The following is a 72089-nucleotide window of genomic DNA, read 5'->3' on the forward strand; positions in this document are numbered from 1 at the left end:
CATACATGCCAGAGCAAGCACTGGACTTTGTATTATTCAGTGAAAAAGCTTCTGGCTGTCTATTCTGATTCAGGTGCTGGATTCATATGCAAAGACACAGTCCTGTGCTCATGGATCTCCTGGTCGAAAGAAAGACACATGAAGGTATTACACACAGTGTGACAATGAGAATTCCCAGATGTGCAGGGGTTACGAGGAGGAAGGAATGGTGAACTCTGTCTGGGGGAATCTCCCAGAAAGTGACCTCTGAGTTGGGCTTTAAAGATGGACGGAATCTGCCAGATGAGCAAGTGGCAGGTGAAGGATTCCAGGCGGCAGAAGGATATACACTATAAAGGCACAGACTCAGAAAAAACAGACTGTAACGTACGGGACTAGGGGAAGAGAGGGTGGGATCAGATGTAAATTATAGAGGATCATAGAAGTACAGTTGATGTACTTATCAACTGTATTGATGACATCAGTACTGTAGCATCAGACTGGAGGAGGGGGGGTTGGCTAGAGATGGGTCAAGAAGAGGTAACTGTGGCCAGATCATAAAAAGCCTGGTATTTACTTAGTTCAGTTGTGTGTAGGCTGAACCCAGGCAGTGGTGGAGGGACTTAGGAGGGAACAAGAGGTAATTAGGGGGTAGGACTGTTAGGACTTGGTGATTGAGTGGATGTGAGAGATGAGCGAGAGGAAGGAATCCAAGCTCACTCCCACGTTTACCAGGTTTGGCCTACAAGGAGGTTTGTGAGTCCCCCAATGACTTTGTGACTCTGGGAAGAAAAGCAGGTTTGGGGGATAAGAAGGTAAGTTCTGAGCTGGACATGTTGAGTTCAAGATGCCTGTGGAATACTAGGGGGAAGGAATGTGGGTGGTTGGAAGTACATGGCAGAGGTTCTTTGATGTCAATTTATGGAGCTTGTCTGGAGGCATGCGGCTGGGATAGAACCTAGCAGATACATATATATAGATCATAGTGAATAAAAAGTATTTATGTTTTGCTAGTGCTGGGTCTTGGTGGCTGTGTGGGCTTTTCTCTAGTTGCCATGAGTGGGGGCTACCCTCTAGTTGCGGTGCGTGGGGTCTCACTGTGGTGACTTTTCTTGTTGCTGAGCACGGGCTCTAGGGCACTGAGGCTTCAGTAGCTGTGGTGCATGGACTTAGTTGCTTGGCAGCATTTGGGATCTTTCTGGACCAGGGAAGCCCTAAGATATAATATTAATAATGGCTAACATTTCACATGGGCTTGCTATGTGGAGGCTGTACCACCAGATTTGCTTTGCTAATCATTTTGCCTTTGGCAGCTGGCACACAATGGGCACACAATAATTATTTTGTTCAATGGATGCTCTCATTTAGTCCTCACCACAAACTTACAAGGCAGGTATGATTAGGACCCTCACTTTATCTATAGGAAGATGATCTAGGAAAAGCTAAGTTAACCGAGGTCACACAACTGCTAAGGAGCAATCTGAGATTTGAAATCAGCTCTTTGTGATGCTAAGTCCAAAGTGCTTAACTGCTTTGGTAGAATCTTAAAGAAGGCTGAGCAAAGAAGAGTTCATGCTTTTGAACTGTGGTGCTGGAGAAGACTCCTGAGAATCCCTTGGACAGCAAGGAGATCGAACTAGTCAATCCCAAAGGAAATCAACCATAAATGTTCATTCGAAGGACTGATGCCAAAGCTGAAACTTCAATACTTTGGCCACCTGAGACTGAGAGCTGACTCACTGGAAAAGAACCTGATGCTGGGAAAGATTGAGGGCAGGAGGAGAAGGGACGACATAGGATGAAGTGATTGGATGGCATCAATGACCCAATGGACATGAGTTTGAGCAAATTCTGGGAGATAGTGAAGGACAGGGAAGCCTGGGGTGCTGTAGTCCATGGGGTTGCATAGAGTCAAACACAACTGAGCGACTGGACAAGAACAGCAAGCATGTTAAAACTGCCCCCAAATATGTACTTCTATGACCTGGGGTGAGACTCTTACCCCTCTGAGACTGTTTCCTCTACCAAACCAGGAGTGGGATTCAAAAACCTCAAACCACTCCTTCAGCTTCAAAACAATGATGACATCAGATGATGACTATGGCAATGCAGTGTGAGGCCCATATCACGTCACTTAGGGTGGAAGGCCTCATCAGTGTAGGCAGTGTAAAGTGGGACACCAAGCAGGTTCTAGGTACAGGCAAAGAGGGTGGATTAGGGTTTAACTTCCATATAACAAATCACCACACATGGAGCCACTTCAAAACAACATGTATTCACTACCTCACAGTCTCTGTGGGTCAGGAGTCCTGGCACAGCCTAGTCCAGTCTCAAGAGGTTGCAATCAAGGTGTCAGCCAAGCTCATCCTCAGCTGAATGCTTGAATGGGGAAAGGTCAGCTTCTGAACTCATCTGGGTTGTGGGAAGACTTTATTTTCTTGTGATTGTATAACTAGGACCCAGCTTTTAACTGTTGGACAGAAGCCACCCTCAGGTCCTGGAGGTTGCTCATAAGTTCCTTGCATTTGAGCTTCCTCAATATGGCTGCTCACTTCATCAAGGGCTGCAGAACCTACTTTCCTGTGCTAGCAAGATGGAGATACATTGTTATATCAACATAATCTACAGGTGGCTTCCCATTACCTCCACCATACTCTGTTGCTTAGAAGCAAGTCTCAGGTTCCACCTCAAGGGGAGGGAACCATACAAACTCCCAACATGGGCACCAGGAGGCAGGAATTACTGGAGGTCACACTAGGGTTTCACATCCATAAGGGGCCACATTACCTGCTGAGAATTTGAAAGGAATTATAAAACAAGTTAAAGTTGGTCTGCTTTTTAGCTAAGACCATGAACTGGCAATTCTAGGTATCATCAGTGACAAAATACTCTTTCCTGAAAAAATCTTGTTGTTTGAAGTTCTAAACAGTTGCTGGGATTACTGTCAAGTTTTCATGATGCATTCATTTAAGAAATTCCTTATCCTTTAATGCAGTGTATTCTACATGGAAGTAAACTCCCAGTTATACTGACAGCTGGTCTCCAAAACATGGACTTAGCTCCAGGCCTTCATTTTAAGATGAAGACTGTAATGGTGCACAATCATTTGAGATGAGATTGTTTTGGGTGCAGTGTGTGTCTGCATCTCCAATCCTATGGTAGCACACAATACTGTTTTTAAGCAGCAGATGCGAAATAAACAAAGATAACGCCCGTGACAGTAAAGTCAGAGAAACTGAACTGGAGTTACTTCAGTTCTGTTATTCTATATGACTGCTTAGAGTTTTTGTGTTTAAAATTTAAAAGAGTGAAACAGTGCAAACTGAGAGTTGTTTTTATTTGATAGATGCACATTTCAGTTAACACACGAAATATTTTACTAAATTTTAGTATCAATTTTAAAACAGAAAATTCTTTTAAAACTTAAAAACAAATCAAGAGAAAACCCAGTACATCAGTAATATGATTTAGTAGTTGACTAAACTACTAAATTGTGCTGTTTAGGAATAAAATTAACAGCCAGCACTAATTGGGGCTCACAATGTGCTAGACACTGTTACACACACACACACACGTTTATATTAGCTTATGAATACAGGCAAGTCCAGCTATTATCCTTATTTTAAAGATAATGTAGTCCGGGAGCACAGAACATTGTGGTCTGCTCAAGATTAGCCAACTTGAGTGGCAGAGCTGGAATCTCAGTCCGGGTCGGGTGGTTCCAATATCTGAATTCTTAGATTGTAGTAAAGGAAAGCAAAAGACAATATCCCAGATAATCTTGCAGGCCGAGGAAGCCCTTCAAAAAAGGACAGGAAGGCTTCTTCTCATCCATGAGGGCTTCCTTCCACTTCTGACCTGTCCCTGCCGGATCCTGGGCTGAGGGAGGGCCGGCTTCCCAAGGACCTGCCAGAGAGAATTCTCTTTCCGGGTCCCCTCTCCGCCCTCTGAGCACCCACGCCGCGCCCCGGCCCTCCGCTGCCAAGCCCAGGTTTCTGCCGGCCCTTCCCAGCTTCCGGCCCTTCGCTCCAGGCCAGGTCGCGGGGTCCAGGCGGTGCCAGGAGCTCTCAAGTCCTCTATTTACTGTTTGGTTTCCATGGTGACACGTAGGCGCCGTCAGCGCCTTCCGTCATCAGCCCCGCAGCGCGGTCCCCCACCCGGCGCCGTGACGTCTGCCGGCCGCTTCCGCTTGGCCCATATTTGGCTCAGCCGCTGCTCGGCCCGCCCGGCGGAGGGAGCGGGAGGAGGGAGCGGGGGGAGGCTGGGAGTCGGCCTTCGTCGTCCTCCTCTCCCTTCCCCTCCCCGCGCTCTCGGTCTCCGGCCACGCCCCCGTACGGGTGCTGCGGACCCCTGGGTTCCACGCTCTCCAACCCCGCGACCCTCGGCGAAGGCAAGGGGTGGGGACGACCGGGACCGCGAGGGAAGGCGTGGATGATTGATTGACGAGCCCCGGGATCCCAGACATTTCTTGTCTCGTTGAGACTGCAGCCCAGAGTTGGGCCGTCTCGTCTGTTTTGGGCTGGGTGAGCTGAGATCATGATTTTCTCCCTCTGCGCCCGGAAATCATGGAAACAGCCATCCTTCGCCTCTGTTTTATATTTTATAGACTTGAACTTAAAATCTTCGTCCTTGGCGCAGTGGAAAGCTTTGAAGACCGAGGTTCTGGGAATCAGTGTTGCCCCTTGGGGGATAAATGACTTTGGGAAGGTCACTTTCTTTTACTTAGCCTGGTAAAATGAGCTTTGGCGAGGTGGGGCGCAGCGACGTCAGGCTTGGGAGGGAAGATCGCCTGCATCACCTTTTAATTTTACAGTAGTTACGGGCGGGAGGTGGGGAGACCGGTTCGGGGAGTGAGGGGAGTGGGGGAGGCCGGAGGGCAGTGCCTGACATAACTGGAATACCGGTGAAGTTCTTTGAGGACCCCCTGCCATTCTGACCCCCGTAGCAACTGGGTTTGTGCGTTTCTTTGCGCCTTGGTCGTATGGGCGCTTAATTAACTGTTGCTCACCGCTTATTGAATGAATCCCAGGCAAATTGCTTTCGGATTTCACCTTCATAAATCCAGACCCCCGCAATTCCTCTTACAGGCGGAAGGAGGGATATTGCGGCGATGATTAATATCGCGCAGCAGGGTTGCTGATGTAAAGCGACTTGCAGATGTAAAGGGCAATAAACATTCCTGGGAGGAATCCAGCGAGATTCCAGAAATCTCGGAGGGAGCCGTGGGTGTGTGCTGCCGGGCCAAGAGGGCGGGGGTGGGGCGGGCAGTGCCGCAGTGGGCACTACCCGGGAGCTGACTGCGGGCGTGGGGGCAACTGTTCAAGATACTTGGTCCTGGCTACCGCCCTCCCCCGCCACCCCCTTACCGCCAGCCCCGTCCCCAACCCCAACCCCCGCCCATTCCTCAGTTCCTCTAACCAAAGGAGTGTGTTTCAGAATTTAAGAACTAGAACGCACATCAGATACTATTGCTCAAATTCAGCCTTTCAATTTTACATACGGGGTACTAGGGTTCAGAAAATCTGATTCACTCCTCCAAGTTTGCACAGTAGTTAGAGACAGATAAAAGCCAAGATTTCTGGCTTCACCTCCCGCCTCCCCTCTAATCCCCTCTGCTCTTGTGACTTCAGGACCCTGTTGCCTGGCTCAGATGGTGGAGCTTGCAGTAAAGCTGAATACTGACATCAGAGCTCCTTCAAGGGTGCCAGTGGCATGTCTCCTGTCCCACACAACCCACAGCATGACATCAGGGCCTGGGGTGATGGCCAGGAGGTGTGTTATCCCCAAAGCACAAAGCATTCCTCCTCCTAGTGACTGGAATGGCTACACTTGTCCAGAGACCCTGAATTGTTTGCCCTGAAACTAGGCTTAGGTTAGCAGTTGGTCATTGTTCATAGTTACCCAAGCCTCGCATTAAGTTTTCTCAGTCAAGACAACAGAAGGCATGAGTAGCCTCAATCCATGGAAACCCCTATTCTGCCTGTTGGAAGATCTTTTCATGGTGCTGGAGAAGACTCTTGAGAGTCACTTGGACTGCAAGGAGATCCAACCAGTCCATTCTAGAGGAAATCAGTCCTGGGTGTTCATTGGAAGGACTGATGTTGAAGCTGAAACTCCAATACTTCGGCCACCTCATGCGAAGCGTCGACTCATTGGAAAAGACCCTGATGCTGGGAGGGATTGGAGGCAGGAAGAGAAGGGGACGACAGGATGAGATGGCTGGATGGCATTACCGACTCGACGGACGTGAGTCTGAGTCAACTCCGGGAGTTGGTGATGGACAGGGAGACCTGGCGTGCTGCGATTCATGGGGTCACAAAGAGTCGGACACGACTGAGCGACTGAACTGAACTTTCATGGTACATAGAGGTTAGATTCTCTTTAATGTCTCTCTCTCTTTCAGTTTCACCCGACTTCCTCTGACATTCTATATTCTATTTCTTCCCTGATTCTAGGCAGCCCAGTCTGAGACGACTGATGCGCACCGCTGGCCTCAGGCCATGCCAACTCTTCCGAGGAAGAGTCTGCGATCTTTCCCCTTTCTCTCTGGTTTGTACTTGGGAGCTCTAGCGACAGAAGTAGCCGCTCTGCCTCCTGGTGGACATTTGAGGCAGAGCACCCTTCTCCAATTCTAGAAGCCGCCTAATGGTTAGGGGAAGAGATTTTTTTTTCTTTGTTCGCTCTGATGGAAATAGCAAAACTTCACAGGGGAAAAAAAAAAAAAACAACACCAAGTTTTTTTTGTCTCTGTATTTTAGAAGATCAGATTGATTTGGACGTAGAAAATACTCTCTTGCTTCTCTGGCCTCTTTTTTTCCTTCTGCCAAGTCTTGCTGTTTCCATGAGTGAACAAGGTTTCCTTGCCCCTTCTCTTTATTTCAAACTCCACCTCCTTCATAACACTTTTCTGACTCCTCTCCTATATATTTTATGAATTACAGCTGTGCACAGACCCAGCACATGAGTGTACACTTTCTTGCTGTCTTTACTGTTGTTTCCTTGAGAGTGGAGGCCAAGTCCTGGGTGTCTTTTGTGTTCACAGAATAACGCCCAGCACAGGGCTGGGGATAAAACCTGCTCTCAAGCCCTTGCGGATTAATTGATTAATTTCTCCTGAAGCAAATCCAAGCCTTTGCTTTGATAAACTTTCTTATCAGTTCTTTGGAGGGGGGATCTAGATAATGATCAAAGATAGCCTTGCACAAGAAGGAGTTTCACAAAGCAGTTTCACAAGAGAACACCACCCCACGCAGAGAGGGATGGGGAAGTGCGAAGTGAACTCTCTGAAAGATGAGGAAGGTGAGAACACGGGAAGGTCAAAGGATGCAAATTTAGGGGTGGGGGGTGGGGGAGGGCACTTTGCTTGTGGGATCAGAGAGGCAGCGCAGCTTCTAGAGCCGGCTTCCTGTCCAGACCCCACCACTTGCAGTGTGGCCATAGGCAAGTTTACTCTGTGCCTCCGTTTTCTTATCTGTAAAGAAACTACCTGTCTCCTGGCCTTATTCTGGGGATAAATTGAGCTGATATTTGCAAAGTGCTGGAATAGTACCTGGCACATAGTAAGTCTCATATAACAGTTTGTCAGATTATTTTCCAATGTAGCTGTCTTGTAGATAGAATGGAGGAAGATTGTATGACCTTTTTGTTCCCTTCTGCACTGACTTCCTGAGCAGGCCATGAGCTATGTGGTTGTACAGGTCTGGGTGGATTCCTGTCCCTGTTACTAGTTGTTTGACCTTGGGCAGATCATTCTACTTCTTGGAGTCTCAGTTCATCTGTGAAGGGGAAGGGGGGCAGATAATTGTGGTTACCTCGAAAGACTGTTGTATGCATTACATGACTGTAAAAAGCCTGGCATGTCAAGAGTTTCGTAAATGGAAGATATAATTATTATTATCTATGAGAGGAGCCATAGATAAAGGAGAACAGAGTCTCCAATGTCTTTGAGGTTTCCAGAAACACTGAACGTAGTGAATGGCAGTGAGATCAGCTCAGTTCCTGGCGCTTAGGGGTGGGAGGCTAGGCCCTGCATCTGGGCCATGACTGGATATCAACATCTGAGGAAACCAGGAATGGTTTGGCTTGTGGATCTGCTCTAGGAACATTTTCTGCCTGAGGGCTGTACTGAGGGAGTGGCTCAGTCAGGCCAGGTGCCAGCAGTGGGAGGCCCCTTCTTCCCAGAAGGGGGGCCTTTAGTAAAAGAGGGTGTGGGCAGGGTGGGACTTAGAAACCTGTTGTTGAGTGTGTGTGTGTGTGAATGGCCCAGAGACCTCCTGCCCCAGGAGCTGGCCTCCCAGGCCTGGCATGGCCATCCGCATGGCCAAACCTGCCTGCACAGCTCCTCAAAGCTGCCCTTCCCAGCCCTGACCTGGGATATCCCAGAGTGATTGCCGGCAGCTATCCAAGGGGTGGTGGGAAGGAGGGTTGTGATAGTCTTACAGTCAAATTACCCTTCATTCCCTTCAGCTGCATTTATGGAAAAGTACTAAATGGAATATACAAAAGCTGTGATGCAGTCCTTCGGGTTCTTTTCGAAGGGGGAAGGAGGATTGCAAAATCCAGCGATGCTAGAGTGTTGCAATCGCGACCATGTTGGGAACCACTTTTACGGTCCCCTGTGACCCAGCAGGAATTGCGGGCCCTGGCAGGCCAGAGTCTATGCTAAGTAAGTTGTCATTCTGGGATCCCAGACAATTTTAGAATCTGTTTGGGGAGTGCGGAGGGATCTGTAAGCCTCATTTCAAACTCAGGTTTCCAGTCATGGCAAGGGAGGGGTGGGCCCCAGTGAATAGTACCTGGAGCAGAACTCAAACGTGGCTTGTGAAGTCACGAAGGTGCTAATATTGGTTGTCTCTGGGGAGGAAGGAATGTGTTTTTCATTTTTTCCTTTTTGCTTGTTTGTACTCTCTGATTTTTGTTTTTGGCGAGCCCACATACTACTTTTGTAATAAAAATGTTTTTTAAATGTTCCCAGCAGAACAGTACATTTGGTTTTTTTTATGGGTAACAATAATAAATGAAAAGACTCAGAACTCAAAACACCTCTTGATTTTTTTCCTTCTCCCCTCCTTTCCAGAAGAAATAGATGCTCCTGATGAAACCTTTGGAAATTCAGATAGTCAAAGTAAAAAATCACCTATAATCACATCGCAGAGGTTTCTGCCAACCATTTTAATTTTTCCTCCCTTTCCTATATTGGAAACTTTAGTTTTATACTTTTAAATTTATACATTGTAGTTTTCATGAAAATAAGGCTAGAATACTGTTTTATAATCTTGTTTTTCTATATCATACATCATGAATACAGACAGTTTTTTTCTAGCTGCTTACTTTAATAGCTAGTCAGATAGGATTCTAAACATCCAACAATCAGTTCTGTATTGTTGGACCTTTGGGTTGTTTCTAAGTGATTTTCTATTCTAGACAAGGATGCAAGAAGCTCCGTGGCTAAATTTTTGTGCACATCTGAGATTATTTCGTTCGAGGTGGGCCGAGGGCAGGCTCCTTTGTAAGGTTTTTGAAACATAGCTGTGCGGTCAGTACAGTGTCACAGAGGACGGTGTGCAGCCCCTGTTACAAATGGGAAGGGAGTATTGGCTTAACCAATTTCTAGCTATGCAATCTTGAGGAAATGACTTACCCTCCCTGCAGTTCAGTTTCCTCAAATGATAATAGCTTATGGAATGAGACTGTTGTGGGGACTGGATGAAAAAGAGGTGTCAAGTAGCACAGCACATGATGAGCCTTCAGTAAATGGTGATTGTTTCTGACTCAGGCACGGTCTTTTCTTCGGGGCAAGAAGTTGTCTTTGAAACTGAGGTCTGGTTGCCTGGCAAAGTTGAGGGGAAGAACTGGAGTGGGTTTAAATGGTGAAGTGGGAAGACACTGAGACATGGACGTCTCAGGCACAGTGGTCAGGAATCCATCTGCCAACGCAGGGGACACGGGTTTGATCCCTGGTCCGGGAACATCCCATGTGCCACGGCAACTAAGCCCATGTGCTGCAGCTACTGAGTCCCTGCTCTAGGGCCTGCATGCTGCAGCTACTGAACCTGATGCTGCAGCTCCTGACGCTCATGCGCCTGCAGCCTCTCCTGCGCAGTGAGAAGCCACCATAATGAGGAGCCCACGCACCACAATGAAGAGGAGCCTCTGCTTGCTGCAACTAGAGAAAGCCCGTGCACAGCAAGGAAGACCCAGTACAATAAAAAAAAAGTGGACAAGGGATCGAGAAGGGGCTGATGAGGGGGTTGTTTTCTAGTCACTAAGTCGTGTCTGACTCTGCGACTCCAGAGACTGCAGCATGCTGGGCTTCCCTGTGCTTCACTGTCTCCTGGAGTTTGCTCAAACTCATGTCCATTGAGTCGGTGTAGGCTGATGAAAAGTTAGCAGAGAAGAGCGTGTCCTTGAGGGAGATGGAGAACCCAGTGGACAGGGGTGAAATGTCCACGTGGTACAGTTTGGAGCTTGGAAACCAAGCCAGGTGCCAGTCGGTCCCTGTGCCGCCGAGGAGCCACCTCTGTAAGATCCCAGATGGAGCCTGTGCCCTGTGGCCCCCAGTCCTGTGAGGCTGCTTTCTGCCTTTCTGCTCTCAGCCTCATATTGCATCACTCCAGGCCAGGGTTCTTTCCATTCCTTGAGTGCGCCATCTTCTTGCCTGTTGGGTGGCCTTGTACGTTCTGTTTCCCCCTGCCAGTAACGTCCAGTCTTCTTGGCCAATTCCCAGGCACCCTTCAGATCTCAAGCTTAAAGCTCACTTCCTCGGGGAGGCCTTCCCTGACCATTTGGTTTCAACTGGCCACCTTCCTCCTGTTTATTTTCTCTGGGCCTCTGTACCTACATAGCAATGTCAGAGTTTGTAGTTATTGTGTGTTTGTGATTTTTCACCCTTGGTGTTCTCACTGGGCTGAAAGCTCCATGAAAGCAGGAACAGGTTCCTTTTTTTTTTAGCTCGCTCTGTACCCCTGATGCTCAGCACATAGTCGACACTCAACAAACAGTTACTGAAACAGAAGAAGAGTAAGCCAGTTCATTTGTGATCTGTAAAATACCTCGATGTCTCCTTCTGTGGCTTCAAACCCATCTTAACTGATGCTGGCTTATTGGCTGAAGGAACAGGAAATTTGGGGGCTGTGAGGACTGCTTTAGCCAGTTCCTCTCTTGTCCTCTCCCTTGAGGAAGTAGCCTTCTCCTTCTAAGACTAGAAACTTTTTAAGCCAGTGCTTCTCAAGCTTGTTGTCATTCAATCTCTAAGTCATGTCTGACTCTTTGAGACCCCATAGGCTGACTGTAGCATGCCAGGCTTCCCTGTCCTTCATCATCTCCCAGAGTTTGCTCAAACTCATGTCCATTGAGTCAGTGATACCATCCAGCCATCTCACTCTCTGTTGCCCCCTTCTCCTCCTGCTCTCAATCTTTCCCAGCATCAGGGTCTTTTCCAATGTTGTCAAACTTAAATGTGTTCTCAAACTTACCTGGGGATCTCCTCAACATGCTAATTCTGATTCTGTGGTTCTAGGATCCTCCTTAGGGACAGGTATCTTTAACAAGCTCCTGGGTCAAACCCATGTTGCTGGTCTCAGGACCGCTCTGAGCAACAAGTCTTTGAGTTTACAGCTTCCTTCTGTTTTACCCACCAACCATTCCCACGTCTCCCTGGAGAAGGGAAAGCCTACCCACTCCAGTATTCTGGCCTGGAGAATTCCACGGACTGTATGGTTCATGGGGTTGCAAAGAGTCAGACAGGACTGAACGACTTTCACTTTTCTATTCCCATGCCTAAGATTGAGTCGCTGCTCCCTCTGCTGGCCACTCAGGGCATGACAGTCATTGACTAAGAAACAGCATGTCAGTGGTCTGGTGGTCCAGTGGCTAAGACTGTGCTCCCAATGCAGGGGGCCCAGGTTTGATACCTGGTCAGGGAACTAGATCCCACATGCCGCAACTAAAGATCAGCTAAAGATCGTGCGTGCCACAGCTGAGGCCCCGTGTAGCCAAGTAAATAAATAAAAATAATAAATGTTAAAAAAGACAGCATGCCAGAAATATAAAACTTACACAAAATTCTTGGGGAACAAGATCTGCTAAAAGTAGATGAGCACTGCTGCTGCTAAATCGCTTCAGTCGTGTCCGACTCTGTGCGACCCCACAGACGGCAGCCCACCAGGCTCCCTCATCCCTGGGATTCTCCAGGCAAGAACACTAGAGTGGGTTGCCATTTCCTTCTCCAATGCATGAAAGTGAAAAGTGAAAGTGAAGTCACTCAGTCGTGTCTGACTCGTAGCGACCCCATGGACTGCAGCCTTCCAGGCTCCTCCGTCCATGGGATTTTCCAGGAGCACACAAATTTTAATAACACTAGGAAAATGTGCTCTTAAGAATATACTCTGTAAAGGATCCCAGCTATGCTGAGGCAAAAAAATTCCTGGAGCAGAAGGATGTTAAGACTGAGAGGAACCCTTCCAATCCTCTCTTCATTGATTTTCTTCTTTTGCTGCTGTTGGCTTTTCCCACTTTTTTTTTTTTCTTAATCAGGGCTGCATTATGACTTTCATGGGCCCTGGGAAGTTTGGTCTTTGAAGGTCCCTTTCTCTATAAAAATTAATTCAAAATTTCTTTTTATGACTACATGGTTATAATGATTAATAGTCTGAGGAAGTTTGAATAAATTGTCCTTTGGGGAAAGAAAAGTTAATTTTTTTCTTCTGATTTTCAAACGAAATTAAAGCATCTTTGTGGGTTCCTAAAAAATATCATGGGCCCCAGCGCCATCCTCTTGTGTCAGCCCTGTTCTCCACGAGGTGGCAGACAGCATATTCTTAGTGCTGTTCGAATCTGCATACCCACCTGCTTTTAGTGGAAGATCTTGCTCCCTGAGAATTTTGAGTTTTAAAATTCTTGTATGTTGTCTCTCTCTGTATGCCCAAGAGTGTACTAGGTGCCTTGAGGGTCATTGCGCTGTGGCAGCAGGTGACCAGACTGAACATGTTAAATGACTTAGACATATACTGTGCGTGGAGTGTTCACTGCGTGCCGAGTGCCTTAAACATATCACCTAAGTTTCAGAGCAGCTAATATCCATGCTGTACCCTGGAGAACACCAGAGCTGAGGAGGCAGCCTCATTTTCTCACCTCCCAGAAGAGGAGTTAGCAGATCTGGGATCTGAACCCCATGCCTGTCTGATCCTCTCCATGGGCAGGGACAGGATATACGATGAGACCCCTGCCTAGATATCTATTTCCAAATGTAAGTTACACTACCAGAGCTACCGGGGCAAGACGTCAGGGAGAGTGGGAGGGTCTTAGCGGGGAGAAAGACTGAAGGCTGGCTTTGGAGCAACAGTCATTGCAGAGAGATGAAACGGCAGGGAAACGCCCTTAAGGCCACAGAGATGTGGAGGTGGTGGTAGGGTCCACTGGTTCAGGGGACCATGAGGAGACGTCCAAAGTGGGGAGGAACTCAAGGTTCGGAAGCAGAGGGTGATGAGGCAGAGTATGGCTATAGGGAGTGAGGGACTCGGGCCCAGTCTGATGTTCAGTGAGAGCTTCTTTGTTTCCTTCCTGAAATAGTCCTGAATCATTAATAACTTAGTCAAGTTTTCTCCATCCTCCTGCCTCAGTTCCTCATCTATCAAGTGGGAGTGATGAAGCTTGCCCTGCCTTCTCAGAGAGGTCAGGAAGCTCAAATGACTGTCAGTTTCACAGGGATGGGGAGCCTGTGCCTGATTCAGGCTGTAACCCGGGGGCCTGGGTGCTCAGCACACATTTGGTGAAGACATGGGCGGCACACCCACAAATTCCTTGAAAAGTCACGTCAGAAGACAGCGTGGCTGGAGAAAGAGCCCTGAGCCAGAAGAGGGCGCTCTTCAGTGAAACAAAGCTTGATGTAAGAAACCCCCAGGATTTTCTGCAGGATTGGGGATTGAGAATCTGCATCCCTAGGCTTTGCATTTGGCTTTAGGATTTAGGAGGTCAAGTCATTCTATTCTAAATTCTTATATCTAAACCTACCTTCACTCTAGTATCCTAACTAGGAAAAGAAGCTAAAATGTAGTTTCTCTACTTCACATTCTCTTAATGCTTTAGGCACTTAGTAGAGATGTCATTATTTTTATTTGGGAAGGCAGAGCTTAAAAGAGCAACCACCTATTAGATCTCATGATTTTGTGCGTCAGGAATTAAGACAGGAATTGGCTGGGAAATTCTTCTGCTCAGTATGGCAAAGACGGATGTCCTCGGTGGTATTCAGCTGGGGGATGGGCTGGCCTGGAGGGTCTGAGATGGCTTTACTCATATGACACCTATGTTATTTAACATTTTATGTGGTTAATATCTGTCTCCTTCACTAGTCCAGAAGCTACCAAAGGACGGGAACTGTGTTTATTTTTTGTCTATCATTTTATCCTTAGTGGCTGGCACAGTGCCTGGCCAGCTTAGACTTAGTAGATAGCATTCGTTAAATGAATCAATGATGTAATTCTTTTATAAAAAATTAATTTTGGGTTGCACTGGGTCTTTGTTGCTGTACATGGACTTTCTGTAGTTGCAGCAAGCGGGAGCTACTCTGTTGAGGTGCTAGGGCTTCTCATTGTGGTGGCTTCTCTTGTTGTGGAGCGAAAGCCAGGCTCTGGGTGCCTTGGGCTCAGTAGTTGTGGCAAACCAGCTCAGTTGCTTCAAGGTATGTGTCATCTTCCCGGATCAGGTATCAAACCAGTGTCCCCGGCATTGACAAGCAGATTTTATCCACTGTACCGCCAAGAAAGTCCAAGTAATTCTTTTTTTTTTTTTTGCCACAGGCTTGTGGGATCTTTGTTCTCTGGCCAGGGATCGAATCCAGGGCCCTGGCAGTGAAATTGCTGAATAGCAGTGAAATCCCAACTACTGGGACTGTCAGGAAATTCCCAGTGATGTTATGCCTATAAAAAGTGTCAGGATCCTTGAGAAAAAGGCACAGGTAGGAGTTACTGATAATGATGATGATAGTAGCTCAGTAAGTGCCAGGACTGAGCTAAATACTGTCCAACCTGCCTGGTTGGCATTGTTTACCCCCGTTTTACAGATGAGGAGCTGACATGCCTTCAAAGGCTGAAACGAGAGATACGTTTTATGTCACAAACGAGAGGACGCAGGGTAAACTCAGGTGCCCTGGAGGTCAAGCAAGTTATTAAAAGGAGTCATTTGAGAGATAAAGACCGGGGGATGAAACAACCAAAGGCTATCAGGTATGTTTTCAAATTAGTTCAAACAATGTTCCAGATCCCTGCTTCTACATTATCCAAATAATAGAGGCAAAACCTTCTCCCGTGATGAGGCGAAGATTCACCTGGGTATCTATCATCACATTCACTTAAACTCTTCCTCAAAATCCACATGATTGTTTCTTCTTCATCCTGGATTTATTCATTTTTGTTGTTTCTGCACAGCTAGAATGTTCTGCCAACATGTTGTAACACTTCCTTCATTTGATCAAAGAACAGGTTGGCCTGTCATCATGAGCATAGCGTCACAAAGCAACATGGGTTAGTAACAGTGCCCTTGATTGAAATTGCCTGCGGGGTCAGAGTATTAGTGGATTATCTGAGGCCCAGGCTTCTTGTGGGCTCTGTCTTGTAGATCTTGTTACTATGACGGGGGAATACCCCAGGTTGCCAGGAAATTCCTGTCAGGGCAGGCTACTGACTTCCCTGCACCCCAGGGATTCTAAGCCCAGCCCCCTGAATCCAATCAGCAAAAGAGCTGCCTCAAACTGACAAGCAAAACGAAGCCCAACAAAAGCAGCTGGAGCTCAGACAGACTTGGGTGAGGCTGGGAGGGGAGTCAGGTCTGGCGTCATCCAGGCTCTGGGCCAGGCTGTCGTCATGGTGACAGCCAGCTGGTTTACTAGCGGGCAGCAGAGCCAGTTCTCTGCAGGGGGAAGCCTGAGTAGGGGGCTCCCCCTGGGGGTGCTGTGCTTCTCCAAGTAATAGGAACCTGTGGAAAAGGCGTGATCCCTTCCAGAGAGAGGCGTCTTCTCACAGCAGCCAGGCAGGCTGCCTGGGGTTGTGGGACGGCGGTGGTGGCAGTGGGCTTAGGGAGGCTGGCCAGCCTCAAAGGGAGGGAGGCGGCCACTGAATCAGCAAAGAGGCCTCTGGAAAGGCTGGAAGGCTTTCCGGGCAGAAAGGATTTACAGCTGTGTTAGCTTTCTGGACAAAACATGAATTGAAGTAGATCACAGAGTTCTTTAAAACAACAACAAAAAAAACACAAAGAAACGATACATACACAAGAGCGGCCAGTGGAGAAGAGAAAGGCTTTTGGGAGGCTCAGAGGTGGCACATGAAAACGTTTATGTCCTTCTCTGGGAGCTTTTTATCATTTTCTTTTTCTTCAGTTCTGATGATCACAATTTAAGTCATTATCTGGAGGAATGAACAGCTTTCAGTGAAAACAAAACATAAGAAAACCTCTGTTGTGTCAGGCAGGGCTGGAAAGATGTTCACGTCCATGAGAGTGAATTACTTCAGGGTACAGAAGAGACTCCCTTTCTGGCTAAAGTGTGACATCAGCTAAAATCAATGCAATGGAGGAAAGAATCTTGGTACTTTCCTCCAGACATCTTGCTGCAAAAGTGTCTGTCATACGAAATACTGTATGATTCCTCTCATGTGATGTGTTCAGAGCAGGCACTTTATAGAGACAGAGTAGAAGGGTGGTCGTCAGGGGCTAGGGGCGGGGAGATTGGGAGTTAGCGGTTTCATGAGGATGGAGCTGCAGTTTGCGAAGATGAAAAGAGCTCCGGAGGTGGTGATGGCATTTGGCCAAGGAGGTCCTGAAGGCCACTGAATTGTACACTTTAAAATGGTCAAAATGGTAAGTTCTATGTTATGCATGTGTGTGTGTGTCAGTCACTTAGTCATGTCCAACTCTTTGTGACCCCAGCCCACCAGGATCCTCTGTCCATGGGGATTCTCCAGGTAGGAATACTGGAGTGGGTTGCCATTTCCTTCTCCAATGTTATGCATATTTGACCATATATATATATACATTTTAAACTGTCTGTCAAAGACTGTCTCCTTGTTGTACCCGGTAGTGTCATTCGCTTGGAGGCTGACCCCCAGGGCTTGTTGGCTCAGCTCTCTGAGCCTTTGCTGTGTCATCCATTAAGGAGGCATATCCATCTTCAGCCAAAAGGGAAGAATGGACATGAAGGCATTTAGCAAACGGAAATCCACCACAAGGACGTGAAATGTGATTAAGATATTATTTCAAAATTCATTTTTAATGTATCCAAATGCCAAGGGGCAAGTTGAAAGGAGAAAGGGGGAGCCTTGAGGAAACTAAGGACAGAATTATATTTGGCAGTTAGAGGAACTGGAAAAAAGCCCAAATATTTTAGGAGAGGAGAAGAGAATTTTGGGCTCATTCTCAGAGGCCAGAAGGTATGACCAATTTGGATGGTCACAGCAATTTAAAATACTTCTCCCTTTTGCTCTGCTTAAATTGAGAAACCAGTTAAGCCCACCCATCAGGAGGAAATGAAATGAAACAATGTCAAAACATCACCTCTCAAATTTCACTAAGGGAAATGGTGCAGTTACAACACAATGCTGGGTGGGAGTTTGTGGGATCTCGAACCCAAACACGTGGTGGAACTCAAGTCACAGAGAGTCCCAGTAACTGTCAACAACTAACTCAAAGCAACTTTTTTCTTCCATTTAAAGAAATACACTTTTCACCACCATTACCACGTACCCAATATATGTCCTATTAGCATAAATTAGCATGTGCCAGGCACTAATGTAAACTCGGTACATACGTTTTCTTTTCATTTGTTGTAAGAACCCAGCAAAGCAAATCTTTTTTTATAGATAACAACTTGAAGCGTATGTCTGGAATCTGTTCTTTCTGGTTCTTTATTTCCTCATCTATAGAGTGAGAATAAAGTTAGAGCTAGAGAAGAGTAGTGGCTTGCTTCAAACCACACAGTTGGGAGGTGGTGATGTCAGGATTTGAGCTCCCACGCATTTGACCCCAAAGCTCTGCACTGGAATACAGTGAAAAGTCGTGATTACTGAGCAGCTTATGAAACAAAATTGGTAATGAATATTTTGCTCTGAGAGCAACTAGAACAAGGAATTGGTAAATTGCTTTTTTGTGACATTGTGTGATATCACTTTAACACCTGAGGAAGAGCCATGAGCATTGTGGGTTATCAGGGATGTGGCTCTAATGGTGGATGAAACCACTGAGCACAGAATATGAAACAATGCTTGGCTGTGTTATGTATGTGTGTGTCATGTGTCTTGCATGTTTGGTTTCATGTATATTGTATGGTGCACGGGTTATGGATGTATTGTGCCTTCAGTCATTTGTGTTGTCTGTGTGTATATGTGATGAGTGTATTATGTGTAAGTGAGGGAGACGTGCATGACAGTTTCTTTAACACTGAAGACAAGACATTCCAACAGCCAGCACGAACTTGGTGCTCACTCTGAGCTAGGCGCTCTTCTTATTGCTGTGCATATAATAACTTGTTCATCCTCACAACAGTCCTTTGCAGTAGCTGGTAACATATCCTCATTTTATGCAGGAGGATCGGAGGGATAGAAAGATCAATCAAGTTGCTCCAGACCCCCTGGAGAGTAAGAAGTGGAGCTGGGATTTGAACTCAGGGAGACTGGCTTCAAATTCTGTGGTTTTTTAATTCTTTCCTTAATTGGTGCCCCTAGATCACCACATGAGAATGGATAGATTCTCTGGATGGAGAGCCTGTGGACAACGTGAACACACGTGGCCAAGATAATCCTCCTAAATCAAATGTTAGCCAAGGTGAACCTACTATTTCTGGCCTTGTTGTGTTACATGTGATTCCTATCAATTTAATAATTATTAAGAATTGAAATTAAAAGATGCTTGCTCCTTGGAAGAAAAGCTATGACAAACCTAGACAGCATATTAAAAAGCAGAGACATTACTTTGCCAACAGAGGTCCATCTAGTCAAAGCTATGGTTTTTCCAGTAGTCATGTATGGATGTGAGAGTTGGGCCATAAAGAAAGCTGAACGCTGAGGAATTGGTGCTTTTGAACTGTGGTGTTGGAGAAGACTCTTGAGAGTCCCTTGTACTGCAAGGAGATCCAATAGTCAATTCTAAAGGAAATCAGTCCTGAATATTCATCGGAAGGACTGATACTGAAGTGCCAATACTTTGTCCACCTGATGTGAAGAGCTGACGTATTTAAAAAGACCCTGATGCTGGGAAAGATTGAAGGCAGGAGGAGAAGGCGACAACAGAGAATGAGATGGTTGGATGGCATCGTGGACTCAACTGACATGAGTTTGAGCAAGCTCTGGGAACTGGTGATGGACAGGGAAGCCTGGCGTGCTGCAGTCCATGGGGTCATAAAGAGTTGGACATGAGTGAGCAACTGAACTGAATTGAAGAATTGAAAAGATGGTTGAAAAAATCTTATAGACAAAATGGTTTCATTGATTTGTTCTCTCTAAAAACTGGGGGCCGCCTGGAGATGATCAGTATCTATGGATAAGATGTTCTCTAGGGCATGAGAATAGTCAGTGATTTCTTTGAGATAGGATGGCATTTCCCCTCTTGCCTTTCTCCAACTGTCTTCCTGGGGCCTGTCACTTTCAAGTTGAGAATAGTAGAAAGGGGTCTTGATGGTAATGTCCATCAAGGTGGAGGAGGAGTCTGAGCCTGTTACTGTAGCAACATAAAGGAGATGATTAATCATCCATTCATCTAGCCATTAATCCATCCAGCAAACTCTCAGTGTTGAATGAGATAAAGTAGTTCTTTTTGTGGAGGATCTATTCCAGTGGAGAAAACAGACTTCAAACAAATTAATAAACAACAACAACAACAAAAAATACATGTCCAGATGGAGATAAGGCTATGAACAAAATAAAGCAGGAAAAGAGGGGAGTGACTAGAGTGGGAGTGTAGGCATATTTTAGATAGTGTGGCCATAGCCCATTAACTGAGGCTCTGCAAAGAGATTAATCCAATTGCACAAATAATCTGATTATCTTATACATCTGCATTCCAAGCCCAGACCCCACTCTCAGTGGGACTGCTTTCTTCTTGTTCACTTTTTCCCACAGGATCTGATGGCTACCTATTTCCCTAAACCTTTAGCAGTGGAATGGAGGTAGGTCATGGACATTTTAGGAAGGAGAGAAGGACAAGGTGAAGCCAGATCCTGGGGAAGGAACAAAAAGTTTCAAGGACTTGGAGACCCCTGGGATGAAGAATGTAGTGAATGTTCATTGGTTACCTACTCAATATCCATTCCTCTTCTCCCCACTTCCAAAGAGCATCCAGATTCTCCTTCTGGGTTTCGGTGGGATGTCAAGAGGGTTTCTGATTGTTTGAAGCCAATCTGGAGAATATCAATCCTTTTGCCTCCATGCTTGGTTCAGATGGAAGGGTGTAGTGTGACACCTGAGTCTTCTGATGGATGTGGCAGTGAAATTCTCTCCTCTCCTGGTATAGACACGGATACAGGTAGCTGTATGTCCATCTTATGACCTTCATGGAAGCCATCCTGAGGACAAGGCTACCGCATGGGCAGAAAGCATAAAACCCATAGCACTGGTTTTTCCCTACGTGAATCAGTTTGTTGTGAACTCCAGCACTGGCCACCTGATGCGAAGAACTGACTCATTTGAAAAGACCCTGATGCTGGGGAAGATTGAAGGCAGGAGAAGGGGACGACAGAGGATGAGATGATTGGATGGCATCACCAACTCGATGGACATGAGTTTGAGCGAGCTCTGGGAGTCGGTGATGGACAGGGAAGCCTGGCGTGCTGCAGTCCATGGGGTCGCAAAGAGTCAGACACAACTGGGCGACTGAACTGAACCAATTTATTCAAAACATTATGTATGCTTATTGTTTGCTAAACACTCTTCTACATGCTTAGGGAAAATTTCTGTCCAGTTTTTGCTGGCTTTTCTTTGACTAGCATGGGAGGAGTGGTGGGCAGATGACCATCAGAGTCAGACTGCTGCTGCTGCTGCTGCTAAGTCGCTTCAGTCGTGTCCGACTCTGTGCAACCCCACGGACTGCTTGGGTTTAAATCCTGGTTCCACCACTCCCTGGCTGTGTGACATCAGGCAATCAGGCAAGGTATTTAACCTCTCTGTGCAACAGATAACACATGCAAAAGGAGATAATTGTAGTGTCTACCTCAAAAAATTGTTGTGAGGATTAAATGGGTTAAGGGGAAGGGTGTAAGATGATACCTGGTTTGCGATGCGCCACTTGATCATGGTTTTGGTGTAGAGGACTTATCTGTCCAGCTACTAGGGGTGCTCAGTTGCCAGTCCTTTACGAGGATTGCCCCTGTTGAAGGTGATCGTGTCACTCAAGCCCATGGTCTCTTTAGGGGATCATCTTGCATCCAAGGACTGACCTATGAGATCTATAAAGGCTGGATCCCTTCCCTCCACTCAGGACAACCCTAAGAGGACACCCCAGTTCTAGAGCTCTGGAAGGTTGATGAAGGCCTTTGTTGGCTTTCCATCTCAGCTCTGTTTCTCCCTCCGTCCAGTCCTGCTTCATTTCCTTCCCTTTCTGCAGATGTTGATCCAAACAGCACATCCTCTGTGTGGTCTCAGAGTTTGCTTCCTGGAACCCAACCTATGACTTGATCAATGTTAACTGGCCTCATCATCATCCAAAAGCAGCCTAAGGGAGAGAGAAAACACGAGAAAGAGTGCAAAGGGGAGAGGCTGCCCTTCTAACTGGGAGAGGCTGGCCATATATAGGGTGCAGGGTAGAATGGCTAGAACAAAGACCCCACACCTTCTTTTTTAATTGAAAAGAAGGTTGATACACAATGTTCTGTTAGTATCAGATGTACAGCAAAGTGATTCATTTATACATATATATCTGTATCTATTTCCTTTTCTAGACTCTTTTCCATTATAGGTTATTATGACCCTGTACTCTTTTGAGGAGCCAGAGAAGTAGTTCAGTACAGTTCGAGAAGTGGGGGTCCTTCCTAAATCTCCATCTCCAGTGACTTCTGTGTGCCTTGGGATTGATGACTTGAACCTGAAGTAAAGCTCTATGTATGAACTCGACTGGCCAGCATTGAGATTTTTATTTCTTAATGGACTGTATCACCCCCTCTCCTCTAATAGTAAGGGAGTAGTAGACTCTTGAGAGTCCCTTGGACTGCAAGGAGATCCAACCAGTCCATCCTAAAGGAGTGCAGTCCTGGGTTCATTGGAAGGACTGATGCTAAAGCTGAAACTCCAATACTTCGGCCACCTCATGTGAAGAGTTGACTCATTGGAAAAGACCCTGATGCTGGGAGGGATCGGGGGCAGGAGGAGAACGGGATGACAGAGGATGAGATGGCTGGATGGCATCACCGACTCGACGGACGTGAGTTTGAGTGAACTCCGGGAGTTGGTGATGGACAGGGAGGCCGGGCATGCTGCGGTTCAGGGGTCGCAGATTCGGACACGACTGAGTGGCTGAACTGAACTGAACTGAACAGGGTTACACTCTTACCTTGCCATTCAGTTTCCTGCTGTGGCTCTTCTGGAAATTCGGCAAGCGCTCTTCATATATAAGCCTCCCCTGGTGGCTCAGATGGCAAAGAATCTGCCTGCAATGTGGGAGGCCTGAGTTTGGTCCCTGGATCAGGAAGATCTCCTGGAGAAGGGAATGGCAACCCACCCCAGTATTCTTGCCTGGAGAACCCCCACGGACAGAAGAGCCTGGCACACAGGGTCGCAAAGAGTCAGACATGACTGAGTGACTTTCCTTTCTTCACATATAAAAGCTCAGTTTAGCGCTGTGATGGGGGACCAGCTGAAAAGGGACAGAGGCTCCTGGTTTTAAAGCTGCATGGGGGCAGGATACTGCGTTCTTAAATCTGGAGAGACATCAGGATCTTGGTGTTCACAGTCTGAATCTGGCAAATAGAAGCTGGGATTTAGCCCTAAATCCTGCCCAGAGATTTACTGGAGGAGGAAGCCTGTGTCTGTCCTCCGGCTTTTTAAGTCAAGTGAGGGTGGTGCGGGAAAGCAGACTGGCTGTGCTCTTGTTTAAATGTTAATAGATTCGATTGAAACGCACAATCAGCATTCAGAGGGCCCACCATGGGCAAGCACCGTGTTCATGCCAGCGCATGTGAAAGGGAGACAGAGAGAGATGGTAGGACATACAGAGACAAGACTACAGCCTCCCTACCATTTGTAGGGGAGATAAGCCATGTTCCCAAATAACACGTCGCATGGCACAATGGCATGTGCATCCAATTTAGAACCAGACAGACCATGTTCAGATCCTGAAGCCCAATTCTGTTACTGAAGAATGTAGTTTTGTATTAGGAGTGATACAAAGAGCAATGGGAACCAATGGGTAGGAGGTGGTAATTCTGAAAAAAGGAACTGTCTTGTCTTTGCTGTGTAATTTAAGAATATTCAACTCTGCTACAGAAAACTAGAGACGTTATGTATAGTAGTAAGTCGCTTATGAGTTATCTTAGACACAGAGAATAAACAGAATGTGTATGTGTTGAATATAGATAAGATGATGAAAGAAATGAGAATGTTACTTATCAACAGAGGAATGAAAAGACAGGAGTGGGTTGCCATTTCCTTCTCCAGGGGATCTTTACAACCAGGGATCGAAATTGCATCTCTCGCATCTCCTGCACTGGCAGGTGGATTCTTGACCACTGGACCACCTGGGAACCCACCAATGAAAAGACCAACTAAACCTTAAATATTTACAAGGCTTGGCTCATGTCTTCTCTAGATGGAAGCAGTGTTATTCCCGAGGTGGCTGTCCAACTGTGACACTCATTATGTCTAAGAAACATAGATAAAATCCCTACCTGCTCAGCAGATTAACTGGGGTGCTGCAGTGTGACCAGGGGTACCTGCCCCTGCATCTTCCCGACAGAGGCAGTTTGTGCCTTGGTTCCACATGCCATCCTCCAGCTGATCCCCTTGGCTTGGCCTTACCTCGGAACCCTTAGCTGCACCATGAGTGGAGAAGGCTGCTATGGCAGAGAAAGGATGAGATATGTGAATGTGTGTTATCCAGGATTCAGGTAGGTGATCCTTCTACCTGCTGACACTTATCCTAAGTGTGTTTCCCTGTCCCTTGCTTCTCACCGTGTTTTATATATTTATTTATTTTGGCTGTGTTGGGTCTTCATTGCAGCCTACGGGCTCCTCATTGTGACATTCAGGCTTCTTTAGCTGTGGTACGTGGACTTAGCTGCCACACAGCATGTGGGATCTTAGTTCCCCGACCAGGGATCGAACTTGCATCCCCTGCACTAGAAGGCAGATTCTTAATCCCTAGACCACCAGGGAAGTCTGCTCACTGTGTTTTAAATTGACTAAATAAATTGTGTGATTCAAGCATCTTAATTTGGTCTGCAAACCTTCCTGCCCTGTGACCTCTGAGGTTGCCTGCCTGGAGGTAAAATTGGTGGCTACCCTCTCCTCAAGGTAACTTCCCAGATGACAGGAGAGCCTCAGGTGAAGCTTTCTGGGAGCAAAGCCCGATCGAGGGATTCTTGTGGGAGTGATTTTCGAGGGGGTTCTCTCTAGAGGAACGTCTCTGAGAAAGTGAGGAAAACAGGATAGGTGAAGGGAAGAGAGGCCAGGCAAAGATGAGGTTCTGCTGAGGCATAACAGGAGCTCCGGAGAGGGGCTGGCACTGCAGGCTTGCCCTCCCTGGAGACAGAGGGCCAGTCTTTTGTGCCTTGTACCAGGGGATGGGGTGCCAGCCTAGAAGCAGGGGTCTGGGTAGGGCACCAGCAGCATCTGCTACCGGTGATCAGCCCAGGTGAGTCACAGGGCGAGGGAGGAGAGAACTTAGTTGGTTGAGAAAGTAGGGGGAGAATGGATTAGGAAAACAAAGTGCAGTGTGACTCGGAGGTTCTGAAAGCCAGAGCAAGAAGTTAAGACCTGATTCCACGGGCAGGGAATCAGGAGCCACATGTGTGCTCTCGAGCGCATGTGTGGAGCAGAGCTTTGGAAGAGTCACACGGCAGTGGCGTGTGTTGGGAGGAAGCTGACAGCAGAGCGAGCGGCTAGGCCTGGCTGGTCAGTCGTATAGGTGACTTGGAGCATCTTTCTTTCTCCTCTGTGGCCTTTGGATAGCTCTATATACTCAGAAGGCTACATCCCAGGGTCTAATCTTGCAGTCATCTCCCTGGCCTCAATTTTACAGAGTCTCTTAAGAATCAGCCTTGCCTGGAAGGAAAAGGAACTGGTACCAAAAGCCCCAAGAGGTTGAGCCTTCCTAAGCCGGGTGGGTAAGGAGGGGAGAGCTACCTTGCTGAAGGCAATGCCTAGAGAAGGACATCTCACAGAAAGCTCTACCAGGCTGGCTGCAGAGGGCTGACTAATGCTGGACTTGTACAAACCGGGCTGGCTTCAAGTGGGGTGACTTGATCTCTAAGTAATACAGGGCTTTTAAACCTTTGGCTTTTATCCAAGGCACTGCAGCCACCTAGGTCAGTGGCAGGCCAAAGATTCTTGGCCTCAGACCAAAAGTCACCCTCCATTCAATGATCCTTCCTCCCTGCAGAGGTTTGGACTATCCATCAAAGCCTTAAGGATAGTGGTTCTTAAACTCCGGCATGAGAAATACTACCTGGAGTGCTTTCTAAAAGCACAGATGTCTGGACTCACCCGCAGAAATTCGGATTCAGTAGGTCTGGGGCAGGGGTGAGGGATTTGCATTTTAAACAAGTATTCTGTTGACTTGGAACAGGTGGTCCAAGCATCATAATGGGGGATAGGGAAAACCCAGCATTCATTTGCTCAGGAAACACAACAGCCTTGTGAAGTAGGTAAAATTATTTGCATTATTTTCTGTTTATAGATGGATAAAGTGAAAGTGAAGTCGCTTAGTCGTGTCTGACTTTGCAACCCCGTGGACTGTAGCCCACCAGGCTCCTCCGTCCATGGGATTCTCCAGGCAAGAATACTGGAGTGGGTTGCCATTTTCTTCTCCAGGGGATCTTCCTGACCCAGGGATTGAACCCAGGTGTCCCGCATTGTGGGCAGAGGCTTTAACCTCTGAGCCACCAATTAGGTTCAAAGGGTTTTACTAAACTGTTCAGGGACTCAGAACTAGTAAATGACAAAGATCAGGATTCCGATCTATGTGAGCTCTTGAAAAAGAGTAATAGGAGATCTAGCTGACTGCACACATATGCAGGCTTGCACCCTGATACCTCCCCATATAAGCTTATGTAGCCAGGCCAATGGTATCAGTTAGGAACAGGCTGGGGGTTGCTGCAGTGAGTGAGCCAGCAAGTTCATTTCTTGCTCACATTACATGGCCATTCAGACCAGCAGGGGGCTCTGTTCAATTCAGTCCCTTAGGGACACAGGCTGATGAAAACTCTGGCTTGACATGTGCTTCCACTAATACAGAGGCGAGGAGAGAGGACGTTGGCTCTTGAGCCATGCATTTCTGTCTGGAAGTGACATGGGTGTCACCGCTGCTCAAATTTCATTGACCAGGCAAGTCCCACAGCCATGTCTGAGTTCATCAGGGTGTAGAAATGTAAGCAAGTGTGTAGTTCACCAGGCCAGCCTGCTCATCAGACCCTGATATTCCTTCTTTCTCATGTCTATGCATCTCTCTGAACTGTCCTGGCCCTACTTCTTGGCCAGGCTAACTGGACTCAAGGGTCTAATTCTACAATTACCTGCCTCCAGCTCTGGGCAGCCTTTCCCAGCCTACCCAGGTTGGTTTATGTGCCCCAGTGTCCAGGTCCCCAGAGGGCTAAGAAATGGAATATTTCCTGCTGTATCAGTAAACAAAGATGTCATAGGCATCAGTGATTGCAGCCCTCTAATGTGAGCCTGTGAGCCCTAAGGGAATTGAGGAAGGAGGCGAATACCTGCGATCTGTTGTTGCTGTTGTTGTGTTGCTACAGCCGTGTCTTACCCTTTGGGACCGCAGGGATTGCAGGACTCCAGGCTCCTCTGTCCTACACTGTCTCTCAGAGTTTGCTCTAATTCTTGTCCGCTGAGTCAGTGATGCTGTCTAACCGTCTCATCCTCTGCTGCCCCTTTCTCCTTTTGCTTCCAATCTCTTCCAGCGTCACATTCTTTTGCAAGGAGTTGGCTCTTCACATCAGGTGGCCAAATAATTGGAACTTCAGCTTCAGCAACAGATCTTCCAATGAATATTCAGGATGGAGAAGGGAATGGCAATCCACTCCAGTATTCTTGCCTGGAGAATTCCATGGATAGAGAAGCCTGGTGGGCTACAGTCCGTGGGGTCGCAAAGAGTCGGACACGACTGAGTGACTAACACATACACAACCTTCTTTAAGAACAAACTGTCACATTCCATGTCACTTTCCACATGACTGCTGGAAAAACCATAGCTTTGATGATATGGACCTCTGTTGGTAAAGTGATATCTCTGCTTTTTAATAAGCAGGTTTGTCTTAGCTTTTCTTCCAAGGAGCAAGCGTCTTTTAATTTCTTGGCTGCAGTCACCATCTGCAGTGATTTTGGGGCTCAAGAAAATAAAATCTGTCACTGTTTCCACTTTCCCCCATTTATTTGTCATGAAGTGATGGGACCAGATGACATGATCTTAGTTTTCTCAGTGTTGAGTTTCAGGTCATCTTTTTCACTCTCCTCTTTCACTCTCATCAAGAGGCTCTTTAGTTCCTCTTCATTTTCTGCCATTAGAGTGGTATCATCTGTATATTTGAGGTTGTTGATACTTCTCCCGACAATCTTCATTCCAGCTTGTGATTCATCCTTCCCAGCATTTTGTACGATTTACTCTGCACATAAGTTAAACAAGCAGGGCAACAATATACAGCCTTGTCATACTCCTTTCCCAATTTTGAGTCAGTCAGTTGTTCCGTGTGCAGTTCTATTAATAACTGTTGCTTCTTGATCTGCATACATACAGGTTTCTCAGGAGGTGAGTAAGGTGGTCTGTTATTCCCATTTCTTTAAGAATTTTCCACACTTTGTTGTGATCCACACAGTCAAAGGGGCTTCCTTCATAGCTCAATTGGTAAAGAATCTGCCTGCAATGCAGGAGACCCCGGTTCAATTCCTGGGTTGCAAAGATCCCCTGGAGAAGGGAAAGGCTACCCACTCTGGTGTTCTTGGGCTTCCCTCGTGGCTCAGCTGGTAAAGAATCCACCTGCAATGCGGGAGACCAGGGTTCGATCCCTGGGTTGGGAAGATCCCCTGGAGAAGGGAAAGGCTACCCACTCCAATATTCTAGCCTGGAGAATTCCATGGATTGTATAGTCCATGGGGGTCGCAAAGAGTCAGACACGACTGAGGGGCTTTCACTACACACAGCCAAAAGTTTTAGCATAGTCAGTGAGCAGAAGTAGATGTTTTTCCAGAACTCCCTTGCTTTCTCCGTGATCTAATGGATATTGGCAATTTGATCTCTGCTTCTTCCTTTTCTAAACCCACATTGTACATCTGGAAGTTCTAGGTTCACAAACTGCTGAAGCCTAGCTTGAAGGATTTGAGCATAACCATGCTAGCATGTGAAAGAAGCGCTAATGTATAGTAGTGTGAACATTTTTGGTATTGCCCTTCTTGGGGATTGGAATGAAAGCTGACCTTTTCCAGTTCTATGGTCACTGCTGAGTTCTCCAAATTTGCTGACATATTGAGTGCAGCACTTTGGCGGCATCATCTTTCATGATTTTAAACAGTTAGCTGAAATTCCATCACCTCCACTAGCTTTGTTCGTAGTGATGCTTCCTAAGGCCCACTTGACTTCACTCTCCAGGATGTCCGGCTCCAGATGTGTGATCACACCACTGTGGTTATCTGGGTCATGAAGACCTTTTTTGTATAGCTCTTCTGTGTATTCTTGCCACCTCTTCTTAATCTCTTCTGCTTCTGTTAGGTCCTTATTGTCCTTAGTTGTGCTCATCCTTGCATCCTTGGAACTCTGCTTTCAGTTGAGTGTTGGGTATATGTTTCCCTTTCTCCCTTGCCTTTTGCTTTTCTTCTTTCCTTAGCTATCTATAAAACCTCCTCTGATAACTACTTTACCTTCTTGTGTTTCTTTTTCTTTGGGATGGTTTTGGCCACTGCCTCCTGTACACTGTTACGAATCTCCATCCATAGTTCTTCAGGCATTCTGTTTATCAGAGCTAATCCTCTGAATCTATTTGTCACCTCCACTGTATAATCATAAGGAATTTGATTTAGGTCATACCTGAATGGCTTAGTGGTTTTCCCTACTTTCTTCAATATAAGCCTGAATTTTGCAATAATGAACTCATGATCTGAGCCAAAGTCAGCTCCCTGTCTTTTTTTTTGCTGACTGTATAGAGCTTCTCTATCACTGGCTGCAAAGAACATCATCAATTTGATATAGGTATTGACCATCTGGGGATGTCCATGTGTAGAGTCATTTTTTGGGTTGCTGGAAAAGGATATTTCCGATGACCAATGTGTTCCCTTGACAAAACTCCATTAACCTTTGCCCTGCTTCATTTTTCACTCCAGGGCCAAACTTGCTGTTACTCCAGGTATCTCTTGACTTCCTACTTTTGCATTCCAATTTCCTATGATGAAAAGGATATCTTTTTTTGTTGTTAGTTCTAGAAGGTGTTGTAGGTCTTCATAGAACCATTCAACTTCAGCTTCTTCGTCATTAGTGGTTGGGGCATAGACTTGGATTACTGTGATGTTGAATGGTTTGTCTTGAAAATGAACTGAGATTATTGTCTCTTTTGAGATTGCACCCAAGAACTGCATTTCAGACTCTTTTGTTGACTACGAGGGCTACTCCGTTTCTTCTAAGAAATTCTTGCCCACAGCAGTAGATATAATGGTCATTTGCTATCTAGCAGCCATTCAGATCACAATCACTCCCTATGGTGAGCCCTGAGGAGAGGAAGCTCAGGATGTGAAAACACAGGGTACTGGCCCCAGATAGCTGAGGTGCATATGAAAGGAATGATATCAGTGAGCCCAGACTCTTGTACCTTCCTCCATGTAGAAAAGCACTAAATTCCTTAACTTGGGTTATCTGGTTTTCCTTAATGATAATCTTCTGACCTTTGTTGCAAAACTTCTATGTAATTTGGCTCCTCCCTTTATCTCCTTGGAGCAGTTTTTTTTCAGGGTTACTTCAGATGCTGTCTTCTGGGCTTAAGTCCTAAACATTTCTGCTGAATAAAATGTTAACTCTTCACTTTTAATTAGGTTGAGAATATTTTTTAAGCCCCCAGGGCCCTGGGCTGACCCCCATTAGGGTGTATGTCATACTGGATTGCAGTTGTTTCTTGTCTGTCCCCCAGCTGACCAGGTGAAGGGCTCCAGAGAGATGGGGGGTGCGGCAGTGACAGGCCTGGGTGCTCCAGCCCCTGGAAGGCAGGAGGCCTGCGGAGCTCAAGGGCGGAAGATCAGGGTGATGGAGAGTTGCGTTCTGGCTGGCAAGAGCTGCCTTCCATTCCCCACAGGAACAGGATTTCAAGGGGCTTTAGAAAATGGGGAAGAGGAAGGCACGGAATCTGTGACTGCAGCATGAGCCAACCACAGATGGGGAAGAAAACCCCCTGCAGAGGGAGTGGGCTTTTTCCAAGGATTCACTGCCCATCAGGGAAAGACTCGCCTCAAACCCAGCTTAGTCACTGCCCGGAGCTGGCCGCGTCACCACAGGGTGAACTTCAAGTCCAAGGGCAGGGCAGGTGGCCGCTGGGGGAAAATGCTTGCCGTCCTGCCTCCGGGGCCCCTCATGCCCATGAAAGGGCATTATTAGCAGAGGGCCAGGTGTCCTTGGCCCTCTCAGAGGAGGCTTCCTGAGTCCTGCCACAGGGTGGCAGGGACATCGACCCGACTCTGAGGTGGGACTCTGCAAGGTCTGGGTCACCGTGCTCACACTCGAAGTAATCACAGAAAAGAGGCAAAGAGGCTGGGACTGTACCTGGGAGTGAAGCACGTGGCCTTGAGCTGTATGAGGGAGGGGCCCCGCTGTCTTCCCGCCCGCAGGGGCCCCGTCTTCCCCTTTCCCACCTCAGGCTTTGGGCTCTGGGGGAATGAACCATTTTTAGTTCTCAGGGTACCTCACTCTCTCTCACTTCTGGGCCCATATGTGCTTTAATCCCAATATGAATCGCGGCCTCTTCATTTATTTTTCCATAAGAAACTAAGCTCTTCAATGTTTTGTCTCTATGCGCTATGGCTTTCCCTGAAACTTGAGGGAGGCGAGTGTTCTAGGGCAGGTCCCCAGCACTCAGCTTGCCCCTTCCTTTCCCTCCCCCCACCTCCTTACCTGGATTCCGTGGGAACCCCCAGTCTCCCTCCACCCCTCGTGCAGAATAACTCTCCCTTCTCCAAAGCCTCAGGGCACCCTGGACCCAGAGATGCACCTCGACCAGACCTGCGAGCCTGTCTTCCTTGCCTTGCTTTTCTTCCCCTCTGCCCCTCCCGGGTTCACACACTTGGTATTTTCTGCCTCTTCCCCCTGAACTGTAAATGCGACGAGTGCAGCGTTCTTTCTGTTCTGTTTCTAGCGCGAAACTCAGGACCCAGGACAGTGTGAGTGGATGCACAGTCATCGCTTGAGGAAGGCCTGTCGACTGACTTACAGCCTGAAAGAATAAAGGCTCTGTTGTCAGAAGGAACCGGCATCGCAGCGTCCCAAGCTGAGAAGCAGCGCTGCGCAAGCTCAGCTCTCCCACCTGCCACTCCTTCAACATTCGCTTTGATGCTGCCGGAGACAGAGCACACGCGCGCGGTAGCGTTCCTCTGCTACGTGTGGGATTCGAGCCAGGCTCTCAGCTTGCCTGAGGCCTCTCGGTCTGCAAGACGCAGCTCCTCGTTGCCCCTCCCCACCCCCTGAGCCTGGGGTGGGAGTTGGGTGAGAAAGTCTTAGGAATCTCCCACGTGCCGCTCTTCCACTTCCTCTTCCCTCCCCCACCTTCCCAGACCCGACTGCTTCCATCTGTGGAAGCGTCTCTCTAAGGGGCCCAGGTGGGTCCCTGCTTGGCCGCTGGATCTGCCTTCCTAGCTTGGGCGGGCTGGGGGAACCACTCCCTGCTGTTGCACCTGCACCAGTCTCTAGCCGGGAAGGATGTGTATATCATGGAGAAGAGTGACTGGGGGGCAGGAGGGCTGGGTTTGGCCTCAGAACAGCTGAAAATGAGATTTGAAAAGCAGCCATTTGCCCCACTCAGGTGACCACCAGATGGGTGGTCGCCTCTGAAGTCTTTCTAATCCTGAGGTCCTTGTTCGAGAACCAACGGTGACAGCCACTGCCGGTGAAGTCAGCAGGGTTTGCTCAGCTTTGTTGAGAAATAGCTACTTCTTCCCTCCTGGGGCGATTAAGCTAGCGTGCCTTTTAAAAGATTTTAAGCTTTTATGGCTTTCTTGAAATAAAGTATTCCTCCCATTTCAGAATGAATTGTGCTTCCAATGGATTTCCCCCAATTTTCTTTGTTTGCGTTACAAAAGTAATCCGTTGACTTACAGAAAACTTTGGGAAATGTACAAAGGCACAGAAGGAAATGAAAACCTCTCCTAATCACTTGTTAATATTTTGGTTTATGCCATTCCAGAATTTTTTTCTTTGTATTCCCAATCATGTATACGTATAACCATATATGTGTTTTCCACATGCACATATTGGGTCTTATTTTACATCCTATTTTATAATATACTGCATAAGTCCTGGCAGGTAGTAGGCAATAAATATCACCAAGGCTAATAAGCATCACTTAGTGAGTGCTTACAATACGCCAGGAAAGATGTTAGGTGTTTAGTCTTAATAATGATCCTGTGAGGCAGGGCCTGACCCATGTTTTAGCGATGGGACAGCCAGAGAGGCCCAGAGAGGTCTTGTATTTTTGCTAGGAACAAAATACACACTCGCTAGTTTAAAGTGTTTTCAACAATGATTTAAGCAATGCCTTACTGCCTCCTTAGGTGAGAATTTTTACTGAGAAAGAGATGAAAACATATTCTGGTCTTGGAGGCAGGAAGTCTGGCTCTGCAACTGACTTAGTTGTATGCCTTGGAGCAAGGAACTTCACCTCCTTGACCCTCAGTTGCCTGGTCTACAAAATGGGATTTGTGTGGGGAGAAGGGTTAGTGCTGTGTCTCAGAGAGAGGAATGTTTGCTATTATTGACAGATGTTGATGGCAGTTGGAAAGACATCAAAAAATCAAAGGCACATAACAAGAAGCTTGCTTTACAAGGCTCACTTGTGACATTTCAGGGCAAGATCAGCCAGAGTGGGGCTGACAAAAATTGTGATATTTGATGGTGGTGAGTGTCTCCCTGACCCTTGACCCAAGGCCAGGTTCACTTTCTAGGAAGGACTTATGAGCTGTAGCAGTGAGACCACTTATCAGCTTATCTTTCAGAAAAAGGTAATGTCTCAGTACGCCCAACTCCTAAAATAGCACATTTGCGGCTCTAAAATTTTTGTGGTTTAAATAAAAATCAATGGTCGGGGAGAATAGAAAGCACAGGATACCTGAGTTTGAATAAATTTGAATTGCCTTGCAATTAGGGGCCTCCCAGGTTCCCTCCTTCCTTGTGGCTCATTAACTTCTCTGGGCCTCAGTTTTTCCAAGTGTCAGTACCTCCCTCTTCAAGACGATGTGGGGGCAGAAAACAATACGTGTGAAGGTTTTAGCTCAGAGTCTTGATCATAATAAATAGTACCCTTTATGAGCCTGGATATATGAGGTGGACAAGAACACAGGCTTTGGGGTGTTCTGCCCTGGTTCTGCCTGTCACCAGTCCTGTCATCCTGGGCAGGTTATTTTGCCTCTTTGAGCCTACCTCATGGGGTTTAGTATAGCTAATGTACACTAATATATGTAACAGCTGATCCGGGGCAGACGCCCAACATCAAATACTACAAGGAAGTCCTCCTTGCTGTCTCCTGGTCACATCACTTGGCCTTTTGATCCTTGTAAAGCCTTGATTAGACACTGCCTTGTATTTTCGTCTTGTTTTGATTTTTTTTTTCCCAGTGCTTAACTCTGGCTCATTTCACGAGGCTCAGACCTTTGAAGGCACCATCTGGGACACAGACTTCTTTAGTATTCCTTCCAGGGACTCATATATGTGCAGGCTCAATAAATCTTTGCTGCCTTGAACTGCATCTGATTGATGGCTCTTTCCCTGTTGATTTCTCAAGGTTTCTCCCAGATTGAGCTACAACCCTTGGGGAAAATTGCAGCAGCCTGCCCGAGTCCCCTGTGACCTGAGCTCTTGGCTCTGCTGAAAATGACAAATGGAGAAACTGAAGGGCCTGAGTGTCACTGCAGGCATCTGACAGCTCAGGAGACGGGCTACTCAGCCCCCCTCCCTGACCCTCCCAGCCACCTGACTCAACAGCAGTGCCTGTGGCTTTGTGGGACAGCTGTGGCCTTAAATGGCACCAGAGCTTAAGATGTGTCCCCTATTTACATAACTGCCGCTTTAATGACTACTTCAGGTCCTTCTGTGGTCCCAGTAGGTTATGGGGAGAAGAAGTTAAACAAACATAAAAAGTGAGGGAGGAGGAGAGTAAGGACTTGACTGTAGATTTGTATTTTGTTTCTCCAACTGAGTGTAAGTCATTAAAATGGGGAACTTCCCACCCTCCCAAACCCTGAATTATTTCTGATAGTTTACCACTAGAAGAGGGAGTTGTGCCTTGTGCTGGCATGCTCAGTCATGTCCGACTCTTTGCAACCCTATGGACTGTATGTAGGCCATCAGGCTCCTCTGTCCGTGGGATTTTCCTGGCAAGATTACTGGAGTGGGTTGCTGTTTCCTTCTCTAGGGGATCTTCACAACCCAGCGATTGAACCCACATCTCCTGCATTGACAAGTGAATTCTTTACCACTGAGCCACCTGGGAAGACCCAGAAGACTAACTAAAGACTAAAGACTAACTAAAGTAAAATAATTGACATTTGGAGTCAGGGCAGAGCTGAGGGGGTCGAGATGCTAATTTGTGTATCTAAAACTGCTTGTGAATGTAGTTCCATAATTCAAGGCTGTTTATGAATATTGGGCTACTTTGTAAAACCCAAACCTTTTTTTTTTTTGCTTGTCTGATTTTAGGGATTGTAAAGTCATTCATTCATTAAACAAACATGTATTGACTGAGGGGCTATGCTGTGTACTTAGTTACTCAGTCGTGTCTGACTCTGTGAAACCCCATGGACTGTAGCCTGCCAGGTTCCTCTGTCCATTGAGATTCTTCAGGCAAGAAGACTGGAGTGGGTTGCCATTCCCTCCTCCAGGGGATCTTCCCAACTCAGGGATTGAACCCAGGTCTCCCTCATTGCAGGCAGATTCTTTACCATCTGAGCCACCAGGGAAGCCCTAGATTTCATGAATACAAGGTTTATTCATTGGGCAAATATTTGCTAAAACCCTACATGCAGGCCCTCTGTTAGGTGCTGAGGACAAAGCTATGAACAAGACAGACATGCACTCTAGCTTTGTAGCCCTAGTGGGGAATAAGAGGCAGATGAATGGCCAGTCTAATATACAGTACAAAATGCTAAGAGGGATTTCACAGGATGCTCAGGAAGTTCTCAGTAAGAATCCCAGACCTGGACTTAGGGATTCAGAAGAAAGTGACAGCCAAGCTAAGCCTGATAGAAAAACAGGAGTCAGCCAGGTGTGGAGATGGCTGTAGAGAGGCAGGAGGGAAAATCATTGCAGGCACAGGAGCGACCTAGTACAAAAGAACTGGAGAAGATAATCTAGGTTATGCTTCAATAAACAAAAGAAACCCTTCAACCTCTAAGTAGCTTAATACGAGAAAACTTCTCACTCAAGAGAAGCCTGATGTGAGATCAGGGCAACTGCTTTCATGGGATGACTGAGGGATCCAGGATGCTTCCATCTCAAGACTCCACCGTTTCAACATATGGCTGAGGAAGAAGAAAGAGAGAGAAAAGGAGGGGAAGGGGCAGGAAGAAGGAGAAGAAAAGGAAGGCAGAGGGAGGGAGTATGTTGGAGATTCAAGTGCTTTAGCCTAGGAGTATCCACTTGACTTCTGCTCATACCTCATTGGCCAGAACTAGTCACATTGCTTCATCTAACTGCTACAGGACAAGAAATACAGGCAAGCATATGTAATATTTGGTGACACTGTGCCATACAGACAGTGAAGATAGCACACTGGGAAATAGCTAGTCCTTCCAAATAGCTGGAACTTGTGTGTGTGTGAGTGCATGCGTGTGTGCGTGTGTGTGTCTTGGGGATTGGTGGGCAGGGTTGTGGAAAGAAATTGTAAACAGTGAAATAAGCTGAGGCCAGCCACAAAGGGCCTTGTAGTCCATTTTAATATTGAGGAATTTGGACTTTATGGAGACATGGAAGAATTTCATTAAGGATCATATTGGCTTTCCACAAAGATCATCTTAGAAAGATCAGGCTTTCTTATAGAGACTGAGAAGGAGGGGGCAAGATTGGGGAACAGTTAAGAAGGTTTTGCAGTTGATCAGGTAAGAGATGATGGTGCTTCAACAAGAAGGGGGCTGTAAGGATGAGAGAGGTGGGTGCATTCTCAAGAATGATGTAGGGTGTGGAATCAACAGGTAGGAGGCCAGAGACGGGGAGGGCAAAGGGTGAAGCTCAGGTGTGTGGGTTGAGCAACTGGATGGAGAGTGATCCTGCTTATCTGCTTGGAAGGGCAAGGGAGTACATTTAGGGAAAGACAATGCGTCCCGTTTGGGAGCCCCTGGATTTGAGGGGTCTGCAGAACATCAAAGGGGAGAAGTTCAGAGGACATTCGGTCTGGATCATGGCTCCAGTGCTTAGGAGAGTCTGGTTGGTGGTGTTAACAGGAGAGTCATGAAGATAGAGACGGTATTAGAAGTCACGACTATGGAAAGTTGAATTAAAAAAAAAATCCATGCTCTTGAGTAACTAAAAGTCTAGTGGGGGGTGGGGGCTAGACATAAAAAGTAATATTAGAATTCCAAGTGAATGGTATAACACTGAAGAATGTATAAGGATCTGTGGTGGCACAAAGCCTGGGAATCTGCATTCGTTTGTGCAGCCTTCTTTCTCCCTGAATCTGCAAAAGCTTGACAGCAGAGGGCAAGACTGAGTGAGAGGTAGGAGAGTCAGGGAAGGGCAGTCCACGTGAAAGGAAGAGAAGGTGCAAAGGCATGGAGATGTAAATGAAGCCTTGCCCAGCAAATCTCGGTTCTGGAACACTCCAGTGTGCCCTTCTGAGAGGAGGGGTGGCAGCTGCACTGGAGGCCTTGAGGAAACACCTGTCCTCAGCATCTCAGCTGTGCGCTCTAAGTAGGAGAGTGGCTTTATGTGGTTGAAGGGTTCAGGATAAGATGGTTGTTGTTCAGTCGCTCAGTCGTGTTTGACTCTGCAGCACCCCAGGCTTCCCTGTCTTTTACTATCTCCTGTAGTTTGCTCAAACTCATGTCCATGGAGTCAATGATGCCATCCAACCATCTCATCTTCTGCTGTCCCCTTCTGCTACCTTCAGTCTTTCCCAGCATCAGGGTTTTTTCCAATGGGTCAGCTCTTCACATCAGGTGGCCAAAGTTTTGGAGCTTCAGCTTCAGCATCACTCTTTCCAATGACTATTCAGGGTTGATTTCCTTTAGGATTGACTGATTTGATCTTCTTGCTGTCCAGGGCACTCTCAAGGATCTTCTCCAGCACCACAGTTCGAATGCATCAGTTCTTCGGCGCTCAGCCTTCTTTATGGTCCAACTCTCATATCTGTATGTGACAACTGGAAAAACCATGGCTTTGACTATATGGACCTTCGTCAGCTTTTGAATGTGATGTGTCTGCTTTCTAATACACTGTCTAGGTTTTTCAGGATAAGATGACATCTTTAAAATATGTGAAAATTTTTTTAATCATGGAAGTTTTCAAACATATAAAAAAGAGAAAATAATACAGTGAACTCACATGTATTTATCATCCAATTTCAGTAATTATTAACATTCTGCCAATCTTTGTTCATTCACTCATTTCTCTTTTTTGACTGTTATTGTTGTTTAGTCACTAAGCCATGTCTGACTCATTGCAACCCCACAGACTGTAGCCCGCCAGACTCCTCTGTCCATGGGATTCTCCAGGCAAGAATACTGAAGTGGGTTGCTATTTCCTTCTCCAGGGGATCTTTCTGACCCAGTGATCAAATCCATGTCTCCTATACTGGCAGAGAGATTCTTTACTGAGCCACCAGGGAAGCCCTCTTTTCTGATTACTAGAGTATTGTTGTAAATTTTCTACTATGGAGAAAGACTGTGGAGAGTGTAATGAACCCTCACATACCCATTACCTAATCCCAGGAAACATCAGCCCAAGGTTATCCTCTGATCTGATTACTCCCCTACAGTCACATCATTTCACCTGTAAATACTTAAACGAATATATCTCGGATAAGGACTTAAAAATGTAACTGCAATATCATTATCATAAAATGAAACCTTATAAACAAAGCAAAATTAAAACTTTATAAGGTAGCATTTAACAAGCTTTGGAGAGGTTTTCGGTAAAGCTGGAAAATCCTATGACTATGCACAAATGTGCTTCAGGCAGCAATTTGGGATGTTCAGGTTGGGATAAATCTGATCCCTTCAACCAGACAGAGCACACTAGACAATCCAGGCTTGGAGCTGTGGGTGTGCGTTGGGGAGAAGGAGTCAGAGTGAATTTAGGGAAATGTCAGGGTTACCGGTAGGAGGCGGGTTCAGAGGTTAGCAGCCTGTGGGGCCAGGAGAAGCTCTGGTAGGGAGGGGAGCCCCCTCAGTCCTACCGGTGTCCTTGGCAGGCAGGAGGCATCCTTGCAAAGGAGAGAAACTGGGAGAAGAAGGGATGGAGAGGAAACCAAGAGAAGGGGGTGGGAGGAGAGAAAGGGTCTGTTATTGAGCAAGAAAAAGAGGAAGGGGGGAGCAAAACTAAGCAGTGGCTGAACCCAAGCATGCCGGGTGTGGGGGTGCTGCCTCTGCCCCTCCAGGCTTCCGAGAGGGGCTCCCCCAGACCTCTTTGGTCTCTTGCTCACCCCTTTAGTGAGTTACTCTGTCAATGGAGGGAGGTTCGGGGCAGGTATGAATTTTTCTGTAAGGGAAGCAGGCTCAGTGTGTTTGGCAGCAGGGCTCCACCAGCGCCCGGGGTGGGTGGGGGTGGGGGTGGGGCTGGAGGCCTGGCACCAGGGCCTTGGCAGAGCCGAGGAGGTGCTGTCTGCAGGATGGCATCCGCCGAAGCAGGGAGAAAGAAGGCTGCACAAACGAAGGGGCTGATCCTCCCCTCGGAGGGGGGCCGCGAGGCAGCAGTCTCCCCAGTCTTGGTGGGCCCGGGGTTCAAGGGGCGGGAGATGCGGTTGAAAGCCCGCTCCTGCGCGGGGCGGAAGATGGAGAGCGGCCTCCTTGGTCTTGACCTTGAGTGCCGCTTCTAGGAGGGCAGGAGCTGTTCGGGGTGTGGGCAGGGTGACCTGGGTAAACAAGAGAGCCTCGGGTTTGGGTGAGTCCGCGTTAAGAGTATCCTGAATCTCCCCGGCTAAATCCCCGCCGCCCGTGAGGGCGTGGGGACAGGGGCTGGCCCTGGGCGCGGCTGCACAGGGTGCGGTCTCCTCTGACCTCCTCCCAGCTGGAGACGCTGCTGGTGATGCCACTGGGAGAGAGAGAAATTTCGAGGCCAGAGTGTGCCTTCCTGGAGCTTCCTGCGGGAAAGGGCGATGCTTTACAATTCTGTCTCAGCCAGGTGCTCATCTTGCAAACCCGGTGGAAGTCCCCCCAGGAGCACAGAGACGGGGATTCCTCAATGGCCAGTTGGCGGTAGACATCACCCAGAGCGCACTTTGGCAGAGTGCCTCCTTCTGGTACATCCAGGATGAACTTCCAGAGCCCTTGGTACTTGAAGGGGCTGACGCTGGAAAATCTCTTTCTGCCCTTTCTCACTGGATAAGGTACAGGCTGGAGGAGAGCTGCATGGATCAGAATCTGCACAACTCAGCTGGTGGCCACATGAGGTCCAGGAGATGAAGTCAACAACAGTGTGGCTTCCAGGATGGTGATGCTGGTGAACATGTAGCAAAAGAAAGTAGACTGAATCCATCCAATCCAGGGACTTGCCTTCCTCTGCCAATAGCAATAATTAACACACTGAGTTCTTCTTGGGTGCTGGACACTGTTCTGCTAAGCATTTTTCTAATGTATCTCTTGTATGTTCTGAACACGCATTATCTCGTTTCATAACATTATTCCTGATTTTACAGATAAGGAATCTGAGCCACTAAGAGATGACATCACTTGGCCAAGGTCACAGAGCTTCTGGGGCCAGCTCTCTGTTTTGCCTTTGTGAAGAACAGGGAACATGCCTTGCACTTCTCTGAAGGAAAAACAAGCTGATGTCAGGGATTCTTTCAAGAAGGCGAAATTTCAGGGCCATTGCTGAGATCACCACCCATTCAGCAAATGTCCCGAATGCTGAATGCTCTTCTGTGTCAAAGCACTTGGCGTAACTGCTGTTCCCCATAATGACCTGCAACCACCCAGGAAAGGTTATGTTCTCCAACTCTGTTTAATAAGGTGGGGGAGCAAGTAACAAGCTTTGAAAAGGTTTCCATCAAACCCAAATGACCAAAGAAACACTTAAAGGAATTAACCCCCCTCTTTGAAAAGCTTGGCTAGTCTGGCAATTCATTCTAGAGGATGCTTCATTTTAAATGTTGTCCCCTCTGGAAGGTCTCTGCTCTGCTGTTAGCAGTGTTGCTGTTGCATTTGTGGAACAGGAATGAACAGTGTCTCTTTGCTATTTCCCCATCAGTGACTCCCGGAAGATGGCGGGGAGCACGTGGTGAAGTTCTCTTTCTTCTACCCATCTTAGTCTGAAATTCCCCCAAAGCTTGGGGCCCTGCAATGGAGCCGGTAGTTTCCCCAGCAGTTGCCCTGGCATCTTGCCCCCTGTACACAAAGCAATCACTGTTGCAGAAAATGAGGGTCCTGTGACCATTTGGCACCGTCCCCTGCCTGGCATTTGCGTGGGAGAAGGAACTTTTTCTCCCTGACAATAGATTCTGATCACAAACCAGGTCCCTTTCAGAGAAAGAGCTTCCAGAGAATGGCTTTGCCTAGAGGTAAGAACTAAGTGGTAGAACAGAAGTGACTTCCTATGGAAGCCTGTTCATCTCACTGAGACATGAGTGAAGGCTGGGAAGGCCCCATACAACTTTCTACCTTCCATCCTGATTGCTCTCAGCTCTCACCCAAGCTGCTCTCTCTTAACCTTGAAACCTTTTTTCAAATCGTGGCATAATCTGGTCCCTGGTCTCTGTGATGTGCACCCTGTGGTTGGTTAGTGGTCTAGAATTCCAGCCTCACCTCTAAAGGCAGATGCAATGATCCTTCCTTACAGATAGTGTTTCCCTGGGTTGATTTACTAAGAAATTAACGTTAGTATAATGCCATTAACTAAACTGCAGATTATCTTTGGATTTCCCCAGTTTTCCTACTAATGTCTTTTTTTTCTTCTGTTCCGAGATACAATATTACATTTAGTTGTCAAGTCTCTTCTGGTTTGTGAACATATCTCAGTTGTTCTTTTATTTTTCATGACCTTGACACTTTCAGGTGTTTTACTGAATGTGCCTCAGTTTGGGTTTGTCTGAGGTTTTCTCATGATTAGACCCAGGTTGTGGATTTTCTAGAACACCGCAGAGGTGAAGTGCCCTTGCTTTCACACCATATCAGGAGGTACATGACACCAGTATGATTAATCAGTGGTGAGGCTAACCTTGATCATATGGATAAGGTGACTTTACCAGTTTTCTCCACTGTAAAGTTACTGTTTTTTTCCTTTCTAGAATCTACTTAATGGAAGTGAATCACCATGTCCAGCTCACATTCAAAGGGAAGGAAGTGAAGCTCCATTCCCTTGAGGAGGGAGAATCCACGCGTCTATTTTGGAATTCTTCTATAAAGAAGATTTGTCTCTTTTCCATAACTTATTTATTCATGCCATGGACTCATGGATATTTATTTTATTCTTTGAATGATAACCCAATACTTTCTCAAATCATTGCAGTTTTGGTCATTGAGAACTTCCAGTTTGACTCTTGTGTCCTTTCGTATGTTCCCCATTTTTTCCCCATTTCTTTACTTTCTGGTACTATATGATGCTTCAGGCTTACTACGTATTTTTCCTGCTTCAGCCCAAGAATCAGTTCTTCCTCTGAAGCACCATCGTTACTTTTATTTAGAAAGGTATTTAGAAACCAAGTTCTGAACTCCTGGTGTGCTTTTTGCTACAGGGGTTTCATTTGCTTCTATACCTTCTTGGTGAACAGAGTTAAGAAATATATATATACACTTACCCATGCACGTGCACGTATCTTCATTTATTTTTGTGTCTATATGCATACCTATATATATGTGTATACATGCATACACATTTACCTATGCATGTGTGCATATCTGAATTTATTTCTGTATCTATCTGCATGTATACTTAACTAAAAATGAGTTCATACTGATATCCCCAGCTCTGATTCAGCACTGTAAGATTCATTCTGGCATCCCTTCTCTCTTCATCATCACTTCTTTCTCTGACAGTAAGAAACCTGGTTCCCATTGTCTGTAAATTATATACTTATTTGATCAACCCTATTAGACATGTAGTTTCAGAATTGCTAATCCATATCCCTATTGTATTTTGTACTGTTTTTTCCTTTTGTCTTTAGCCTTATGGACTCCAGTCAAAACATCATTTCCCAAAGTTATTGAGGTCAGCTCTTTTTTTCCCCTTCTTGATCCCATCTTAACATTTTCAAAGTGTTTCCACATCTGGCTTTGCCTTTGATTACATCATTACTGATGTATAAGGGAAGAAGAAGCCATGACGTGTGGAGTTTGCATTGGTTTCTCCTGCTCATGTGAGCAGTCGGATTCCTGATTAGAACTTGGTACTTCAGGCTTTGCTATACTTTCTGTGGAGCTGCTTTTGCAGAAGGGGCCTGGGCTGCAAAGACAGCTGTAACATGGCATGTCCAGTAGAAGGAGGAGAGTGACCGAACAGCTTGTCTCTTCGTTGGTCTAGCAGAGCTCTTGGGTATCAGGGGAAAGGAAGCTTAGAGATTTCATGGCTCTAACTAAATCCCCGCCAGATGGGGAAACTGAGGCCTAGAGGGATGATGTGACTTGTTCAAGATGAACTCACTGGTGAGAGACGTAATGGGGATAGGAGTCAGGGCTCTACACTCCCATGTCTGTGCTTTTCTCACCACTCTGTGAGAAGAGGTCTGCAGAAAGAAGCCCTGTGAAATTAGTTAAACAGGGTTGGGAGAATTCACCACTGTTTCCTGAATAGAGAGGCAGAGCCAGGAAGATTCCTTCATATGTTATGCTTCTTGAAATGGGGGGAGAGTTGATTAACAAATGACTAGAGGGTCTGGAAATTTGGTTCCTACCTGTCACACAGTAGTGACTGCATCCAAAAGTGGCCACTTGAGGGATCTTGTACATTCCAGAGCTACCATTTTTTATTAGTGTCATCTCCTCTCTTAATTGTCATCCCCCTTCTAACTAAAATGCTGAGGAGCATAGCATCTGTCCTGCCCAGGTCACGGGGTTATTTTAAGGCTCCCTAGCTAACTGGAAGGAAGGAATCAGACCTTTATCTTTACTGATTGCTGTTTTCCTATTCTCCAGCACAGTGCACGGAGCACAATAAGAATTCAATAAGTATTTATTGCATGAATGAAGGATCATATGAGATGCTTCAGGTAAAAGTACTTTATCTCTCACACACTGTATAGACATGAGGAAATGTTAATGGCATTCACTAATGCTCTGACCTTGGGCAAGTGGCTCAACCTCTCTGGACATCAGGGACTTCACTTGCAATATAAGAAGCTCCAGGCTGGGGCTTCCCTGGTGGTGCAGTGGTTAAGAATCCACCTGCCACTGCAGGGGACACAGGCTCCGTTCCTAGTCCGGGAAGATCTCACATGTCTGGGCGCGACTAAGCCTGTGTGCCATCGCTACTGAGCCTGCTTTCTAGAGCCCACAGGCAGCAACTGCTGAAGCCTGTGTGATCTGGACCCCAGGCTTCACAACAAGAGTAGCCACAGCATTGAGAAGCCCCATGCACAGCAACTAGAGAGAGACTGTGTGCAGCAACAAAAACCCAGTGCAGCAAAAAACAAAACAATACATAAATAAAAAAGATGCTCCAGGCTCATCTTGTATTTGAATTAAGCCAGATGATCTCTATCGTCCCTTTCATATCTGTACTTCTGTAATTTCTGTGTTTGCTGTTATTATAAAGAGCCTTGTGAGATTTCCAGATTGCTTTGGGATGATAGAATATCACATCCTGTCATGGGCAAGAGCAAAGCTGACAAGTTGATTTCTTTTTCTGTGTGAATTGGTAGTGGCTGCCTGGAATGCAATGCGAGAAAGACTCTGAAGGTCCATGGTGTAGCATTATAATAATTGATTAGTGATGTCTGTCATGGGCACAGAATACAAAGCAGTAGCAAGCATGCCAAATATCTGCTATCTCCAATTTAAAGTTGAAAACAGCAGCTGCCCTGAAATTTCTGGGAGCAATGTTATTTTTCTTTGATTTTTGCATGATAATGGAGAGACCACTTGGGTAAGGCCAGGGCTTCCTGGAGATATACCCAGAGCTCTACAGACTTGTAGTAAATCACCTTTCTGCCTTTCATTGCCTTTTCTTGTTATTTATTAGGCAAATAAAGAAAATTAATGTGATTGACTAATTCATTGTTAAGAAATAAAAATCCAGACTCAGTGTTTACCATTCTGATACTCAGACACAGAGTATGCATAGAGTCTGCTCTGAAGGAAAATGAGAATGTCAAATGACATAAAAATTCTACACATGAACATAAAACCATCCATTCAATAAGTATACGAACACTTATAATGTGCCAAGAAGGCCCAGGTAATGCATTATGCTGAAAATAGAGATGATCTCTTCAGGAATATGGCCTTTTCCCCTTCTCTTATTTCCTTAAGAGTGGTGGCCAAATCACTGATTGGTTGCTATGTGTGTGTCCTTGAGTTTTCTGAGTGTAACTCTTAATACCGTACTGATAAGGAAATAAGTTTTGGGTCTGACTCCCAGAATTCCTGAAGGAAATATACAAATAAGGCTCCTTAACTCTCTCATTGCACATAGGAGACCCTGCCAGCCATGGAAGAACCTTCACAGTCCTCAGGTACTATCCTGTTGTTCAATGTACTTTAAAAAAATAAACGGATTCATTTTTGGCTGCCCTGAGTTTTTGTTGCCGAACAAAGGCCACTCTCTAGTTGTGGTGTGCAGGCTTCTCACTGTGGAGGCTTCTCTTACTGCAGAGCGCAGGCTCTAGGGTGTTGGCTCAGTAGTTGAAGGGCACTGGCTTAGTTACCCCGTGGCATGTGGAATCTCCCCGGACCAGGGATCGGACCCATTTCCCCTGCATTGGCAGGCAGATTCTATACCACTGGACCACCAGGGAAGTCCCTCACTGTGCTTTTGGAACACAAGGATGCTGTGAAGATAAGGATGTTCCCATTCTTCCTTGTCTACCTGGAAGTGTAGAGAGGCCTCCGTATCTTGGTTTGGGGGTCGTGTGTACTGATCCCCACCTCTTGTCATTTCATGGCTGTGAAGAAATGTGTCACAGTGGAGGACTACCATGCCAGTCTCCTGCCCCTCTTCTCCCCCTAGGGTGGTCCTCACGGGCTGTGGCAACATCAACTTCTAGTTCCCTTCCCTCAAGTTTGGTCTTTCTCCACCGTCCAGGCAGTTCCTGAAAAGGCTGCATAAACTGAGTGAGTGATTACTTCAAGACTTGAAATAGCTTTTTTCCTGTCCCAGATATGACACAGTCACTTCCCCAATAGAGCCATCACTCCAAGAGGAACAGGATGTCCTTGTCACCGAGCCAAGAGGGTCACATGATCAGACAGTCAGGGGCCTCTCGGGACCTCGTTTCTCTTTAAGCTGTTGGCCACAATTTGTCCACAACTTGTCCACAAAAGCCTCTCTGTGACAGACGCTGGCAAGCCATTCAGAACCTATCCTCTTATAGGGCTTCAGTCCTGAGTATTTCTCTAGGGAATAAAATAAGTGTTTGATGAATGAACACTAGAAGGATAACAGGGGAGAATTCCTGAGGAGGATCTGTGGTGACCACATGGAAATAAAGCCAGTGTGCTTGTGTTTCTGAAGTAGAAGAATTGGGGACTCCCCATAAACCAGCATTCTTGTTCCCTGCGGTACCCTTCAAGGAGACCATAAAGTTTGGAAAGGAGGCTGAACTTCCTCACTGGGGAGTTCTTGGTCTGGTCTGGAGCCGGCTGGAGTGGAGAGTGGGGAGCAGAGTGAGGAAAGCGTTGTCTTAAAATTCAGGATCAGGCAGAAGAGAAAAGGCATTTATGAAGGTTGGCCTCCAACCCTAACCTCAACTCCAGACCCCCAAACCTTGCAGACACATGGTCAAGTTAATTGGGAAGTCACCAGGCACTCCAGGGGAAACTATGATTTAGGCAGCTGTGTAAGAGCAAGGGTGAGGGAGCTGAAAAAGGTCTTCCAGAGGCCCCAGAAGGGGAAAATGAGCTGAGTCAGAAGCCAACAAGAGGAACCCGAGCTGGAGGAACTTGGTCTGTAGATTCAGAGGCAGCCTCACTCTGGGGGAAGGCTTTGGGTTTTTGCTTTTATTTTTTTAAATCTTGAATTTCTGATGCCATAAAAATCTGTGAGAGAGGCAAAAGTGATTTTACCTTATTTAGTGAGAGCTTCCAATCAACTAAAAGTCACCTTTGGGGTGAATGAAAGAATCTCCAATCAGGCCAGGATAAATATATAGAACCCTAGCCGATTTTCCCCAAGGCCACCTGGTCTTGCTGGTCAACCTGCCTCCTCCCTCCAAGAGTGGAATAGTAGATAATTCCAACAGCTCCAGGGCTTTTTGACTTCTGGAAGAACTGGGGCTGGCCATCAGCCAGGAGAGGTCACATAACTTCGATTGCCTGAAAAGTGGGAAAGTCACTGGGCCACGCCCATCACAGAGCACAGTTGAGGAACACAGAGTTCACTCGAGCTGGTCTAAGCAGGAAGGAGTTTATCTGGGGACATTGGGAAGCCGGTGGAATCGTCAGAAGGACTGGAGGAGCAGGTTCTCAGCTGAGCCTCTGGGAACAGCTCCTAGATTGCAGCTTGCAGGGTTGTGTTGGCAGAGAGAAGCTGCCATTGCCAGCCACGGAACCAGGCTTGTCTCTGCTGCAGGCAGGGCGTGGCCATGTGCCTCCACTCCCAGAAACCTGCCACCATGTGGGCCCCCAAAATATACGCCTGCACTCCTCCTGTGTCCTCAGCTGACTTCCAAACCAAAGTCTCTTGTAGGTGCATCTAAGTGACAAAATCTAAGCCACATATCTATACCCAGGAAGGTGAGAAAGGTCTGCACACACACACACACACACACGCACTCAACATGAATATCCTTAAATGTGGCTATATCATGCAAAGCCTTTTGAGAAGTCAGGAAAGGCAGATATCTGCTAACTGGGGTCTGTGAGCTGTCGCTTGAGGTGCTCAGGAAATGGTCATGCCCTGCTGTGTGGGTGAAGGGACAGATTCCCTGGTGGGCTTCCTTCGGCAGCATTCTGGTCTGTTGGCCTCAGGCAAAACAGGGCAGTAAGAAGTACTTGCCTTCAGGGCTCTTCATACGACCAACCCAGACTGTCATCACCATTTATTTAGTTTTAAGACACTTTCAGAAAGAGATTTGAGTCAACCTGGGTGTTGTTTTGCATACTGCAATACTAGTCCATTCTGGGCCTTGTGAAAGACACAGTTATACACAAGGCTTCTGGTCTTGATGGGGAGCCAGGAAAACGTACTCGCACCATCATTATGGAAATAACCACGTTATGAAAACCACTACCTGAATGAGGCAGAGCTGTAGTTTGGGCTGGTCAGTACAGCTTTTTGGAGGAGATGGGAGTGGAGCTGGTGCTGGAACAATGGGTAGGGTTTAAATAGGCAATCCTGGAGGATGGGAGTGAGGTGAGTGATGCTCAGAGGGGATGGGGTGTATGTATATGAAGGAAATCTAGGGATTTCTTTGACTGTCCAGTGTTTGATCCCTGGCCGGGGAACTAAGATCCTGCATGCCTCATGGTGTAGCCAAAAAGTTAAAAAATAAAAGAGATCCAGTCAGTTACAAGTCTGGAGGCAGTGCAGGACGTGAGCAGAAGAACTGCAGGAAGTTATCAATGGATACTTGAACTGGGCCATGTTTTAGGGAATCTTGATTACCCCGTGCATTAGTCAGGACTATCTTAGTTTTAAGTGATAGAAATACAACTCGAGTTAACTTAAGATAAAAGGGAATGTATTGTTCCATCTAATTAAAAAGTCCAACGGCACAAGTTTGAGACATGCTAGAACCAAAAGAGAAGGCGATGGCACCCACTCCAGTACTCTTGCCTGGAAAACCCCATGGACGGAGGAGCCTGGTGGGCTGCAGTCCATGGGATCGTGAAGAGTCGGACATGACTGAGCGACTTCACTTTCACTTTTCACTTTCATGCATTGGAGAAGGAAATGGCACCCACTCCAGTGTTCTCGCCTAGAGAATCCCAGGGACGGACGGGGGAGCCTGGTGGGCCGCCATCTATGGGGTGGCACAGAGTCGGACCCGACTGAAGCGACTTAGCAGCAACAGCAGCAGCAGATCCAAATATTTAGATGATCTCATCAGGACTCTTTCTCAGCTCTGGGTTCATCTGTATTGCTTTCATTTCCCAGCAGGCTTTCTCCTTTTGGTGGTCCCTGGCAACCCCAGGCTTACATCATCTCAGTTTAGAAATCTCTTGCCCAATGTTTCTAGCAGAATTCTCAGGGCTGAGGTTTGTTGGCTGGCTCAGCCCAGGTCATGAGCAATCCCTCCCCATCCCTACTAGAACTATAAACTTGACTAAAGGAAGCTGGGGTCTCTCACTGACCAGATCTAGGCAATGGCATGAGAGGGCAAATTCCCCTCCACCCCAACCACATGGAAGGATAGTCACCTACAGCAGATGGCTGTGGGTTCCTCATCCTTATTTCCTTGGTCCTTTCCCATTTCAGTGGATGCTGGCTCAATTTCCAATTGTTAACACCTGCATCTCTTTACCTGAAGCTTTTCTCTGGCCACCAGAAACCACTTGTACACTTTCAAGACAGGCCAGAGCACCAGGGAATTAATATCCGCTCAGAGCAGTCCTCAACCAATCGCTGATGGAATTGGTGCATAAACGCCACATTTATATTTAAATTATATTTAAAATGTACATAGTAGTAGAGGCATGCTAATTTTAAGGAGGAAGAAACCTGTAGGGGCTCTAATTCACATCTTCTGAGGTCCAGTTCAGCAGGAAAGAGAGAACCACTGCCCCCTCCACAAGTCCAGGTCTGATGCTCATTGGTTTATATGGGGCCCTATGCGCTCTTGGTCCAACGGCCATGGTGAAGAGAATGGAGCATGAGGATGGGTTGAGAACCCAGATCCTGTGCTCCACTCTGGAGCCAGGCGAGGCCTCTCTCTGAGATGTTGGCACTGAGAGTTGGGGAGCAGGTTCTCCAGGGGAAATCAAGGTACCGTTCATGAATAGAAGCTAGGTGGCAAACATAGCAGGTGTTTCCCCAGAGTCAGTGCTCTTCCAGAAGTCTGTTAGGCTCCTCAATTCCTGTTGCTCTCGTACAGGAATGTACTATCAGTTGCCTTCGGTTCTCAGGTCCTTGAGTAGGAGAGCAGTCACCTCGGCACCAGAGAGGTGAAAAGGTCCAGAGTCTGCTGCACACTGAGATAAGGGATGCAGCCTGGGATCTGTAGCAAACATTTTTGAGGCGATTGTGTGTACCAGGCTCTGTGCGAAGTGCTTTCCCAGATTGTCACATTTTATGAGCCTCATGGCTACTGCAAGGTAGGTGCCATGACTAATTTCCCCATGGCAGAGGAGGAAACAGGCTCACAGAGGCTACGAAACTTTCCCACTCAGGGACACATGGCAGTAAGCGCCAGACCAAGAACTTGATCTGAATGGTTTGGTTTTTAAGACTTCCAAAGGCTTATCATCCTGGGGAAACTGAGGCAGCATCTGGGTGACCCTGGCTGTTGGGGCAGAAACACCAGCTGTGTCCTCCTCCAACCTGAAGGGGACTTGATGCTGGTTTTAAGTGCTGGAGACAGTCTTTAACAGGCAGCGCTTCAGGACAATGACTCCTTTGGAGAAGGTGAGGGAAGGGCTTCTGGAAAGATCATTCAGACAATATCAAACTCTCTTTAAGGTAGAAGGATGGTTAATGATAGCCTCCCTCCTGCCCCCCTCCCCACCACCCCCACTCTGCATTCAGGCTCAGCCCCGCGTCAGTTAACATCCTATTCTAGTTTCAGTCCCCTCACCTCTGGGAGTGCTGGAAGCTCTTATTCTGCGGCCGGGGGCACTCCAGTCTGGATGGACACCTCCCACCCGCTCACCCTACTTTGCTTTTTTCATGGCGCATGTTATACTGTTAACGTATTAGCTATCTCCCCCTATGGGAAGAGCTTCCCTAGTGGCTCAGACGATAAAGAATCTGCCTGCAATGCAGGAGACCTGGGTTCGATCCCTGGGTCAGGAAGATCCCTTGGAGAAAGGAATGGCTACCGACTCCAGTATTCTTGCCTGGAGAATTCTATGGATAGAGGAGCCTGGTGGGGTGCAGTCCATGGGGTCACAGAGAGTCGGACAGGACTGAGCGACTGACAATCATTGGAATGGAAGCCCCAGAGGAACAGGATTTGTTCAGAGCTGTCTCCCTAGTGCCTAGAACTGTACTTGGCACAGAGAAGCTATTAGTAAATATTTGTTGAATGCATGCCTGTTTCCCCGGCACTGTGCCTAGTTCTGCCCATGCATTATCTCATAGAATCCTCAAAAACCTATGGGTTTGCCCACATTGGGCCCTAGAACCAATGTCAGCAGATAAAGAAGTAGCTCCGTACCCCGTATACCACCCCAACCTGTGTTCTTCTACTGGGACCTGGGTGTCAGGAGCCCTCAGGACAGGTCAACCAGACTTCACAGGCTGCGAAATTCACAAGGCCGGGTGTCTGGGGCTTCCACCCTGGCTGCTGTTAATGGCAGCACCTGATGCCAGCACCTTCACGCCTCCCTTAGTGTGAAAGTCTTTGGGGGTACAGGGCAATCACAGCTCCCAGAACCTTCTTTTCAGAAATTAGCAACAAAACAAAGAGGAAAGAGCTAGCTATCCAAGTCAGAGCTGGAGGGACTTTGCTGCCTGTTGACCCTGGGGAGGACCATCTCAAGACAGTAGGGGTGAGGAGTGGGCTTGGAGTGGGGGAAAAAAGAGGCTATCTTGCCCTCCTCTCTCTTCTGCTCTTATTGCTAACCCCCACCACCGCGGATCAGCAGGAATGAGGACTTTGGCCTGGTCAGCATTACCCCATGGATAGCCCAGCATGCCTTTTGAGACAAACAGCACATTTCTCCATGTCATACCCCCAGAGCCAATAGCCTCCCCTCCATATGTAATGTACTTAAAGCCTGGGAGTCAGGACTTCCCTGGTGGTCCAGTGGGTAAGATTCCGAGCTCCCAATGCAGGGGGCCCGGGTTTGATCCCGGGGTCAGGGAAGCAGACTCACGTGCCCCAACTAAAGATCTCTCATGCTATAACGAAGCTGGAAAGATACTACATGCTGCAACCAAGACATGGCGCAGCCAAATAAATAATTAAAACAACAACACCACCGAAAGCTTGGGAGGCAAACAGCAGCCTAGGGTGGCTCACGAGATTTCTGGGGTACAAGTTCATGGTTCTGGAAAGGCTAGAGCACTGCCCTGTCCTGCAGAGTGCCCCCCTTTCCACATTTTGGCTGTGGGCGCCTTTCCTCTGGCCTGATCCCCCATGCACACTTCGTTTACAATAAGTTCCCTCTCATTCAAAGGCTACCTGCCTTTTGGTTCATTGACAAGTGCACAACAAATGCTTATTCAAGACTTCCTAGATGCGAAGTCAGACCCACGACAGTGGGCAAAACAGACAAAACCCCAGCCTCCTTAGATCTCCCAATCCAGTGGCAGAACCATTCATTCAGCCCACAACGCAGGCCTAGTTCTGGGTTCTTAGCTACCCTGGTTTAGCCTCTAGATGCGTTTGTCAGAAAGGCATCCATAACTTGTTAGCATGATAACAATGTAATTCAACCCTCCAGAGGATCGCTGCCATGCACGGCACCTCACCCAGCTCTCCTCTCTTCCCCTTTAATCCCGGAGGCTGCATTTCTGGGCTAGAAACATCAGGATTTAGGAGGGGCTTTTTTGACTGTTGTGCAGCCAAGACTGCAGCCGGCGAACATTCCCAGGGTCTGCCCAGTGCCCGTGGCTCCAGGAGGTTGGAGGAAGCCAGAGGAAGGATTCCTCCTCACCCTGGCCCCACACTTGCTGTCTCTGGGCCTGCAGAGGTCAGTGCTGGCAGGTGAGAACACCCAGCTCCTCCTGCGGTGGGTGAGCATCACGCCGTGAATTTGCTGTGTGGTTTGGACCCGCTTGCCGAGTTTTCTGCCTTTTGTTATGATATCATCAGCTGTTCCCTCATAGTTTCAGGGTATGCACAGCGCTCTGTTTATACTCAGCAGCACGAAGTTCTGTGAGTTTGTGTACACAGGAGGCCACCAAATGTCTGGAGAGAGAAGGGGGAGGAGAGAGTGTGCAGACGTTCATCTGAGTAACAGTGGGATTCAGTTCTTACCTAGGACCTCTCAGAGGTCCCCAGCTTTGGCACTGGTGTTCCAGGGCCTGTGTGGGCGGGATAACAGTCTGAAGTGACCTGGGGCTGGTCAAAGAGGGGAAGTCACGGACATTCAGCATGGAAGGACTCTTTGATGTGACTCTGGTCTGACCCTGCCCTGTCACAGCGTAGCAGCCTGAGGTTCAGACACGCGAGATAACTTCCCCAAGGTCATCCGGTCAGTAGAAGAGTTGGTCTGGAATTAAGGATGCCTGCCATTTTAAATCACTGCTCTTTCACCCTCCATTTTATCCTAAACCCATCAATAGTAATTTGACTTCATACAGTCTACATTTTCATGAGCAAAAGTATGAGCAACATTTTTTTGTTAAGAGGTTTAAATATTCCCAGGAGCCTGCAAAGAAAAGAATACAACTCTTCTCAATGTCTGGGTCACTTGCCAAGAGAGCCAGTGCAAGCCCAAGTACAAGTCTTAATGTAACAAACCTGAACCTGAGGTCACTGTCAGTGTTTTCATGCCTGACCCAGCCCTCGGAAGTCTTTGTGGGGTTGTACGTGTATACGTGTGTGGATGTGTGGACATGTGTGCACACTATCAGGGGATTTTTGTTGCAATGGTTTTTGTTGCGCTGATATCTCGAATAAATTTCTGGGACAATTCTTCACTTCCAGAAGTGACCATTTCTGGAATAATCTGTCCTTCTTCATATGCTCAGGCATGATTCATTGCTAGTGGTGGTCAGTGATCCTGATTCATGCTTTTCGTACATGAAGGTGACGCTGAATAGGAAGTACCCGACTTTCTATACCAGCAGTTCAATTATAAAGTGGTTATGGGAACTGGGAGTACATTTTCTTATAAAAACAATATTATATATGGCTATGTGGTTTAGTTAATCCTTGAAACTTGTTTAACTTCATATATATTTGAAATCCTGCCCATATGGAATTAATGCAAGTATGAAACACTACTTTTTCCACCATCCGTGCTTTTAAATAGAAGAACTATAAAACCAAATAAGAATTCATTTTTAATTATCATGAATGTTGGTGGTAAGGGTGAACAATTTTATTAGAAGTGTAGGTAGACTTTGTGAGAATTATAGGTGGGATGCTTAGATATCCTGAGGGTTTGAGGTGTTGGGGTGTTGATGATGGTCCTGGTTTTTGAGTATGGTTAATTTGACTTTTATACCTATGGCTTTTTCTTCTTTCTGTAAGGCATTATTGTTATTGCTGTTTAGTTGCTGAGTAGTGTTTGACTCTCTGCAGTCCCATGAACTGTAGTCTGCTAGGCTCCTCTGTTCATGGGATTTCCCAGGTAAGAACACTGGAGTGGGTTGCCGTTTCCTTCTCCAGGGCATTTTCCGGACCCAGGAATCTAACTGAGTCTCCTGCATTGGCAGGCAGATTCTTTACCACTGAGCCACCAAGGAAGCCCCAGAGCATTATTAGCTATGCTGTTTAAGACGATCAGACATGGGTTTTGGGCTTTTGCTGACAAATGGAATAAAGTGAAGAGAAAAAGAGGGGAAACATTGGTCCTCTTGAGATCACTAGGTAGGAGTCGGAAGAAACTGGACAAATAAGCTGCCTTGCTATGTGAGCAGTGACATCCCACTGTGTGTGGGTCCCCTGGCACTTTTTTCAGTGAGGTAGGTGGGGTGAGGTGGAAGGAACAGGAGAAAGGTGATGCACAGCCTACCGATGCGGCTCCAAAGTAATGTTCAGTGGTGATGCCTGACAGCCCAGGCCCTGAGCTCTCCCTGTGTCCCATGTGAGTGAGTCACCCTGAATCAGCATGAGAGCACCGTTCCGGAAGCCCAGTCCCATGAAAAACATACCCTGCTAGTCAGCAGAGGCGATCTACGTTCACTGATGTCCTCCCCAACCTGGACCCAGCCAGAACTCCAGGACAGCTCCAGAGACGTGAATTCTGGAGCCCCTCAGGATATCTGATCAACCTATATGTTTGGGGCATGAGAAGAAGATAGCGTGGTAGGGACTGACCTTGTGCTTAGTTGCTTAGTTGTATCCGACTCTTTGTGATGCCATGGACTGTAGCCCGCCAATCTCCTCTGTCCATGGGGATTCTCCAGGCAAGAATACTGGAGTGGGTTGCCATGCCTTCTGCCAGGGGATCCTCCCAACTCAGGGATTGAACCTGGGTGTCCCACATTGCAGGTGGATTCTTTACCATCTGAGCCCCCAGGGAAGCCCCAAGAGGGACTGGAGAACACCCCATGAATGGATGGTAAAGGGGGGCAAAGGAGAGAATTTGACATTGTAAGTCTTTCCTGTAAGAGAAGACAAAGGATGACAAGGATGAGGTGTGGTCGCTTCCCTGCATTTTCCACCATGGACATTGACCCTACTCCTGACGTGGCTCAAGTTAGAGCAAATAGAGTGATGTTTAAATATCATCACAAGCACTGGTTAGAAGGAAAGGATCCGTAAACTCATTGTGCTTATGATGCTTACAAATGCTTGGTTTAGAGAAATAAAACTTGATGAGGATGGTCTGAAGTTTTCACAGTCTATGTATTCTCCCAGCTCTTAAAATCTCTCCTTGAACCACACAGGCTGTGGATCTGAACCATGTGCTTTTGATCTCCAAAAATGATATTTAATAAACTCAGATTTCTTAAGAAGTCATCAGCCTACACAGAAATGTTTTAAGAAAAAAATTTATGGAGTTCCTTGTCATATCTATGGTAAGAATGCTGTTTTCTTTATGAGGATCTTTATGGTCTTTGTTCCAGAAATAGCTGTTTTTTCCTAAACACCTGCTTTTATTCTACGGATGCTCTAGATCATATAACTGACCATGTCTCCCTGCTTTCTGTTTATACTCAAATATGAAGCAGTCTTGAGCCCGTGTACAGACCTTCACAACCCACAAAACTGAAATTTCACCCTTAGCATCTTCATCTTCTGTTTTTTTTCCTTAAATTTTTTTCTTATATACCTACTGTTTTGCTTTCATTATACTGCATGTAATTTTTAAAAGTCATCTTAAATTATCCTGAGAGCAAGGTGGTTAAATAAACACAAAGGTGGTGAAGGGGTGCTAGCTCGTGTGAGTCCATTTGCTGACTGTGGTTGGGTGCCTTGAACAACAGGCTATTCATAAGGACAGGAAATTTGCAAGACTGATGTTAGAAACTGGAAGTACCTGCACTATTTATAGTTGCATTTTTAAACAAATTCTTGAATCTGAGCGGTGAATATGTGCTATTCTAACTGGAAAGGTAATTATCAAATTCCTTAGTAGTCACTTGGCCATGGTATAGAAGTAACTTGACGCTCCACTCAGGAGAGCAGGAGGCTGGTGATTTCTTTCATCTAAGCAGCACTGTTTTCTTTTTAAGGTTAATTCCATTCAAAGATCAAAGTCCAAATACTTAATCAAAACCACTGATTTTTCAAATCCACAGCCAATCTTGGACTAGATTTGCAACCACCAAATACTGAAGAAAGCAAAGCGAGATGAAACCAGGCCGTTACAAAATACGTAGTGTATCGAACCTTCCCCTGCCCACCCCTAGTTAGCATTTGACATTGAACTGTGTTGCTCTTCAAATTCTCTCTCCCCTTTTTTTGGGGGGAGGAATTAAGAAAGACCTTGGTACCCCACCCTTTAAGCTACAGCTATTAGGATAATGGAGAGAGGGGTGAGAGTTGAAGTGGGTGTAGAATTAGGAGGGGCTTGATGGCTGCAAGTCAGTCCACTTAGTTTTTGTACTGGGTGAGCTCATTGCCAGTTTCATTGAGAAGATAACGTGCAGGGACTTCTCTGGTGGTCCAGTGGCTAAGACGCCATGCTCCCAGTGCAGGGGGCCCTGGTTCAATACCTGATCAGGGAACTAGGTCTCACATGCCACAGGTAAAGATCCTGCAAGCCACAATTAAGGCACAGACAAATAAATAAATAAGTATATTAAAAAATATTCATCCAGGTTTAAAAAAAAAAGTGAAGACGTGCAGATGAGGGCTTTTGTTATTGAGAAAGGGTCACGGTTGGCAGAGGTCTTTACAGTAAACCTTCTTCTGTCTACAGTCCTGGGAATGTGGGTGCTAAAGCCACGGTTGGTCATGCTGGCTGAAAAGTCACTGATGGTGGAGGTTTCATGGAGTCCAGTTAGGTGCCAGGCATTGTTCAGGTCCCCCTTGGGATCATAGGCTCAGCTGCATGTACCATTTGCTCATGGCCTCCTCAAGGTGTTTCAGACCACTCTCTCTCCTGGCCTTGGTGCTGAAGTTGGGGTGGCACCTGGCATCATTCCAGGTCCCAGGAATGGGCTTTAGGATCAAAGGTTGCTGTCATTCCAAAGTCTTCATATACATGATGTGAGATGAAATGGTCCACCCAGAGATAATGTCTGACGTCCATTCCTTCACAGGGTCTTATCTGAAATTCCCATGGGGCAGCCACGACCTTGGCACTCTCCTCAAAATCTTGACACCTGGTGGTGAGCCCATACGATAATCCCCACCATAATCTTTGCTCCCTCACCACAGTCGTATGGACCTTGGGGTCCAAGGAAGCAGCTGGAAGGCCAACCCAAGGGGTGCTCACCTGTGCCCATGAGAATATATTCCTGCTTTGGTCCAAATGGGGGTGCTGGTTGCTCCCCACGTCTGTGTTCCGTTTATAGGGATGCCTTCCATGGGTCTCTGCAGCCTTTCGGTTGTACTTGAAGACTTCACAGAACCCCAGGTGGTAGTCCTTGCATAACAGGTCCTGAAACATGGCAACAGGGATGAGATACATGTCCCTGTTGGAGCTTCAGACTGAAAAGTGATAGAGCCATCAAAATGCCACTCTGGCAACTCATCTGGCGCTGTCGATTCAGATATGCATAGCTCGGGCTTTCTCACCCCGAGGCGGGGACATACCCACCACATGCCTTTGTTTCAGTGGGAGCTCACTGAGGCGGCCGTGGTGGGAGGTGTCCTGGGTGGCAGGGCAGGCAGGCAGGGAGAAGGGAGTGCAGGGGGGTAGGCCAGGAGACTGGGGGTGCTGCACACACACTGCTCTTCTCCCAACCTTAGCTCTGCCAAAACCATCCCTTCCTTCTTGACTGGGCAAAGAAACAAACTGAGGCTAGAAATGGTTTGAATGGGGCAAAGGGAGGGTGTTTATTTCCTAAATCTCTCAGTCTAAGTGTTCCTTCCGTTTCTCCCTGTGTCATCTGGTCTTGGGAGGAAATGATGACGAGCCTACCTGCTTCCAGATGGCACAAGTACTGGGTACCATCTGGACCCAACGGTACGTGGCATCCTCTGTACCAGGTGATAATGGCTCAGCCTCAGGGGCAGGAGAGACAGAGTACAGGTGTGGTTTATGGATGTGATTCAGTCTTCCTGGGCCAGCTTCCCTACAGGACTAACCGGAGGCCAAATCGGGAAGAAGGAAAAGATTCATCCTGGTTCCTTTGGCCTCTTTTCCACTGGGAGTGATTCTGACTCTCACCTGCTTAGAAGTGAGGATGCCAAGGAGTTTTCTGGTACAAATAGTAACAGTGCAGAAAATTGGCCCAGAGTATAAAGAGGAGTTTGAAAAGGAAAGAATTGAACCCATTGTATTCTCAAAGAAAAGACTTTGAAAAAAATCACAACCTGTAGATTTCAAAAGGCCAGCTTCTTTACAGTTTTCCCTTTAGAAAATATGGATATGATAAATACGCATTTGTACACACTTGCCTTGAGAAAAAGCCCCTCAGAAACACATAGTGGTTACCTCGGAGTGGTAAGATTCCAGGGGATTGTTTTTTTCTTGTCTGGATCTATGGTCCGATTTCCTCCCAATGAATGTTAATGACAGTATTGTGGGATGCTAAGTAAAAATCAGGTTCTAAAGTCAGTATGTAAAGAAAAAGATCGTGTCCCATAAAATTACCCCTTAAAGATAACTTCCCTGCTAAAATGGGATATGTGCGACTTTGTGCATCATGAAGTAGTTACCTTGAATTTAGGGCTCAAGATATATGAAAAGATATACATTTCATTGGAGAAGGAAATGGCAGCCCACTCCAGTGTTCTTGCCTGGAGAATCCCAGGGACGGGGGAGCCTGGTGGGCTGCCGTCTATGGGGTCGCACAGAGTCGGACACGACTGAAGTGACTTAGCTTAGCAGTATGCATTTTCATATATCAGAATCCGCTCAAGGTGCTGAAAAGGTGCTAAGCATTGTGGGAGCCAAAGCCAGCTGCAGAGGGAGTATCTGCCATCTTGTTCTTCATTCTGTGGAGCCTCTACTCACTGAGTGGAACGGCCTGAGGTAACATCTTCACTCTTCCAATTGCTCTCTCTCTGTCTCTCTCACTACATCTTTCTCTCTCCTCCCAGGAGGTGGTGTGGGGCTTGTCTTTTTTTTGAGGGGGGAGGCAGTGCTTGTGTTAGAGCTCGGTTTGCAAAGCAAGCCATTATATTCTTTATATTCATGATAAATACATTCACTGTATATGTATTATATTTATTCTAGCTCAATAAAATTGGCATTTTATTCTAAGGTGAATTAATTAATTAGTTTAACTGAATTTATTAAATTCTAAGGTGAATTTGTTTCCACGTCACATGAAATTAAGGAAGCTTTATGTATGGTATGGGGTGTTTGTAAAGGGGTGGGTGGGTCTAAAAGCAGGGTATTTGAGGGAGCCAAGAGGGGCTTGCTCACCTTTGCTTGGAAACTCAGCCTGGAAACTCTTGGCAGCCACAGCATCTTGTTAGTAAAGATGGCTCTTAACTATGAAGGGTCATGTTCCTGTTTGGGGTCCTGCTCTGGTTAGGGTGGGGTGGTGGGCAGGGGGAGAGACCAGTTGGAGGGATTCATTTTTATAGGTCCCTCTCCCTCACTCTCTCATCCGCAAATACAGACAGATCCCTGTAAGACCTGTGTGCTTCTGGGAGATGTCTGGGGTCCCTGGCAGAAGGAACATTCACCCAGCACCTATTTACTGATCTCCTGTTATACGTGAGGCACCGGGATTGAGTCTTCTTGGGGGCCGCCTGTATGCCCTCTTTCCTCCCCGTCATGGGGGCAGAAGAAAGTGACAGAGAAGACAAAATCACGGTGGTTTCCTGCCCTCTCATTCAGTGACTTATCCAGCCCTGCAGATCACGTGGAGCAGGACAGTGGAGTTAGGACCTGGGTTTGGGAATCAGACAGACCTGGGTTCAAATCCTACTTCTGGAACTTGTGAGCTACACGGCCTTGGGCAATTTATTTGGCTATTCTAAGTCTCAAGCAAGTTAAGTCATTCTGTAAATGCCAACAAAGGTCTCTACAGTCAAAGCTATGTTTTTTCCAGTAGTCATATATGGATGCGAGGGTTGGACCATAAAGAGGCTGAGCACAGAAGAGTTGATGCTTTTGAACTGTGGTGTTGGAAAAGACTCTTGAGAGTCCTTTGGACAGCAAGGAGAGCCAACCAGTCAATCCTAAAGGAAATCAACCCTGAATATTCATTGGAACGACTGATGCTGAAGCTGAAGCTCTAATACTTTGGCCACCTGAAGTGAAGAGCTGACTCATTAGAAAAGATCTTGATGCTGGTAAAGATTGAAGGCTGGAGGAGAAGGGGACGACAGAGGATGAGATGGTTGGATGGCATCACCGACTCAATGGACATGAGTTTGCGCAAGCTCTGGGAGATGGTGAAAGACAGGGAAGCCTGGAGTGCTATAGTCCATGAGGTTGCAAAGAGTTGGACATGACTGAGTGACTGAACAAGAACAACAATAAATGGGAAGTATACTTATTGAGCGCCTACTATGTGCAAGGTACTGGGTTCTCTGCCCAAGAACCTTACAGTCTATGGGAAAGACTAAACATTTGTATATTTGTAAGGATAGACTGTGATAAGTTCTCCAAAGGGAAAGGAAGAGTCTTTTGAACTGGATAGCTAAGGTCCTCATCAGGGTCATTTTCAGGGGAGAGATCTCAGAAAAGTGATCTTTGTAGAGCTGTTTTAAGTCAAGAACTGTGGGAGGAGAAGGTGTCAGAATCAGTGTGGGAGAGAGCTTTCCAGCAGAGAGCAAAGCATCTGTCCCCCTCCAGCAGATGAAACCCGCCCCACTCCCCCACCCCCGCAGTCCCCTTAGAGCAGAGGAAACCCTGCTGAGCTAAAAATAAACTTGCTGAGCCTCGGAAAATCCTGTCACTGCCCAGAGGCCCCCCGCCACCCGCCCCTCCCCCCGCCCCCCCCCACCACACACACCCTGAGAGACGACTCTGTGGCTCAAACCCTCTGGGCCGTGCCCCACACAGGATGTGTGGGGATGGTGGTCCTCAGACTGAAGCCCCTGACTTCCCTGGCTAATTTTGCCTCCCTGAGAGCATGTCTCCAGCAAGGCTGGGCTCCCAAGCTGGGCGCCCGCCAGTCAGTCTGGCCAGGGAAGGAACTATTTTGGGAATTTTTATGATGGAACAATATTTTTTCGGTAAACAAATGGAGAGCTGTTAAACAGGGATGGTCACCCCCTAGCTTTTGGTTCACCCTTCTCTGTGTGGAGCTGTCACAGAGGCGGCCCTGTCCAGTGGGGAGATTGTCCCCAGGGCTGCCGAGCTTCGGTGCCCACCTCGTCATTTCTCTTGGATTAATCAGCTTTGGAAATTGGAAACACTGCTCCCTCCCCAAGCCCTACCTTGGAAATTCTGAAAACAAAAGCCCTTGGTGTGGTCTCGGTCGTGGAGGCAGGGCCCACCCTGATTAACCCCTTAGGGCTTGAGGATGGCCTGGACCCCAAAGTTAACTTCAGAAGGGATCTCGGAGAACATCTGCCATTCCCCGATCCCACCCCCCTCAACAGGTGAAGGAAACAAAGCCCAGAGAGGAGAGACTGCTTCCTCAAGGTCACAGAGCTCATCAGCTGCAAATGAGGTGGAAGCCCCAAATCCCAGGTTCTGAGTTCTTATTCTTTTCCTTCAGGAAAATAAGGCAGAACAATAAGGTCAAGAAAAGGAAAGGGTAGACTCCAAATTCGGTATTTTGCAGAGAGCCTACAAACTAATATATGCACAGCAAGTCATAAATGTACGAAGTTTCTAAGTACTGACCCTCACCCTCAATATCTCCTGGGAGAGGACTCTTCTTATTCCTGAGGACCAGCCCTTTATTCCAACCCTGACCTCACCTGGGCTGGCCTCTTCAGGCACTCACCTCTGATGGGCTGCTTGGGGACTTCATCACTGAGGACCCTCTCCTTGATGCTGAGAGACCATCCCTGCCCAAGTGTCATTTCTCCAGCAGCTCCATCATCTCTTGTTCTGCCTCAGTGGCTCCCAAGCATCCATAGCTGCCTGGGTCCCATTTTCTCAGGCCATTTCTATGGTCATTTTATTGTTATGGCTTTAATAGCTGTCTCTTATTTAGCCAGGCCCTGAGATGACTCTTGAGAGTCCCTTGGACTGAAAGGAGATCAAATTAGTCAGTCCTAAAAGCAATCAACCCTGAATATTCATTGGAAGGACTGATGCTAAAGCTGAAGCTCCAATACTTTAGTCACTAGATGCAAAGAAATGACTCTTTGGAAAAGACCCTGATGCTGGGAAAGATTGAGGGCAGGAGGAGAAGAGGGCAACAGATGAGATAACTAGATAGCATCACCGACTCAATGGACATAAACTTGAGCAGACTGCAGGAGATGGTGAAGGACAGGGAAGCCTGGTGTGCTGTAGTCCATGGAGTTGCAAAGAGTCAGACATGACTTTTAGCAAATGAACAACAACATTTCATACAACAGCCATGCTTGGTATGGATTATTTGTCCCACTTTACAGAGGAAAATGCTGAGGCCCAGATAAACCCAAGATCACATGAATGATGAGTAAATATGCAGCCAGGATTCACCCTAGCTCTTTCTGACTCTAATCCTTCAGCTTTCCCCACCAGACTGTCTCCAGGTGTGAGACAAAGAGAGCCTGGCCAGGACAGTGGCAAACCCACACAGCAGAAAGGACTCTGTTTACAAGCTCCAGTAGATCAAATGTTGGAATTGAAAAAAAAAGGACAAATAGAACATATCACCTAAGTTTTGAGTCTTGAGTTTGTCAGAAGTCTTCCCCTTTGGAGTGATAGAAACTCAACTCAGTCAGCTTATATAAAAGAGAGCTTACCTTCATTTGTGTGCCTAGCAAGTCTAGGGTTACTTCTGGCTTTAAGAACAGCTTGCTTCAGCATAGTCTTTCTCTGCTTGGCTTATTCTTCAGATGAGCTTTCTCCGCATGATGGTATCAGTGGCTGCTGGAGCTCCAGAATCAGGTAATCTCAGCAGATAGGGACCATTTCTTTCATAGCTTTGGGAAGAAAATCCCAGAAGGATTCCTACTGGCTGGCTTGGGTCACTTGCCCATTCTCTGAGCCAATCACTGTAGCCAGAGAGATGGAGAAAGAATGTGCTCTTCATAGGAAAACCAGCTGAGCTTTGGTGTCGACAAAGGGGAGAAAAGGTTTGGAGAGACAGAAACAACAGGTAACCTTAGGTCAGGGGACAGGGAGAATGTTGACACCACTTACAGTCAGCGGGAAAAATCAGGAGGAAGGATTACTTAGGAGTAACAATACTAATCGCAACAACAGTAATAAGCAACATTTATTATAGCTTAAGGCTTCCATGGTGGCTCAGTGGTAAAGAATTCGCCTGCAGTGCAGGAGCTGCAGGAGACACGAGTTGGATCCCTGGTCAGGAAGATCCCCTGGAAGAGGGCATAGTAACCCACTCCAGTATTCTTGCCTGGAGAATCCCCATGGACAGAGGAGCCTGGCAGGCTACAGTCCACAGGGTTGCAAAGAGTTGGACATGACTAAAGTGACTTAGCACAGATGCATGCACACATTATAGCTCACAGAGCCCTTTCACATACCTTATTTAGTCCTCCTCTAAACTTCTGTGCAGAGTACATCATGAGAACGCTGGGCTGGAAGAAGCACAAGCTGGAATCAAGATTGCCGGGAGAAATATCAATAACCTCAGATAGGCAGATGACACCACCCTTATGGCAGAAAGTGAAGAGGAACTAAAAAGCCTCTTGATGAAAGTGAAAGAGGAGAGTGAAAAAGTTGGCTTAAAGCTCAACATTCAGAAGATGAAGATCATGGCATCCGGTCCCATCACTTCATGGCAAATAGATGGGGAAACAGTGGAAACAGTGTCAGACTTTATTTTTGGGGGCTCCAAAATCACTGCAGATGGTGACTGCAGCCATGAAATTAAAAGACACTTGCTCCTTGGAAGAAAAGTTATGACCAACCTAGATAACATATTCAAAAGCAGAGACACTACTTTGCCAACAAAGGTCCGTCTAGTCAAGGCTATGGTTTTTCCAGTGGTCATGTATGGATGTGAGAGTTGGACCGTGAAGAAAGCTGAGCACCAAAGAACTAATGCTTTTGAACTGTGGTGTTGGAGAAGACTCTTGAGAGTCCCCTGGACTGTAAGGAGATCCAACCAGTCCATTCTGAAGATCAACCCTGGGATTTCTTCGGAAGGAATGATGCTAAAGCTGAAACTCCAGTACTTTGGCCACCTCATGCGAAGAGTTGCCTCATTGGGAAAGACTCTGATGCTGGGAGGGATTGGGGGCAGGAGGAGAAGGGGACGACAGAGGATGAGATGGCTGGACGGCATCACTGACTCGATGGACGTGTGTTTGAGTGAACTCCGGGAGTTGGTGATGGATAGGGAGGCCTGGTGTGCTGCAATTCATGGAGTCGCAAAGAGTTGGACACGACTGAGCAACTGAACTGAACTGAACCCTGAAATGAAGGCAGAACAGCTGTTATTCTTGACCTCATTTCACAGATGAGGGGACAGGTATGGAGAGGATAAAGGATGTGCTCAAGGCTGGCAGGAGGCAGGTCTGGGTCCAATGGTGGACTCGTGCTCATGTTATCTGAATCTCAGCTCAGGATGGGAGACAGGCTGAGTGAGAAGTGCTTGGTGTCCTGAAGACAGATGCTACTCTCAAGGTGACAGGTACAACTGACTGTGTCACTTTGGGATCATTTAGCTTAGCTGATCCCCTGCTGGGTGTCGTGTGTCATGCGGGCAGGGACCTTATCTAATTCACTGCTCTACCTTAGTGCCAAGCACTGTGCTTGGTACTCAAGATGCATTGAAGACAAAATGATCCAGTAGCGGCCCTGTTGATAATCTGAGTCTCCCTGAAAATGGAGGATGGGGACCAGAGCTGCTGGTTAAGGACTGAGACTTGGGGAGTCAGTAAGGGGAGAAAAAAGGAGTGGGGGCCTAAAGTGTAGCATGTTTGGCCCCAGTTCCAGACAACCTTTGCCAAATGCATCACAAGCCTCCATCTGCTGGGCAGACCAAGCTGGACATATGGGACTTCCAGACTCTGCAAATCCTGTTGGTGCAGCTGGGCTGAATTGGCAACCACGTGTTGTGCCTTCTGGGGGGTGTCTTTGCTGCACCTGATAGCATTTCTGTTTAATTAAGTTCTAGTTAAGTCAGTCAACTCCGTGTATCGAGCACCAACTAGATGTCAGGCATTGTGCATATATTGTGCACCAGGTGTATGGTGGAAAATGACACAGTTTAAAAAGTCATTTTAATTAAGTAATTAATTTTTCATTTATAGGCTGTGCCATGCAGCATGTGGGATCTTAGTTCCCCAACCAGGATTTGAATCCGTGCCCCCTACATTGGAAAGCAGAGTCAATCGCTGGATCACCAGGGAAGTCTCAAGGGCTATTTTAAGGGCCACTCATTTGTTTAGCATGCATTATTTCCCAGGTACTACGTTAAGCACTGGGTATACAAGATTTGGTGAAATTTTTATTCTAGACAGGGTGGAGTGACACATTTATGCCCAACTGATCACAATACAAACGCTGTAATGGAAAGTGGGAAGGAGGCAAAGCTTGCGGACCAGTCCAGGGATCTCCACTTTATCCTTGGATGCCCTGTTCCCCCGGCAGGGAAATCCTCGCCTGGTGCGTCTGTTTGGCCATCCAGTCATCTACTGGTTTTGTGCTTTGTCCTCTGGTCAGCGTGTCCTGTTCATATTTGTTGCCCCTTAAAATGTGAGCTCCTAGTGGGCAAGGCCAGGTTCCATGCATTTGTTGTGTGTGTGTGTGCTGAGCCCGTAGCTCCAGGATAATTAGAGCTGCTGAAACTTAGCCCTTCCTGAGCTTCCCTCATCTGCCACCTTTAGGGTTGCCCATAACATACGCACTGGAGTGAACTGGTTGTCAACTGATATCTGAACCCCTTTGTTCATTACTAGAGTGTGAACCGGGCACATGCTACCCTTGCTGCTTGGTATGTCCCTTAAACTCGTGGCCGTAAAAGGAATGCATGACCACTCCCCTGCCCTTTCTACCTTCCCTCACCAGTGGGTGAGGATACTGGAGAAGCCATCTTGGACTTGGACACAGCAATGGAAGCTGCGTGTTGAGGATGGCAGGATCACCGAATGGCCTGGACCACCTGTCTGTGTGCTGGGACAGTTTGATGCATCTTTACAGCAGCTTCTTGTTGTTTATTGTTCAGTTGCGAAGTCGTGTCCAACTCTTTGCAACCGCATGAACTGCACCAGGCTTCCCTATCCTTCACTCTCTCCTGGAGCTTGCTCAAACTCATGTCCACTGAGTCAGTGATGCCATCCAACTATCTCATCCACTGTCATCCCCTTCTCCTCTTGCCCTCAGTCTTTCCTAGCATCAGGGTCTTTTCCAATGAGTCAGCTCTTCGCATCAGGTGGCCAAAGTATTGGAGCTTCAGCTTTAGCATCAGTCCTTCCAATGAATATTCAGGATTGATTTCCTTTAGAATAGCAGCTTAGTCCATACCTAAATACTTATAGTGGAAGGAACCTTGGGCAACTAGTTTTCTTTGTTTTGCGGTCATGCACAAGTCACCTTATCTTTCTAGGCCTCAGTTGCCGCACTTGTCAGATGGGAATATTAAGAGCCCTTTCTTTGCTCCATGGCAGGCGTCTAGGAGCCACAGATGTGGCTGTGATTTGAAAAGTGAAGGGGCAAGGCAAAGGTGGGTGGGGAGCATCCTCAGGGCAAGTGAGCGATCACGGTTTATTACTCAGTTATTTCCTCTTCAGGAGTTCTCGAGAAGCTCAGTTAAACTGCTGATCCAACTACACAGAGCTGAGGAAGGCCTTGTGGGTGTTCATCATCTGCCCAGAATAATTCTCCCCAAACTTTAAAGTGCTCAGAAAACACAAAGTTTGTCTTGGCTGAAATGGGCCAGACCTAAGGAAGTGATCTGGGTCGAAAAGCTTTTACACAATTGTAAGTAATAGGACATGCTGAACCCAGTTGAACCTCATTAAAATGCCATGGCGGGTGGAGTGTTTATGTTTCATGCTCACGATGTTTGAATGTTTAAACTCACATGAAAAACGTAAGCACCGCGATGAAATGACTGGCAGGGCCTGGGCCACTATTTCAGGACGAGGGGTACTCGGTGGTGACAGGAGTGTTGACAGAACCCACTGCCCCTGAAGACACGGAGGTCCCGCTCAGAGGGGACCACGCTCCCCACTCCGCTGACCCAGCTATTAGCACGATTGGCTTTTTCTCATGTAGCCCACTGCTGGGCACTGCTGCTTGCTCTGCAGAGGCCGGCTGATTTATGACAAACGAAAGACAGAGCCTGTGTGATTTGGGATTGGCAGGTAAAGAGCAGAGCGTAGAGGTTGGTTGGGGAAATTGATTGAAAAAGGAAGGCTGTCCAGGAGAGAAGTAAGACAGTGTGTTTGAAAAACTGGAATTCCTTCATTATCAATTCCTCACAGTAAGAGAATAGTATTAGGTTGGCCAAAAAGTTCTTTTGGGGTCGTAAAACAGATTATGGCCTGATCGTGCATTCTGTTCATGAAAAAAGAGTATGAATTGTCCCCTGTGCATCGGGACGCTGTGTCGTTACATTCTGGGATAAAGTCCCTGGCCTTATCTTAGGCAGCTATTTAAAATGAGAGCTATGGGGACTTCTCTGGTGGTCCAGTGGTTTAGAATCTGCCTTGTAATGAAAACAGAAAAAAAAAAAGAGAGAGAGAGAGAGAATCTGCCTTGTAATTCAGGGGATGTAGTTTCCATCTCTGGTTGTGGAACTAAGATTCTCACATGTCGTGGGGCCACTAAGCCCGCAACCCACAACTGGAGAGAAGCCTGTGGGTCACTATGAAGAGCCCATGTGTCGCGACTAAGACCCAATGCAGCCAAAAGAAATAAAGATATGTAAATAAATATTAAAGAATAAAATAATAGCTATGAAGCTTAGGTAACAACAGGGAGAATTCTTATGATGTAAATTTAGCAAAAAGTGCAAGCATCCAAATTTATGTACAATGGGATGACCACTAGATTTTTTTTTTTTAAAGGTAGCTGTAGAAAAGAATGAAGTGAGAGGAAATATGGCAAGGAAGTAATGATTGCATTGGGGGGGTGGTGGAGTTATGGCCAACCTGTCTTTATTTTCCTAACTTCCTATACAGTAGTCGTATTCCATTCATAAATTTTAAAAAGTTTTGTTTTTTTTTTTTTAATAAGAAGGGACATCTTCAGACTGAGTGATCCTCCCTCAGTAACCACAGGTCCAGCCAGCCTTAAGGAATACTTCCCACCAGACCTACCGACTGCTGACTTTCTCCAGGTGTCAGACACTGCTCCACGGAGTCTGAATCATAGACGTGAAAGTTTAGGAAGAGTCTGGATATGCGAAAGGACACCCCTCTTCTCAGTGATGGCAATTTCAGCAGCTCTCCAGTGGAAACAGAGAGGCCCCCAATCCAGCACCACACAGGGGCTGGTCCTGGGCACCTGTCCACTCAAGGCACAAGATGAAGGACTTGGCGAGCTTCCCGCCTTGGGAGTGATGGGCCAGGCATCGCCTGCCAAGTCACAGCCAGGCACTCACAGCTGTGCCTACCCCCCTGGAGAAAGTGAAGGTTCCCTGTTCCCACTCCAAATAGACCTGCCTGGGTCAAGACTCTGGGATGTAGTGTGGAGTCAGACAACCCCAAATTTAAAAGAAAATTTACAAATATTTAATCCATGAACGATATGCACATGGTTAGAAAAATGAAATGGCACAGAAGGCTTCTAGTTAACAGTAGATCTCTATTCCACTGTGCCTTGGAGTCAGTCTCGTCCCTCAGAGGCAATGGCTCTTAACTGTTGTGGTTCTTGGTTCTGTCAGTTTCCTTCTATTTCTAAGTAATAGAATATGCCAACCCTGCTGTGTCCTTGTGGTTCTGGAGGGGACTTCACCTCTTGTCTCCCTGCTCGGATTAAGCAGGATTTAGCTCATCTGTATGCTTGGGTGGACGCGGAGACAGGTCATCCAGATGCTGTATGATCCCTACAAAAACCGACTTCCTTGGTGGTCCAGTGGTTAAGACTCTGTGCTCCCAATGCAGGGGGCATGGGTTTGAATCCTGATGGGGGAACTAAGATCCCACATGCCACATGGCCAATAAATAAATACATAAACAATCACACACACACACACACACACACACACACACACACACACGACCCACTTGTAGCCAAGCCACATGAAATAGTGGTCTGCCAGCTGGCAGCTCCTTTAGGATCAGCTTCAGAGGCACACAACTTCCTTGTCCAGGCCACACCTTTCTGCAGCAGCCTGTATCCGGTGCATCACATGAGAGAATAAGGCCAGGCCATTTCTGGCCAATGGACTCAAACGGTGAATGCCCACTTCAGTGCTCTGGGTTGGTAGGAGGAGGCTTTGTAGAATCTGCATTGCAGTTTGACTTGTCCCTCTGCCTAACCTGCTTTCTTCCCACCTGGTTAGCTGACATTTGGTCCATGCCAAAAGGTCCTTGATATTTGATCCTATCAAAACCGCATGACATGGACCAAATATGTTCATGGATGGTTTGGCTAGGAGCAAATTCCAAGGACCTTTTGGCATGGACCAAATGTCTGTGGATCAAATGTCCTATGGACGTTCTAGAGAAGGCCAAATGTCCTGCACGATCCCACTCTTTTCACAGGTGTCCATTGTAATAAGCATCAGTTCAGTTCAGTTCAGTCGCTCAGTCATGTCCGACTCTTCGCAACCCCATGAATCGCAGCACGCCAGGCCTCCCTGTCCATCACCATCTCCCGGAGTTCACTCAGACTCACGTCCATTGAGTCCGTGATGCCATCCAGCCATCTCATCCTTTGTCGTCCCCTTCTCCTCCTGCCCCCAATCCCTCCCAGCATCAGAGTCTTTTCCAATGAGTCAACTCTTCTCATGAGGTGGCCAAAGTACTGGAGTTTCAGCTTTAGCATCATTCCTTCCAAAGAAATCCCAGGGCTGATCTCCTTCAGAAAGGACTGTTTGGATCTCCTTGCAGTCCAGGGGACTCTCAAGAGCCTTCTCCAACACCATAGTTCAAAAGCATCAATTCTTCGGCACTCAGCCTTCTTCATGGTCCAACTCTCACATCCATACATGACCACAGGAAAAACCATAGCCTTGACTAGACGGACCTTAGTCTGCAAAGTAATGTCTCTGCTTTTGAATATGCTATCTAGGTTGCTCATAACTTTTCTTCCAAGGAGCAAGTGTCTTTTAATTTCATGGCTGCAATCACCATCTGCAGTGATTTTGGAGCCCCCAAAAATAAAGTCTGACACTGTTTCCACTGTTTCCCCATCTATTTGCCATGAGGTGATGGGACCGGATGCCATGATCTTCGTTTTCTGAATGTTGAGCTTTAAGCCAACTTTTTCGCTCTCCTCTTTCACTTTCATCAAGAGGCTTTTTAGTTCCTCTTCACTTTCTGCCATAAGGGTGGTGTCATCTGCATATCTGAGGTTACTGATATTTCTCCCGGCAATCTTGATTCCAGCTTGTGTTTCTTCCAGCCCAGCATTTCTCATGATGTACTCTGCATAGAAGTTAAATAAGCAGGGTGACAATATACAGCCTTGACGTACTCCTTTTCCTATTTGGAACCAGTCTGTTGTTCCATGTCCAGTTCTAACTGTTGCTTCCTGACCTGCATACAGATTTCTCAAGAGACAGGTCAGGTGGTCTGGTATTCCCATCTCATGAAGAATTTTCCACAGTTTATTGTGATCCACACAGTCAAAGGCTTTGGCATAGTCAATCAAGCAGAAATAGATGTTTTTCTGGAACTCTCTTGCTTTTTCCATGATCCAGCGGATGTCGGCAATTTGATCTCTGGTTCCTCTGCCTTTTCTAAAACCAGCTTGAACATCTGGAAGTTCATGGTTCATGTATTGCTGAAGCCTGGCTTGGAGAATTTTGAGCATTACTTTACTAGCGTGTGAGATGAGTGCAATTGTGCGGTAGTTTGAGCATTCTTTGGCATTGCCTTTCTTTGGGATTGGAATGGAAACGGACGTTTTCCAGTCCTGTGGCCACTGCTGAGTTTTCCAAATTTGCTGGCATATTGAGTGCAGCACTTTCACAGCATCATCTTTCAGGATTTGAAGCAGCTCAACTGGAATTCCATCACCTCCACTAGCTTTGTTCATAGTGATGCTTCCTAAGGCCCACTTGACTTCACATTCCGGGATGTCTGGCTTTAGATGAGTGATCACACCATCGTGATGTGTCTCTAATTATTTCGGTGTCTATTTCCAGGGACCTCATCCTATGACAATTGTCCTTGTCCCTCTCTCAGATTTTCAGAGGATGTCAGTTTGTATGTACGGTGTCAACTTAGTAGGAACTCTTAATGTGTTTCTCCCAATTCCCACCCCATCACGGTTCCAAATTAGGATTAGTCATGCAGGACATTTGCGCAAAATTTTGGAAGGTGGAAGTGAGGCAACAGCCATTTTTCCTCTCTGAAGGCTGGCACAGGGCCAGGTGCCGTTGCAGCTCCTGCCTGTCGCTGACAAGCGGCTTACCTCGTTGGCCTGCTGCCTGAGGTTACTCCCACTCCTTCCAGGTCTCCTTCAGCTCTTCTATGACCTGGGCTGGATGCAAGTGCAGCTCCATGGCGGGGGCATCCGCTTATCCAGAAAGTCACCCATATCATGGCGATGGGAGGTGGAGACAGAAACAGGCTCCAGGTTGTCCTTCTTCTTTGCACCCGTCTTTTCCTCTCTACTGCTAGTCCTGCTGACCTCAGGTCCAGCACCGGACACAGAGGCAACAGGTTTACACAGACTACTTAGTCAGGTCCCATGACTGTGTTATCCCCATAACAGTTCCTTTTTTTTTTTTTCTTGAATTTTAACTCATGCAGTCACTAATTCTAGTTCCCGTTGAAAACTTTGTTTCATTAGCTCTCAGTTGTATTGGACACATTACCCTACAAGGTAGGATATTGGCATTACCATCCTAGTCTTCCCTCTCACCTCTTCCATCAGCGAGTTTTAAACTTCTAC

The 72089-nt window shown here is 46.9% G+C and overlaps 1 pseudogene; it reads right to left on the reverse strand.

The window, feature by feature from the left end:
- Positions 1–39452: 39452 nt before the first annotated feature.
- Positions 39453–57637, reverse strand: LOC128054843 (glutamine synthetase-like; annotated as a pseudogene).
- Between the last annotated feature and the right edge of the window lie 14452 nt (positions 57638–72089).

This window comes from Budorcas taxicolor, chromosome 10 (genome assembly GCF_023091745.1).
Source record: "Budorcas taxicolor isolate Tak-1 chromosome 10, Takin1.1, whole genome shotgun sequence".
Classification (NCBI taxonomy): domain Eukaryota; kingdom Metazoa; phylum Chordata; class Mammalia; order Artiodactyla; family Bovidae; genus Budorcas; species Budorcas taxicolor.